Raw genomic sequence first — 59,293 nt, 5'->3', positions numbered from 1 at the left:
TATTCACTAGAAGTATATTTACTAGAACTTAGGAGTGGGTATTTGCTTACTTTTTAATCATTATTTGAGAAGAAACTATTATAATTATATTTCCAATAGCAGGTAAGGAAGTTTCATTCTCTTAATGTGTTAATGTGTTAAAATTCAGATTGTGTGTGTGTTTGTGTGTGTGCGTGTGTGTGTGCGTGTGTGTGTGTGTGTGTGTGTGTGTGTGTTGGATATGAGATCTTTCAGTGTAGCCCAGGCTGTCCTGAACTCACTATATTCCTGCTTTTTCCTTCCCAGTGCTGGAATTATACGAACATGCCACACATTTGACTACAGTTCCCTTGTAAGTTATTGTATAATTTGTATATATCAATAGCTTTTGTTGGTACTTTATTATTTCTGATAATAAGAATAGATTCCTAGTACTATTGTTGGAATTGTTAGTTAATGAGCACTCAAAGGTATCATTTATAGAGTACCACTACCAATTGGTGTGGTGATGATAGGCCACAGTGTCTCTTGTTTCATTCATTGTAAAAGTTCATGTCAGTCACTAACAAAGATTTACACTTGTACTTCTTGTTTTCCAGGTAGATATTCAGTGATGTCAGCATTTAATTTCCACAGCTTATAAGGTTTTCAAGAGTGACCAGGAGATGGAAATATTGGACTAAGTTAAGGAATTGTAAAAGGCCACAAATATCAGTGAGGTTTTTAAATTTTCCTTGATTATTAGATTATGTCAATATTTTCCAGAACATTGAAAATGTTGATTTTAACACTTTTGCTAATATTGTGACTGCTGAATGTGTGTGTGTGTGTGTGTGTATGCTGAAGATTGGCCCAGCCCATACTACTTCCTTGGCAAATGCTTCATTACCAACATACATCTCCAACTCAGTCACTGCTGTTTGCAGAAAGTTCCTGTGCATACATTTTATCCTATTTAGGGTGCAATAAAATTCTGTATGCAATAATAATCTTACCATGTGTAGATGTTTGAGTCAGAACTTAGCATCAGTCAGAATTTAAACTCATATAAAAATGTACATTACTGTTTCTTCTTATGTCTTCTTGAGAATTCTACAAGACTCTTAGAGCTGAGGCTGAACTGTGTTCATAAGCAGATATTGGATGAGTAACATTGTCACTGAGTAAGACCATGTCTGTTTTGCTCATAACAGACAATTTCTTTGTCCACGAACACAGAAGTATAGCTGAGCCATTCCACAAAGCCCACAAATAAACAATTTCAACCCTCAATTATAAGTACCATTTTTGATCCCCAAGAAACTCTGCAAGATATGAGGAAAAGTATGATTCACTTTAAATAACTCACTTAACATTCCACTCAAAGGCTATGTGTCCTTCTAGAATTTTCTAAGTACAGCTAGAGTTCTCAGAACAAAATGTATAAAGCAACTCAATGAAATAATGCCAAGTAGCCACCAGGTGGCGAAATTGTATATGGATTTAAACACCACAGGCCAAGAAGGCCCTCATTCCAGCCTAGAGGCCATGTTTGTGTCTGTATCAAATTTTCTGTTCTGACTATAAACGTTCTTTCTTTTTATTCCATTGGTTTTAGAACACTTCCATTCCTGTCCAAGGATGCTTTGGGAGCCACAGGGTGCTGCACCTGCTGTGACATTACCAGGTAGAAGAGAAAAATGCTTCTAGATCATCAGCTGTTGAGATTCTAGTTCCCACACCACTGATCATCCCTGGATTGGCCACCATAGGGCTGGATGTAAAGGATGAGGAGAAAAGCAACATTAACATATTTTATTTTTTATTTTTGTTGGGTGTGATGGTACATACTTTATTTCCTTTTTTTTCAATTTATTTAAATTAGAAACAAGCTTGCTTCACATGTCAATCCCACATTCCTCTTCCTCCCCTCCTCCCTTACCCACCAACACCCATCCAATCCCCAAGACTCTCCAGGGAGGGTGAGGCCCTCCATGGGGGATCTCCAAAGTCTGTCATGTCGTCTGGAGCAGGGCCTAGGCCCTCCCCCATGTGTCCGGGCTGAAAGAGCATCCCTCATTGTGGGATGGGCTCCCAAAGTACATTCTGATGCCAGGGATAACTACTGATCTAATACCCGAGGCACCTAAGCTTGCTGAGGCCTCCTCACTGACACCCATATTCAGGGGGTCTGGATCAGTCCCATGCTGGCCTCTTAGCCATCAGTCTGGGGTCCATGAGCTGCCCTTGTTCAGATCAGCTGTTTCACCAGCCTGGTCTTGACTCCTTTGCCCATCACAACTCCCTCTCTGCAAATGGATTCCAGGAGTTCAGTTCAGTGTTTAACTGTGGGTGTTTGCCTCTGCATCCATCAGTCACTGGATGAAGGTTCTAGGATGGCATACAAGGTAGTCATCAATGTCATTATCAGGGAGGGGCATTTAGAGTAGCCTCTCCACTATTTCTTAGATTGCCAGTTGGTGTCATCCTTTTTGAGGCATCAGATATTGTAATCAAAAATATAATATTATAATTTCACTTAGTTGTTATAAAAAAGAGACCCTGGAAGATTAATTTGTTTTGTTTTTTGGTTTTTTGAGATGGGCTTTCTCTGTGGCTTTGGAGCCTATCCTGGAACTAGCTCTTGTAGACCAGGCTGATCTCGAACTCACAGAAATCTGCCTGCCTCTGCCTCCTGGGATTATTTGCCCGGCTAATTTGTTATTTTGTCTATCACTGTAATATAGCAGTTATTTACTAGGCATTGCCAGTATTGCTTCAAGTATGACCCCCCTAACTCTACAGCCTTGTATAATTTTTCAGGCAACTAGAAGGTAACATTCATCTTAGAATACTTGCTTCCAGCCGGGCGGTGGTGGCGCATGCCTTTAATCCCAGCACTCGGGAGGCAAAGACAGTCAGATCTCTGTGAGTTCGAGGCCAGCCTGGTCTACAGAGTGAGTTTCAGGACAGCCTCCAAAACAATACAGAGAAACCCTGTCTCGAAAACCAAAAAAAAAAAAAAAAAAAAAAGAATACTTGCTTCCATACCTCTAGAAGATAAGGAAATTTAAAATGGCAATACTGATAGTAAACATAAAATCCAGTCAAATATTTTGCCAGTGCTCAGACTTACTTTGATGTATCATTTGAAAAACAAACGAACAAAAGTATGCATTTGCTTTATTTAAATCATGATCCAGACAAAATTTATACTTTGAGGCATTTTTTGTAGTGGAAGGTCTGGAGCAGAGAAGAGCATATATATGTTCACTATTCAGGTAAAATTCTCTGCTGCATCAGTTAGTACTCCTGGTGGGGTTACAGATTTTAAGAAGCCATAGTCGTCCTGAAGGAGTTCTGTCTCGTGCTCCTATACTGCTCTATGAGTATATCTGTCACAAGCCTTGTGTTATTAATATATTTTATGCATCTGTCCTCTGATTTAAAGACAAGAGGCATTTCATCTTCAACATCACATTTCTTATCCATAGCGTAGTTACTGATACATAGTAGGAAGCAGTTTCCTTTTGTCTAACTTAGCAGTGGGAACCAGTGAAATTTTTATAGCATGACTGTGCCACTATAGGGTTTTCACTGGAGGTAGAGAAAGGTTGCTAGTTGTTTTGGAAACATGGAAGAGTGGGAGCAGGGAGGAGTCTATTGCAGAGTTCACACTGGAGAAGATGAAGGTAAGAACTAGGGTGATAACAGAAAAGCCCGAATGGAGAGTTACTGAGGAGGCAAGCTGGCAGAATTTGGGAACCTATGTGGAGAATAAGGAGCTTCAGGTTTGGGTAATAGTTGTGCCCCTTAAAGATTCAGAGCAAAACAGGGAAGCAGGTTTGAGGCAGTTGTGGTCATGCTGAGGTTGAGGTGACTGCTAGGAATTTGCCATCAAGATTTGGGAGATCAAAATTCAGAGAGAAGTCAGGAGTGAAAATCAGAGTCCTAAGTACATAGGTGGGGCTAAAAAGTTAGATGCTATCATTCGCAGACAGAATATATAGTGAAACAGAAAGTGAAACTTTAAGAAACCCTTACATTTATGAAGTAATTGAAAAATGAGAAGCACAAGAGGAAGATAGAAAAGGAATAGCCATAGAGATTAAAGGAAACACAAGACAGTGTGGTGTCACTGCAGCCAAAGGAGGAGAGACTTTAGGAAGGACTGATTAGGAGCACATGGCACTTTATACTCAACTAGGGAGGTGATGGTAAGGAAAAATTCTGTGTGGCAGAGATGTGCAGTGTTGTGACAGGAGGTGAACCCAGCAAGGCTAGGTCAGTCCTTGTACTGGCTGGTTTTATATTGTCAACTTGGACACAAGCTAGAGTCACTGGAGAAGAATAAGCCTCAATTAAGTAAATGCTTCAATAAGAAGAGGCTATAGAGCCAGGCAGTGGTGGTGCATGCCTTTTAATCCCAGCACTCGGGAGGCAGAGGCAGAGGCAGGTGGATCTCTGTGAGTTCGAGTCCAGCTTGATCTACAGAGAGAGTTCTAGGACAGGCTCCAAAACAATACAGAGAAACCCTGTCTTGAAAAAAAAAACAAAAAAAAGGCTATAGGCAAGTTATGAGGTATCCATTGTGGGCAAAGCCAACTTTGGGCAAGTCCTGGGTTCTATGAGAAAGCAGGCTGAACAAGCTATGAGGAGCAATCCAGTAAGCAGCGCCCCTCCGTGGTCTCTGTATCAGCTCCTGCCTCCAGGTTCCTGCCCTGTGTGAGTTCCTATTCTGACTTCCTTTGATTAGGAACAGCAGTATGGAAAGTGTAAGCCAAATAAACTCTTTCCTTCTCAACTTGCTTTTTTTTCAAGACAGGGTTTTGCTGTGGCTTTGGAATCTGTCCTGGAACTCGCTCTGTAGACCAGGCTGGCCTCGAACTCACAGAGATCCGCCTGCCTCTGCCTCCCGAGTGCTGGGATTAAAGGTGTGCGCCACCAACGCCCAGCTCTCAACTTGCTTTTTGGTCATGGAGTTTTGTTGCAGCAATTGAAATCCTAAGAAAGTCCTGATCCAAAAGGAGCTTGGTTATCAGGCCAAGGACTCTGAGCTGCATTTTGTATATGATGGAGAGTCATCAGTAGTTTTCAGTTAGGAATGACTTGGTCAGAGCAAAGTTTACGAAGATCAGGCTGGGGCAGCACAGGGAATCCTTTGGAGGAATGGGACTGGAGACAGAGCCCATCAAAATGAACTGAAGGAGCACTTAGGTTGGCGGGAAAGGGACCACATCTGAAGATTCTTAGCCGATAAAATTGGTAAGCCCTAAAAGCAATAGGAACACTCAGTGAGCCATATAGTAAGCATTATTAATAACCACATTGAGTTACCTTGTTAAGTTCTCACAACAAACCTGTGAGATAGATAAGCATCATTAATGCCATTTTGTGCATGATAAAATGAACATAGAGATAAAGACATTTGATGAACAGAGTTCATAATTGGAAGAACCTATATTCCAAACTTTGGTCGTTTAGTTATCTGTCACCTCCCTCCAATACACAAGCACTCTACTACTAATCATATATAAAAGATTTCACTAACTACTGAAGGCTGTCCTCAAACATAAGCAGATCTTCAACTTGCTATCCTCCTGCCTCAGCCCTCCTAGTAGCTGGAATTACAGGCCCATGCTCCTTGGCCTGGCTCTAACATCCATTCTTAAGGAATTACATTGCCACCTGTAACTATTTTGGTGTCCAAGGGCCATGCTGCCATCAGGGCCATGTTGATCTGAGTGGCCTGTGCCACCACTGGGAGACATGATGACATCTGGACCTGGGTTGCTGCTGGGGGCTATGTCTGAGTCTATGGTCCTGCAATAGGCAGAGTCTGTGTTGTCTATGGTTTTAGTAACCACTGAAGACAGGATGGACGAGTGGGGTCTGCTCAAACACCTGAGTCCATGTTGGTCTCCTAGGGTCACACTTCCGCTGGGATCATGACAATCTGAATGACCTGTGCTGCCATCCAGGGCCATGGTGACATCTGAGCCTGGACTGCGGTGAGAGGCCATGTGTGGGTCTGTGACCTTACCACACCCAGGCTCTGTGTTGATATCTATGACTCCTGATACCACCAAAAGCCATGCAAATATTTGGGGACTGGGCTGTCATCTGCCAGGTGGATCTGAGGGTGCAGTGGGGCCATACAGATCTGAGTGGCCTGCACTGCCACAAGGTGCCATGGTGACATCCAGACCCAGCCTGCAGCTGAGGGCCATGTCTCAGTCCATGGCTCTACAACACCTGGGGTCTGTGTGGATGCCTGTGGCTCATGATACTATGGAAGACCATGCTGATGCCAGGGTTCTGGTCTGCCACTTGGAGCCATGTTGGTGTCCAATTGCTGCACTGTTGCTGGAGTCTTACTGATCAGAGTAGCCTGCACTGCCACCTGGGACCGAGGTGGCATCCAAGCCCAGACCATGTTGGCACCTAAGGCCCATTTGACCACCAGGGCCACACAAATCTGAGTGACCTGTGCTACCACCTGGGACCATGGTGTCATCCAGGCCAGGGCTGCTGCTGAGGGCGCTGTCTGTGCCCATGGCCTTACTGCAGCTAGGGTCTGAGTTGATGTCTGAGACACCAGATACCATTGAAGGCCATGCTGATGCTAGAAGTCTGGGCTTCCACCTGGGGCCATATTGGTGTCCAGAGGCTGCTCTGCTGCAGAGGCCATGACAATCTGGATGACCTGCACTGCCACCTGGGGCCATGGTAACATCCAAGCCTGGGCTGCTGCCAGGGACCATATTTCAGTCTGTGGTCCTATCACAGTCAGAGTCTGTGGTGTCTGTAGTCCATGGTGCCACCAAAGATCACATGGATGCCCAGGGGCTAACCACATCCTGTGGCTATGTTGGTGTCTAGGACTCTGGTACTACTGGGGCGATGGTGTCATCTGGGCCAGGGCTGCTGCTGAGGCCATGTCTGGGTCCATGGCCCAACAGCAACCATGGTCTAAATTGACATCCATGGATCCAGTTACAATGGAAGGCAATGCCAGTGCCTAGGGTCTGTGCCACGATCTGTGGCCATGTTGGTGTCCATGAGCCTCACTGCTCCTGGGCCATGTGTGTTGTAATTTTAAAAAGGGGCATGAGAGAGAAAGACATCATATGACAGACTTCAAGCAGAGAGATTTTTTATTAGGGGAAAATGATCATAAAAAGGGGAAAGGGGAGGGGGGAGACTAGCCTCCGGGGATAGGGCATCTGGAAAAAGGAAAGACAAACAGACAGACAGAGGGGGAGAAAGAGAAGGATAGGAGGTGGGCAGGACTATAGTGAATAGGTATAGGTGGTGCTCCTAGGGGCAACAGCTGAGGGCATATCCTGTCAGGACTCCAAGGGCAGTCCAGTACAAATGCCTAAATACTAACAAAGCCAATCCAAGTGGCCTGCACAGCCACATGGGACTACGCCCAGGCTACTGCCTAGGGCCATGTCTGGGTCCGGGCTGATGTCCATGGCTCATGTTAGTTGCCACAGGAGATCATAGGAACCATGCATGTTGAAATCTGAGGGTTGTGCTGAGCCAGCCCTGTCCTTCACTGGTCCCAGGATAGCTGGCCCTACACTGGTCCCAGGATAGCTGGCCCTACACTGGTCCCAGGATAGCTGGCCCCACCCTACATTAGGTTATGCACCCCCAGTGGGAGAGCTAACCCAAGCATTTATGAGAGGTGGTCCCATGCCTCACCACAGGCATGGGAGAGCTGGCCCTGATGACATGAGCCTGGGAGAGCTGGCCCTGCCCCTCACCTGAGGGGGCGGTTCCAATGGTCCAGATTAACCATCTTGCCTACCACTCAGAACCACATCCTGTGCCTTGGGTTGACTCACCCTAACAGCTGCCCCACCTAAGACCTGCTGCAGTGCTTGAAGGGTCTGGTCCTGTGGAACGATAACCACAGGCTCTCCATGACCTGGCATAACAGCAGGATATCTAAGAGGAGTTTCGATGAGGGCCCAGTGATGATGGAGTGTCTTTAACCCAGAGGCCTTGAACCAGACTGATGACTCATTGCCATGGGGCTAATTGGGCATACTGCATGACACACCGAAGCTCCTGGACCCCTAGGATGAATGAAGAGGTGTTGGAAAGATGGAGGAGTGATGTGATTTTTGTTTTTAATTAATTTTATTTTTAATCACTGCAGGGGTGAGGAGTTGATAGGGAAGAACTTGGAGGTGAGCAGGATTGGGGTCCATGATGTGAGATTTTCAAAGAATCCATAAAGAATTATGTTTAAAAAGAGAAATCCTTGTCTGCAGTCAGGTGGTAGTGGTGCATGCCTTTTACCTCAGTGTTTGGGAGGCAGAGGCAGACAGATCTGTGTTCTAATCTGCAGAGGGAGTTCTAGGACAGCTAGGGCTGTTGCACAGAGATACCATGTCTTAAAAAAACAACAATGAACAAACGAAACAACAAAAAACAACCCTTGTCCACTAATCTGGCATATTGATAATTTTGGGATCAATCTTTACTTTTCAATACAGGTCACATTTTTCTGTTCCTTGTGTAAACCCAACCATTCTGGCTTGTCTTGTGAACATTATAAAAGAATTTCTACAATGGGTACCATTATGTCCCTATGAAGAGTGTTGATATTTTGTTTATGTTTTAGCAGGTAGTCAAGTGGATTGCACTCAGACCATATCCTCAGCCCCTGTGAAAAACAAATGGAATTGAGTTTGGCTAGCTTTATCTGGGCTGTTTAGAGATGGTGCTACATCTATATAATTCAAAGGTTCAGCAAGAAGTATGGGCTGTTTATATGTAGAATTTGGGCGCTCCCTAGCAGGCTCCCTCCCTTCCAGAATTTTACCCTCCACACTTTCCAGCTGATATGAAAACCCTGAAGTCTGTTGTCTGATCTTCAAGGTTCCATTTAAGCCACCACTCAGGAACATGACTTAGGGCTATGTTGTGACTAGAAATATGTGGATCTCATTTAGCTTGGACCTGTTCTTTGACATGCCAGTTCTCTTTCAGTTTCTTACTGCTTCAGGCTACTTGTTAATACTTGTATGTAGCTTTAAAAACATATTTTTCTCCAGAGTGTAGAGGTGTTATATTTGACCAAAGGGCAGTTTCATAGGCGCGCTACTCGGGCCCTAAATGGAAATCAAAACTTGTGCGAGCTGTGTTACACAACCTGTGACACATATCGCATGAATACTCTGGGGTGCAGCAAAAATGTCTACCTAGGATCCACAAGTTTGATTTAGATGATATAACTTGATGTGGCAGGGTTTATAACCATGTAGGATAAAGGTGATGACATTTTCAATTGGCATTCTTGGAGGACTGAGAAGTTTGATAGTTGCCCATTTGGGGGTTCTCATTCATTCAAATAGCCTGACCATAAACAGGTAGAGTTCCACTGCAAGCAACCTGAGTACTTCTCCCGTGAGGAGCTTCAAGGATCAAGTATCCCCTATCCTATTATCTATAAATTAAAAAAAACAGTGTTAAACTTGTAGTAAATGCTAATTTTATGCAGTCTGTAGGTCAGATGGACAGAGCAAGACTTCCACACGACCCTCAGCCAGACCTGATGTCTGTGATATAAAGGAGTGGGTTAATAGACAAGCTGTTTAAAGCTTAAATAGGGATGAGTGACACAATGCATATAGGGGAAGGTAGTGTTAAGAATGACACACAGCTGGGCGGTGGTGGGCAAGGCCTTAAATCCCAGCACTTAGGAGATAGAGGCAGGTGAATCTTTGAGTTCGAGGCCAATCTGGTCTTCAAAGCAAGTTCCAGGACAACTAGTGTTGTTACACAGAGAAACCCTGTATTGAAAAAAAGAATGACACCCAAATTTCTCCTCTGGGAACCTAGACATATGGTAAATATAGGATTAAGAAGATAAGGAAAGGTTGTGTGTAAAAGTCAAGGAGGAGATTTTCAACCCATTAGTGTTCAGAAGGTTCCAATTCTATAAAAGTAAACATTGTATAGCATATATCAGATCTAACAGCAAAAGGTTTATTATCTCACATTTGTAGTTTGAGTTCAGTGGCAGAGAGCACAACCATTCTGTTATGGTTTCAGGAGTTCATAGGAATGTTAAACTGCACCATGTAGACCCTACTAACGATTGTCCCCAGTAGCCATCCTACTGTGTGGTCCCTTGCTCTCAAATGTGGTGGGTCATTTAAGTAGTTTTAACTGAAAGTATTATGAAATTGATACTGCCCGACTTCATGAAATTTACATGTAAGTGTAGCCCACATCCCTCATCAAAGAGCTTTTAGCTAGGTGTCATGGCACATTTCTTTAATCACAGCACTTCAGAGGCAAAGGCAGGTGGATCTCTATTAGACTAGGCCAACCTGATCTACATATTGAATTCCAGGCCAACAGTCTTCACACACACACACACACACACACACACACACACACACACACACACACACACACACTCTCTCTCTCTCTCTCTCTCTCATACACACACACACACACACACACACACACACAAAGAAGCTTATTTTACAACAGATAGAGACAAATATAGAGATAGAGCCACAACTGGTCAGAATGCAAAGGATAATTGACCCAATGGGTACCCAATTCCAATCGACACATCTGGAATGGGTCCCTATACCTAAGGGTCAGGGAAATCACAGAAGAGGAGATGGGAAGATTGTTAGAACCATAGGTCCAGTCTATCTATTGCTATATAGTATACCATACACATATACAAATAGCCAAGGAAAATGTATCCATGAGCTCTCAGAAATATGTTTGCCTGAACAAAACCACTGAATAGGGGATATTCCACATGGTCCCACCCTTAGATCACAAGCTACAAGTGGTCAATGGCAGCTGCTGAGATTGGGTGAATCAGTTTCCTCTAGGGATGAGCTTTCACAGAGGTTGTCCAAACCCAAGTGGTCAATCCTAGACACATATACATATAAACAAAGCTAAATGTACTTAGATTATATAAACATGAATATGCATGTACATAATGTATATTGATCATATTTACTGCTGCCCTCCTTTGTCCCACTCTCCTAATAATCGTGTTCCTACTCCAACTACCCTTCCATTTTTAACTCCCATGCATCCTGTATTCTATTATCCTCCTCATCTTCCTTCCCTCAAACTTCTTTCATATTTCATACATGACTCAATGAATTTTATTAGGGTTGTTTATAGGAATGTTGGTGAGAGTTTGTTTATTGGAACATGGGTACCTTGTCAGTGGCTACATAACTGAAAAAAACTCTCCCTCCTCTATCAATATTAACTGCATATAAATCATTGGGGAGGGTTAGAATCATGGTCCTGCTCTTAGTTTCATAACCTGTACCCACAGTCCCACTAAAATGTTATTTTCTTCTTTTGGTAACTGTCCAAGTCATTTGCCCTATATTTCTCAAGTTTAATTTTTGGGGTTCTTTGTAGATTCTAGAAAATTAGTCTTCTTTTGTATGTATAGCTGGCAACATTTTTCTCCCATCCTGTAGGCTGTCTCTGTTCAATTTTTTTCTTTGTTGTATAAAAGCTTTATAATTTCATGATGTCTCACTTGGGAATTCCTGGGATTATTTACTGTGATAATTGAATCTCTTCCAAAAAGTTCTTGCCTATACCTATATCTTTAACAAAAAGCAAAACACACCACAGAACACTAAACACATTTATTACCTGAGCTCTAGCGATGGTTTATTTGCTTTATATTCTCTTCCTTAGCTGCTCTTTGCGCTGTCCTGCATAAGCATTCATTCTAAGACACTGAGCCAGTCTTGATGTACTGTAGGCAAGAAGCTTACCATGCTGGAATTTATGGGTATCTTTTGAAATATGTCTCCTGTGTTTTTTTTCCCCCAGCGGCTTCATAGTTTATGTGAAGCTGAATTAATTTTTGTTCCGTGTAAGAATCAGGAATCTAGTTTCTTTATTTCATTTATAATTTCCCCAGAACTATTTGCATGTGTCTTGCTCTTTTGTTGAAAATCAAGTGGTTGTAGCTGCATAGGTTTATTTATGGACCCCCTCTTCTAGTGCATGTCTGTTGTGCTGTTTTTGTTACTGTATTCTTGAAACACAATTTTAAATGAGATATTAGGATATTTCTAGCAGTGTTCTTTCTGCTCAAGATTGCTTTGGCTAATTCAAGGTCTTTGGTGCTTCCTTATGAATTTTAGGATTTTTTTCTAGTTCTGTGGAGAACATTGTTGGAATTTTTACAAGAATTGCATTGACTCTGTGTGCAAGCATAATGCTTTAAATACCAATATGTTGTTATATTTTTGATTTTCAAATATATTCTCCCAGTCTATAGCTTAGGAGTTTGTTCTCAGTCTTTTATAGAACAAAAAGTTACTTTTGTTTAATCCTAATTTTAAAGTTCATGTGTATTATATGGCCGCATTCTGCCCATGTCCAGAGAACTTGAGTGAAGCTGAATTCAAAAGTAACAAGCAAAAAATTTATGTACTAATTTGTTCAGCAGAGGGAGTTTCAAGGCAGGATAGCATTGAGGTTGGGGTGCCATTATAGTGAGAAGGAGCAACAAGTGAAGCAGAAAGGAAAAAGTTGTAGTTTGATAAGGAACGGAGCCTAAATCAAGAATACCTCAGAGTGGCTCATTGCTCCACAATGGACGCAGAGGAAAATGTTTTCCCAGGGTCAACATCAAAGGCACACAAGGCCCACTGAAACCATGATCTCATAGAACCAGGTGTATCTCAAACTGTAAGTAGAACTCAGCATAATCATTCATGGGGCTTTTGCAGGCATCCAAGAAGCAAGTGTGAGTGAGTCGTGAAGACTTGCTCCAGGGTTCCAGAAATCACCTGAATCCTGGCACTGTATGGCTTGATTGGGTTCCCTGGAAAGAGACCCACAAAAGGTGTTGCACAGAGTTGGGAAGGTGAGAGACCAGGACCTTGGAAATTCTAGAGTTGTGCTCGTCCACCGAGAGAAGCTTGCAAGCACAAAGTAGATCAAGCCCAAGATAAAAGTCACCTGTTCTGTAGGTGACAGAACTGGAGTGCTGGTGCTGCCCAAATTTAGGGCTCAGACCATTTCATCATGTACATGGAGCTATAGGATTAGGTGTTTGTTCTGCTGGGGTTTTGTTTTGTTTTAATCCAATCTTTCCTTGCTGCTGTCCCATTTTCCCCCTTTGGGATAGGGATGTTTATATCTTTGCTATTGTATATCAGACGTGTTCAACTTGTATTTTGATTTTATAGGTGCTCAAAACTAAGAGATGTGCTTGGGTCTTGGAAGAGAATTTGATTTTTTGAGCAAAAATGGAACTGTTAAAGCCTATGGGAGCTTTTAGAGATAAACCAAATGCATTCTGAGATGAGCATGAGACGTTAGCCACCAGAGTAGACTGTTAAGGTGCTGTGTTTGGTTGCCAGGCTGGCAGGAGGTGGAATTATAATGATTAAGTTTTGTTTCCAATTTAATAGGATATTAGAGTCACCTAGGAGACAGCTCTGTGCTTTTGTGTAAGTGCAATTTTAGAGAGATTTACCTTAGAAGGGAAAATTTGCCTTAAATAAAGGTTACAGCATCCTATGAGCTGGTATCCCAGATCGAATAAAAAGGAGAAGCTGAGACGAGCACCAGCATTATCTCTTTGTTTCCATCTTCCATTTACTGAATATCAGTGGGTGTATTTCTGTTTGTCTGTTTAATGGTCCTCTGCTCATTTCTAGTTTCTTTTTAATGCAACTCCAGGAGCACAATCTCAATAGATGCTGCCTACATAATAAATTTTAATATCTAATAGAGTGATTATCACTAGTTTATTCATTCAAATGTGTTTTGGATATTCTCATTTCTTTACTTTTTCTTATATGTTGTAGAATGAGCTTGACTACATCTGTGAGAAACCTCATGAGATTTTGGTAGTAATTATATTAAACTACATATACTTATATAATTATATAGAGATCACTTTGAGAAAAATTACACCTTTACTATGTTAACTACTCTCTTTTGAGACACATTCTCACTGTGTACTTCAGACAGTCTTCTGATGTGCTGTAACCTTGAGCTTATATCTTAGTCTCCTGAGTTCTGGAATTAAAAGTGTGTGTCACCATGCTATGCAAAAGCAGGGTACAAGTGTGGCATCTTTGCTGTGTTTTGTATCTGTTTCCTTTACTTTGAGTTACTGAGTATTCTAATCAATGTACAATATATGTCTCTCCATTAAAATAATCATTGCTTATTTACTTTCATCGAGGTTTTATAGGAACGGTTATAGTTCGAAAAATCTAAGTAACTTCATCTCAGGATAGAGCAGAAATGCTGCTTGGTTTGTGGATGCTGCAGCCCCCCCCCTTGCTCATTTGTGATGATAACTCACTCATAAGGTCATTGTGAATATTTAAAGAGACAATGCCTCTGACTTGTTTACCCTTAACTTTTCACCCATACTTCCTTGTTGGGCTCTTGAGTCCTCATCTGTGAACCCACATGCAATATAATAGAGGGATACCTTAAAAGAACTTGCGAAGACTGAATGTGAGAATTTAAATAAAAAAAAAAACAAGCAGAATAGAGATTCCATAAGCTGTGGCTCCTATTCGCATTATAATGCATAAAAAGATGATGTATATATTTCAGTCAGGAGAATTGTTGATAAATTCAAGTAGCTAGTTGAAAAAGCCATAGCCCAGGACAGATAATACAATCTTGCTGTAGGTTTGGGATAATGAAGGTGTTTTCAGTGTTGTCAGGGTTACAGTGTGGGCCCTGGCAACACTAATGAGCTAGGCTCAGCTATCCACCATCAGCAGACCAATTAAAGAGACAAGTGATAATGACAATCAGAGTAAAGAGACATGACATGGTCATATTGAGAAGAGGAACGAATAAAGAGACTTGCTGGGTGTGGTGGTGCACACTTTTAATTCCAGCAGAGACAGGTGAATCTCTGAATCTGAGGCAAGATTGGTCTGCATATGAGTTCCAGGCCAGCCAGGAAAGATTGAGGAGGTACAGTGAACGTCAAGTCCATTTCCCAGGCACTAACCTCGGTTAAGCTTTGAATAAAGGACACCTGAGTGCATAGCTTTAAGCTTTCTGCAAGGTGCTTTGCTAGGTTGTCAGAACCTTGTTCAGTGTCACAGGAGAAAAGTTCCTGCTCTGGCTGCCTCTGGTTTTCAACATGTTCCTTCCCCCAACATGACATTCCTAGGCAAATTCCAGTTCATTTTGGCTCCTCGCCTCAGTAGTTGGATAATCAAAATGAGGGAGATGGGCCTCTCAGAATCTCTTTGCTCTCTCTTTGGCCTCGGCGGCAGAAGCAAGATGACGAGAGGAACATCATCCTCTGGAAAGTGTTGCAATAAGACACACACATTGTGCCACCCCTGTGGCTCTAAGTCCTACCACCTTCAGAAGTCCACCTGTGGCAAATGTGACTACCCTGCCAAGCACAGGAGAAAGTGTAATTGGAGTGCCAAGGCTAACAGGTGAAACACTACTGGGACTGGGTGGATGAGGCACCTAAAAATTGTGTATGGAAGATTCAGACACGGATTCCTTGAAGGGACAGCACCTAAACCCAAGAGGGCAGCTGCTGCAGCATCCAGTGCATCTTGAGGAGTTCAGTCAGTCATAGAAATATGGGGGAGAGAATAGGGATAGAACAGGACCAGAGACCAGGCCCGAGCAGAAGCCAAGTAGGGTGACTCCAGCAGAAGCACTCTAAGGCAAGTTGTGAGTGCAGCATCCCAGAGAAGCCTGTGTAGGTTGCACGTGGCACCTGGCTTCTACTCCTCACTCAGGTCCTCAGCCTGAACTCCCATTGTCCCTATCGAGTGGGCCGTATAGCCTACTGACATAACCAGAGTCTCAACCACAGACCACAGTGTCCTGGGTTCTGTGTGAAACTTGCTGTCTGCAATTGTTGCTAGACTTCCTGTTTCTGCCTGCCTGCTGTCCTGCTCAGCATGTGCTCTCGTCATCCTTGTTTCTACCTGGCCAGCTGTATGCCTCTTGTCCCTGACATGCCAGCTGCCACTGCCGCACACTTTGTCTAGGACCTGTGCAAACCCTATTAGGGTTAAATGATTCAGATCGAGGCTGCAGAGATATCTCAGCAGCTAAGAGCACTTTATGCCCTTAAAGTCCTAGATTTAGTTCCCAGTACCTATCCAGTTCCAGGGGATTGGACACCCTCTTCTGGCCTCTCTAGGTTCATAATACATGTAGGCAAAATGTAAATAAATCTTTTACAGATGCTTCAGATTTTTAGATCAGCATCCATTCCTCTTTCCTGTCAGCCCTGTATGAAATCACTCTCCATTAGTCTCCTTAGTACAAAGACTAATGTACCCATAAGGGAGGTGCTCAAGGACAAATATCAGATGCCACCTCCAGCTTCTGATCTCAGGCCAAGAGGTGAGGCAGAAACAGATGAACAGGGACGACCCCTCTTTGGCCCATGGTCAAGCTTCATGATACATTTGAGGTCACTGACACATTAACTAGTTGCTGCAGATGGCTCCGTGAACTAGGAGACAGGATAGTTATAAAAGGCTTTGAAGAGCAGCCTGGTCTACAAAGTGAGTTCCAGGACAGCCTCCAAAGCCACAGAGAAACCCTGTCTCGAAAAACCAAAAAAAAAAAAAAAAAAAAAAAAAAAAAAGGCTTTGAAGAGATGTTTAGCTCATCTCAACTTCCCTTCTTCCCTTTATATAGCTGTTACAATTAGTTTCAGTTTTTATGTTCCCCAAAGAGATAGCGCATATGACATTAAATTAGATGCTTATATATTCATTTATTTAGAAGTCCACGATATATACTGCTTGATGAAAAAATACATATAGAACAGCACTTATATTTGATCACTTTTATCTATACATACATATCTAGGCACAAAGGTACAGGAAAATACACAGAAGAACATTCACTAAAGGGTTGACAATGATTGTATCAGGGTGAGAATTTCAGGTAATACGTACTTTAGGGGTTTTTTTTTTAATTTCATTTGGCAGGTTCCAAAAGATACCACTTTATGAACAGATTTAAATCACCGAAGAAAGACACACAAAGAAACAACCATTAAGCAGTCAGAGGGAATAAGCAAGAAATGATGTAGGGGCCATCTGTCTCCTTTATGTGTACAAGTCTGCCTTTTCTTCCCCCAAAGAAGACTGTTTTTTAATGAATTCCTTCTGAAGCCCACCCTGTCCTTGGTTTCTCCAGAAACAGCATCTGGAGAGACTTAAACATTGATCTGGGGCTGAGCCTCACACCTTAGTATGGTGCAGAGGGTCTTGATCTCTCCATATGAGTCAGCTCCTGCAGTGTGACTATCAGATTCTCAAAAACCTGGCCATGGTTGCTGGTGTTGTCACAGGTTTCTTTTGCATGGCCCTCCTCACCACAATGGGGACAGCGGATGGGGTACTTTCGCTTTCTGCTTCTACGTAGATCCCCAGGCCCATTATTCCTTTGCCCAGAACCACTGCTAGTGGAAGGAGACTCATCATCAAAATCGCTGGGGGATTCAATAGCCAGCATTTCATCCTGTGTAGGGGTTCTGCCTCTGAGGGATGGGGTACTTGGGGATGACAGTGGAGGGTCCTCAGTCTCCACCAGGATCACATCTTCATCTGAGTCATCCGGGGAATCATCTATCTCTATTACATTGCGGTCGTTGCTGCCTATCACTATAGGCAGGGAGCCCTGAAACACTACAGGACTGGCGGCCCTCTCCATTATTGTCTCAGCTCTTCTGGGCCGCTTATGGTTAAAATAAGTGTCATCCCACTCTTCTTCCTCCCTCACCATCCTGATTAACTCCAGGAAGTCAGGAAGGCTTTCCTGCTCATTATAGGCATGCATTTGGAGAAGGCCCTTAAGCTTGATGCGCAGGTCCCTACTGAGCTCAGCCCCTACAAGGAGCTGGTGCATGCGAATCCTGTTTGCCTCTCTCTCAGCAAGGACCCCTGCCTGGATAGCATTCTGCAGTTGTACCTCTAAACGGATCATATACAGGGAAGGTTTCTCTCCATGTGCCTGCAGGGTGTTTAAAAATTTACCATGTGCTGTCACACTGCTCTCAGACACCCCAAAGACCAGTTTCATTGCCCGCAGAAATTCTGCCACATTTAGATTGGGATTGGCAGACTGGAACAAACGCATTACCTCCCGGGCAGGGCCCCTAAGGGTTCTCATCAGGCGTTTGACCTTTTCCTCCTCAGGCATATGCCAGTCTGGCAAGACCTCCTGGACTTGGCTTAGCCAGTTCTCAAAGGTTTCTTCCCCCAGGGCCAGCTCTGCCTTCCCAGAGAACGGCTTCAAGTTTCTATCTGCAATGTTGGCTATCAAAGGACCAAGACTCCTCCCCAGGGCCCTCAGCATGGAATGGGCCAAAGGCAGAAAAGCTGCATTCTGCCTTCGGCTGCTACCCATCCCAGCAAGGATGCTAGCCATGTCTGACAACAATTGGATATCTGATGCTTGGGCGAACAAAACCAGCCCACTCGACAGAATCCTCCAAAGCAACGCTCCTGGGCACTGTCTTCCTTGTGTTTGGGTAGGAACTGTAAAAGAAAAAAAAAACAGTTAAAAAAAACACAGTGGACTTGGAAAGAAGCTTCTAATCACATTTTTACAGTCTTGTATATTTGCCCACTGCCCTAAAACCATTCAGCAGGAAACTGGCATTTAACAACCCTAAGATGTTAGAAGCTTCCTCTGTAGTAGTGAGGTTTTTCTTCATCACAGTCACATTCACTCCCTTCTCACTGTAGCCCACCGGGCTCACTGCCTGTTCTCTAGGGGAGGCAGCAACTGTTGCTTGATATTCTAGCTGCAATAGCCTTTGGAGCCCATACCAGGCTCTCAAAACAGAAGACAATAGAGTAAGGCCTTAAAGATATTAGGTCACATTTGATTCTTTGATTCTTACCAGAGCTTGGGAACTGGCCTTCACCTTCACTAAACCCAGTCTCTGCAACAAGTGCTTTCCGTGAGTTCTGGTCCTGGGTTGGGTTGATCTCTGTCCACTGGCTTCTCAGATCCGGGTGCTCCGAATCTCTAGTTTAGACTGCGCCATAGCAAAGGGAAGGGAAGAGAAGACGTCAGAAGCAGTCTCTTCTCCTCATCGCTTCACTGGCTCCATTGTTGCCAGGAGGAAAAACCCTACCTTCAGAATAAAAGCCAAAGCGCCCACCCCTCCCCCAATAAGCTTCACCCGGGAAACCAGCGGCCTACCAGCTCCGCAATCAGCCACACAGAATTCCAGTTTGGAATCGCCTTTGATGGTCTGCCATGGAGAAAAAGAAGAGAAATTGGATACCCTCCCACCTCCGTATCTATCCACGAAGAAATGAGAGAAAAGGGACTTCAGGACAGACAGATTGAAAATTTTTTTCCCTCTGCCCTTTGCTACCTTCCTGGCGGGGCTGGGGTGGGGGTGGGGGTGGGGGTGGCGTTCCCTCTCCAATCCAGGCAAATCTACCCTTAGGTAGCATCCAAGTGAAGCTCACTCCCTCCCACCATGTAGCCCGACCACTGCCTTGCCTTGAAGTTACCAATTCTGAAGCCCCCAAATTGTAACGTTTCATTCTCCCGTCTCCGCGTTATGTGATCTCACCTCTTTTTCTTTACCTGGGCTTCGTAGATGGACAGCGGGTGGATGGTCAGGCGTCACGAATAGCTGTCTCGTCTCTTAGGCCCTGCAGGGAAAGGATGGCTCCTCAGCCACGGAACTGTCTAGGCAACCCAATAGAGCTGGGCTGCCCAGACAGGGATAGCGCAGTCGCCGCCGCAGTGGTTTCCAAGGCAGTAGCAGCTGCCCCCGCCCTCCAGTTCAGCTTGCAGAGCCGCAGCGGCTGCTTTTAGCCCCTGCCCATTGAGACAAAAGAGCATGACGAGATGGGTGGCGTGGCCAATCAGCGGTGTACGGGGGCGGCCTTCCCGCAAAGCCTGGGCCAGGATACTAATGCCTGCCAGAGGGGGGAACCTACTGGAGGGGGCTGCGGCAGTCTGGCGCGGGAGCGGGCGCGGCGTCAAGTGCAGCTCGGACTCACGGACCTGGCCCATTTACATTTCACTCGTGAGTTTGCAGCTTCCCCTCTCTTCCCTTCTTCCTATCGCCTTCCGCCTAGCCTCTCCTCCGCTGCTTTGCGACCGGATGCCTTAAACACGAGGTGGGACCGAAAGCAAGTGAACAATGAGAGTTCTTCACCTTTGTATAGGGGGGAAGGGGGAAGCATTTGCTGAGAGCTTTCTGTGTGCCGGCCAGCGCGCTTGCACGAACATCCCATTTATTCTTCTCACCAGTCTTGTGATAAAGCGTAGCAATGTGCCCATTTAAGAGAGAGGGGGATGTAAGCACCTAGGTAGTATGGGTAGGAAGCACAGAATTAACAGCTCACACTCCAGCCCTGGCGTCTAACCTCAAAGGGTACTCCTTTTAAACAACCCTCTCTAGTGTCAGATTAAGGGTTAGTAGAGAGAAGCCAAAATGAGGATGAGAGGACCAGTTTAGGGCTGTATAAAAATTAATAAACGGCTGTCTGCAACTTACCGATGAGAAAACTGAGCCACCATGAGCTTGGGCATCTTGTCCTGTATCATGCAGCAAATAAGCAAATAAGCCACTAGCACCCTGGTCTGTTGTAATGTCGATGCCAGCGTTTTCCTCTGTGTTGATGCCAACACTTTGCCCTGCTGGTCTGCCTGGCATTTTCACTCTTACATACGTATCCACAAATTATCTCAGCAGCTTTGCTAAGGTGACGGTTGTGCCGAGGAAGGGGAGTGGGAGACACCAAAAAGAAGAGGAAAGCGACCTTCATGATACCCATTATACCGAGGAGGAAACTGAGGCACTTTTCTGCTCATGTTTTTACACGAAAATAAACCACCTGTTTATAAAAAGTATCAACATGTCTTTAGAATCCCAAAGGAAATCAGACTCAGAGATGACTTACCCAAAATGACAGGATTAAGCCAGAACTTTCAATCCAGAAGTCATGCTACAAACTAACATAATGGCTCCTCAGCTGCCTATCGCAGAATGATTTTTTGAGGGCTTGTTAGAAATGCACACTCCCAGGCTCCAGCTCTGGTGATTTGGCTTTACTGGAACAGGGGATGAAAAATGCCATTTGCATTTTACCTGTTTGTATAATTGATTCTGGATTGTAGTGAGTCTGTGAACCACTGTTCTAAACACCACACCATGCTGAAGGCTATCAGAAAATGGGTCTGCCACTTAAATGTTTGTCCACAGCCAGTTTGTCATGAAACTTAATCCCAGAGCAGAAGTGTCCTACCTTGAGTCCTTGAAAGGATTCGAACACTTTCTGATACCATTGCTCTGTAAATGGTCCTGTGGCCCCCTAACAGTTAAGAACCACTGCCCTACAATCTTCAAAACATCTTCCTCTTTCAACACCTGCTTGAGGAAGAAGTGTGAGAAACAAAACACCATTTGACCTAACCCACACCAGAGCTCTCGGTCGCTGATATAACTCTTTCATTTCCTGGCTCAAGGATAGGTTGCTAGGCTGCCCTTCTGTGAGCTCTTCAGGAGACTTCTCCTTTGCTGGCTTTGGCATCACTGGCCCCAGAGAAGGAGCAACTCCATGGAAACGGCATGCAAGGCTGTCCAGAGCGAATGGGCCGTGAAGGCAGAGGCTAGAAACCTGCTCCATTTCCCTGGCCTTTTGCTTCTTACACAGCAGGTATCACTTCTCTGTGTAGGTGGTAGGTGGCTAGGAGACCCCCTAGGCAGGATTTGCCCTCCACTCCTGGTGCTTGGAAGCCTAGGAACAGTTTGAAACCCTGCAATTGCTGTTGGCTTCATCTTCAACCTGCTAAGGTATTTCACATATTCCTGTCTGCCTTCTTATTTACAACTGCAATGACTAGACTTGCATATGCAACCCAAATTTGGAAGGAAGCACACACTCTGTATAGTACAGCCCTTCGTTGTCGTTCTTCTCTTGGGGACGTGTGTTAGAGGTGGTGGAAGGCAGAGAGTGGTGGAGGCACATAGGAGGCAGGTGGCTCACCTTGCAGAGTTAGGGGGTGGGGCTGGGAGTATCTGGTGGGTTTTCTTCACGCTCTTGCTTCTGTTCCCTTGTACGACGATGTTAGACCACAACCCCACAGCAGACACTTGTTCTGTGTTTCCATTGGCTTCATCACCAAGGTACATATTATGTTGGGCCTGGTGGGCAGAATCAAGGAATTAAAAATAGACCTGCAAGTTCTGATTTAAAAAAATGAAAAGAATGGATTTCGTATAGGTTCTGAGGTTGAAGCAAGGATGTTTTAGAGCAAAGTTACGACCAAGGTCTATTGGGATACAGACCATCTCTTATTGCTTGTCACATGTGTGAGAGTGTGCACCAAAGGATGTTCTAATGAGGTCACATTTTCCAGTTTTGACAAATGAACCTTAAAAGCTCGAGGGTTAGAAGGTAAAGCTTTCGGATGAAATAATAGGCTACTTTTGGCAGCAGGCCTCCTGTGTGCCAGGAACTTCCTATCTGTTATCTCATTTAAACTTCTTGGCAGCTCTACTGACACAGGCATGGAGTACCATTTTTTTTCAGAGAAGAAAATTGAGAGTTTCAAGCAGGCAAAGTAGCTTCTAGACGGCTATACTCCTTGGGAGTGGAAGCAGTGGGATGGGATGCTAGCCCAGGACAGTCAAACTCTAGAACCCATGAATACATTCCTTTTCCAGTTTGAGGGGAAAGCATAAATGCATCTTGAAGGGATGGATATGCAGTTCAGTGGAAGACTATTAGTATGAAAACAATCTGATTTGATCCCTAATATTGAAAAAAAAAGATAAATGAAATCATCCTAATACAAGATCCTAATACAGCCATTGGAACATGTTAGCAATTTTGTCATAATTTTACCTTAGCTGCTGTCACACACCCCCAAATAATAAAGGGATTTAAAACGATAATGATAGTAAGGCTCAGATAGTTGAACAGAATTAGTTAGTCACGGTCATAAAACTAAAGGATGGCAGTGTTTTGTTCCCTACATCATACATCAGTGGAGAAAATAAACATGGCCATCATTAGCCTCTGCTATATCTGGTTTCTGTTTGTTTGTTTGTTTGTTTTGTTTTTCACTACCACCACCACGATGGGCTGTTATGCCTTCACAGAGTATACATTCCTGAAGATCAGTCAAAACCAGATGAAGTGGCATGCAGGAATACATCCAGTATTCTTACAGGAGCCAGGGAAGGTCTTTCTTCTATGAATGTGTATCCTAAACAGTGTTCTAGGAGAACCTCCTCCTGTCAACAGTAGTTTCTCTCCTTAGCCTAAAACACCTGTTTCCACTCCTCCACCTAGGAAAATGTGACTTATTTAAGGACTGTGTCACATTTTTCCTGAGAATTTTTTTCCAGGATGATCTTTTTAATGGACAGAATTGCACATGAATGACATTTTAGTTCTCACTAGAGAAGTAATTACAGAATAGCTTATATACAGAGCAACCATGAGATCTCATAAAAGAACCATGGTCTTACCGCTTCACTGGACAGAATTGTTGGTGTCTGTTCTTTTTATGGGATCATGGTGCATACATTTTCAATCATTCCTGAGAAAATTTTTATTAACACATATTAATTGCACATTTCAGCGCACTGGCAAGTCTTGAAAAATCCTATGAAGAGAGTGACTCCTGACTTTTGCAGATTTCTAGTGTTTGCATGGGGTTTGGTGTAGTGTTACCTTCTATGAATACAGAATACAGCATTTATCAATCATATTTAACCATCCTTCTTATACCCCCTTACCTTCCAAATCCCTAATAATTGCTCTTCTACTTACAGGTCTACAGTTGTTAAGTTTCCACATATAAAAAGAGCATGCCGTGTTTGACTTCCTCTTCATGACTAATTTCACTTAACATAGTAGCATCCTGTTCTTTCCATTCTTCTGCAGATGATAGGTTTCACTTTTTGTGGCTGAGTAATATTCCATTGTACTTGTCTACATAACTCATTTTAATTAGCCATGCATTTGTTAATGGACACTTAGACTAATTATGTAATAATCACTGTGGATAGTGTGGCAACAAACTTGAACAAATTAAGATGTCTCTTTTGTAGGCCTATTTTATTTTTTCCAGGTATATATCAGGAGTGGATAGCTGAACAACTGGCTTTATCTATTTTGACTTTTTTTGAGGAGCCTTCATACGGATACCCATAGTTTCTATGCCAACTTTTAGTCCCATACACAGTGTATAATGGTTGTCTTTTCTCCACATCCTTGCCAGCATTGTGTTTTCAGTGTCCAGGGCAAAATAAATTGTTCTTGTCTTTCTCCTTTGATTGTGATTATTTTTATTTTGTTTTACAGTGTGGTTTAGTCCATTGCTGAATTGTCTACCCCACTAAACTCCCATGTCCTTGAAGACAGGCACCAAATCATATCCTTCATTAGCTCCATAGTGATTTAACAATGACATGAAAGATGATCAATATGTGTTTTTAACTGAGCAAAGGACTGCTTGGGAATTCTCCCAAATGAGCAGATTGATTTAGGACTGAGTCTTAGGATGCCCACCCATGATACCCATCTTCACTAGACTAGCCTGAGTAGTCTTGGTTCCCACATGCTCATTTGATTAGGTTTGTAGTCACAGGAGGTAGATTATAGGGCTTAGATGATAACTGTTCAAGACACACTCCAAGTCCATTCTCCATCCCATACTTTGCAATTAATGTTAGGGTGCCAGGTTCTCCTGGAGGATTATGTTGAGTCTTCGCATGCATAGAAGAAAGATCTCCCTTGGCTTCCTTAGGAACAGTGGATATGTTCCAGCATGCCACTTCATCTGGCTCTAGATCATCTTCAGGAACATGTGCTCCGTGAAGACAGGCAATGAGGTGGGAATAATCTTTTTTGATACTTTTAAAAATTAAAGTCACCATGTCATAGACTTTCAGCAACTTTATGTCATGTTATGTTACTAATCTTTAGAACAACCTTCTGTGTTATTGGTACCACTTTAAGAATGTGAGACAGTGAAATTCCCGCCTTCTCCAGATTACACAGCTAAGAAAGTGATGGAGGCAGAATTCAGTTCTAGATATATTTGTCCTCCAAAGTCTCTTCAAAGACAAATCCATGAGAAAAAATACGAACTTTCTTCCTTGTGTAAAAGGCAGACAATTGGATTTATAAGATTATGTATGAGACATTTAAGGTAAGGTGTTTCTAAATTACTGTTCACTTTTAATCACTCAAAATTGTTTGCATAAATGGTGAAAGGGTAAGGCAGCACAAAAGTGAACCCTCATTACTGCCAGAGGCATTAAAAAAAACCCTGCCACATTCAAGCCCTTGTGACAGAGTACAGATTTGGAGATGACTACAGAATAGTTTTCTCTGCTGATAATTTTATAACTAAAGTAAAAGAGGCTCCAAGAGGCCATTACATTTGTGAAGTCATAAAAAATGTTACTAACAGAAGCAGGGCTTACAATATGGCTGTGGCGAACCATTTCTCTTCAACTAATTCAGACTGCTTTATGGAGTAGATGAACAGATCTGTGTTTTTAAGTGGGCAGGGGCTCAAATGTTATTGAGCTTAGGCTTAGAAGATCTGGAAACCCTTTATTTCATCACTTGTACTTATTAAGACCAAGGTAAGATTTGGAAGGGAGAGCAGTGGAATGTTCCAGGCTCATGTAACTTTGGAGGTGTGGGTGACCAAAGCAGGAAGAGGCAGCGGTGGGCCCCCTTTAGCTCCTGACATATGAAAGTGAGTGTGAGAAGCCCAGAATTATTCCAGAAGAATGTAATAATTGGGCCCCTTGAACCTTTGCCCCTGGCAAGTTCTCAGCCAAAGGATCCCAGGAACACAAGCCTTTCTACTCTCCTGGTCTTGAAGGTTAAGGAGGCAGAAGCTTTAGACTAACATGAAGTGCTGGGAGCAGGGATGTGGTAATAGGCATAAAAGGTAACCCCCCACCAAGAAACGAGCGTGGCTTCAGCAAAGGGGGTGTAAATGATATGGGGAGACAGTAATGATGAAACAGGACCAGAGACCAGGCCCAAGCAGAAGCCAAGTAGGGTGACTCCAACAGAAGCACTCTAAGGCAAGTTGTGAGTGCAGCATCCCAGAGAAGCCTGCGTAGGTTGCACGTGGCACCTGGCTTCTACTCCTCACTCAGGGCCTCAGCCTGAACTCCCATTGTCCCTATCGAGTGGGCCGTATAGCCTACTGACATAACCAGAGTCTCAACCACAGACCACAGTGTCCTGGGTTCTGTGTGAAACTTGCTGTCTGCAATTGTTGCTAGACTTCCTGTTTCTGCCTGCCTGCTGTCCTGCTCAGTATGTGCTCTCGTCATCCTTGTTTCTACCTGGCCAGCTGTATGCTTCCTCCGCAATGTGCCAACTGCCAGCCGCACACTCTCCTCAGACCTCTACAATCCTATCCACCCTATCAACCTCCTCCTTCCCTTCCTTCCTTCCTTCCTTCCCACTCTTCTTTTCCTCCTTCTGTCCTTCCGGACAGGGTTTCAGTTGTGGCTCAGGTGGCTTTTGAAATTCAGATTCAAGTGATCCTACCTCGTCCTCCCATGTAGCTCAGACTACAGGTACAAGCTACTGCATCTACCTCTTGTTTCTTTGATTGTAAAGTTCCTTCCATGTCTTGACCCCCAAATTGCTTATAATACTACTTCTCCATGTCTTAATACTTCTGAAGTGAGGTCTTATGTTTCCCTGGTTGACCTTGAACTTCATAAGTAGTTGAGGATGGTTTTGAACTCATCCTCCTGTCTTTACTTCCTAAGTGATGGGTTACACATATGCATCATTATGTACAGTTTATATAGTGATGGGGAGACAAACACACACCTTCATGAACGGTAGGAAATCACTCTGTCAATTGAGCTACATCCCTTGATTATCATCTATGGGGATCATGACTGGTGCTTCTGGTATGCAGTGAGAAATGACCAGGCAACTGATAAACATCCTCCAGTGGCTAATGTAAATATTAGGATGGATTGAATGGACAGGAATTCTGGCAATTGGGAGCCCAGGAATACCACACAGTCACCATAAACACAGCAGCTTCCAGCCATGCTCCAGGGAAAGGTTTCCCCAGTGTAACAGCTCTGCTTTGGCGGGAGGGCGGGAGGACGGAGAGAGGTGGGGCTTCCCCAGCATTTCTTTCACAGGCTCTCATTCCAGGGACAAAGTGTGTTTCTTTGGCACTGGTTTGGGGGCCAGGGTGTGTTTCTTTGGTTCTGGTTTCAGGGACAAAGTGTGTTTCTTTGACTGGCCCTTTTTTCCTACAGCTAAGACAGACACTAACGTAAAAATTTCTCTAAGCATTGCAGGACAGATGGAAAGGGATTCTGGCAGTTGGAGCCCAGGAATATTACACAGTCACCATTCCAATATAACAGCTCTCTACTCCAGCAGGGGAGGGTTTCCCCAGCAAAGTGGTTACAGTTCTGCTCAGGTCCCTGGGAGTTTAACAACTCAGCTCTGCTAGGGGAAGGTTTCCCCAGCGAAAGCATGAAAAGAAAAAACGTTACACTTCTGCTCTGCTCCAGGGAAAATTGTTCCTTCTCTGTTCTACTCCATTCAGGGATGGATGGTCTCACCTCACCCAAACCACATTCAGGAGATTTTGTAAGCATTTCGACAGATCGGATGGAACAAGTATTCTGGAACTCGGGAGTCACAGAATACTGAGTTTTACACAGCTCAGAGAGAATGTATCCTGGAGCTCAGGAGCCAAGAAATACCACAAGCCACAGTAAGCGAAGCGGCTTACAGCGCTGCTTCAGGGAAAGGCTTCCCCAGTGTATCAGCTCTGCTCCGGCATGAGAGGGCTTCCCAGCTGGGGATGTTTGCCCAGTGTAGCAGTTTTGCCCAGGCAAAGTTGCTACAGTTCAGCTCTGCTCTCAGCAGAGTGGAGGGGAAGGTTTTCCCAGCAAAAGTGTTACAGTCCTGCTCTGCCCAGGGTCGTCTCTGCTCCACCCCAAAAGGTCTTCACCCAAAGCCCAGGGAAGGGGTTTATAGGGAGGGAAGAATCCAGGGAGTCGCTGCCCTCTGTCACAATCACAGAGGCCAGCCTGGCAGCACAAACAGCTACAAGCTGAATAGACACAGGAGTGGTGGGGTAGGAGGTGTTTCCAGGGTGGGGATTGGTCAGATTTCAATCTCCTGCTCAGGGATTGGCTAGTTTTCGGCACAGGGTTTCAGGGCCAAAGTGTGTTTCTTTCTCTGGTTCTTTTTAGCCTTTTGGCTCTAGTTTTTGGGCCAGGATGTATTTCTTTCACTGGCTCTGGTTCCAGGGACAAAGTGTGTTTCTTTGGATCTGCTCAGGGTGTGTTTCTTTGGCTGGCCCCTTTCCCCTACAGATTTATTGGCAGGGAAGAATCCAGAAGGTGGCTGCCTTCTCCAGGGTGGAAAAAAGAGCAGAGATTTTTCAGGGTGGGAATTGGTCAGATTTGAATCCCTGAGCTTGGACAAGCTCAGATATTGGCTGGTTTTGTGCTCAGGGATTGGCTGGTTTTTGTGCTGAGTTTGGTCAGGAATAGAGTGTGTTTCTTTGGCTCTGGTTTCCGTGCCAAAGTGGGTTTCTTTCACTGGTCCTTTTTAGCCTTTGGCTCTAATTTTAGGACCAGGGTGTATTTCTTTCACTGGCTCTGATTTTAGGGACCAAGTGTGTTTCTTTTGCACTGGTTTCAGGTCAGGGTGTATTTCTCTGGTTGCAGGGACAAAGTATGTTTCTTTGGCTCTGCTCAGGGTGTGTTTCTTTGGCTGGCCCTTCCCCCCCCTACAGCTAAGACAGACACACTAATATAAAACATTCTCTAAGCATTGCAGGACAGATGGAAAGGGATTCTGGCAGTTGGAGCTTAGGAATACCACACAGTCACCCTAAGCACAGCAGCTTCCAGCCCTGCTCCAGGGAAAGGTTTCCCAATGTAACAGCTCTGCTCCAGCAGGGGAGGGTTTCCACAGCAAAGTGGTTACAGTTCTGCTCAGGTCCCTGGGAGTTTAACAACTCAGCTCTGCTAGGGCAAGGTTTCCCCAGCAAAAGCACGGAAATGATACACTTCTTTTTTTAAAAAAATTAAAAAAAATTTTAAATAGCTTGTTTTACATGTCAGTCCCAGTTCCCTCTCCCTCCCCTCTTCCCACACTCCCCCATCCCCCCAGCCTCCCACCCTATTGCCAATTCCTTCCACATAGGGGATATCTAGAGTCTGTCCTTTCACTCAGGGTAGGGTCCAGGCACTCCCCTAAGAGTCCAGGCTGAGAGAGCATCCCTCTTTGTGCTATAGGCACATGAAGACAGTTTGTATAGCAGGGATAGACACTGATCCACAGCTCAGGACCCCATAGGTTGCCCAGGCCTTCTCACTGGCACTCACAATCGGGGGGGGGGTCCAGATCAGTCCCATACTGGCCTCCCTGCTGTCGGTCTGGGGTCCAAGAGCTCTCCCCTGTTCAGATCAGCTGTCTCTGCTGGTTTTGCCAGCCCATTCTTTGCCAATTTGCTCATCACTCCTCTCTCTCTGTCACTGGGTTCCTTAGGTTCTGTTCAGTATTTAACTGTGGGTGTTGCCTCTGCTTCCATCAGCCACTGGATGAAGGCTCCAGGAGTGTTATAGACATCAAGTTCACTATCAGGAATGGGTATTCAAGGTGGTCTCTCCACTATTGCTTAGCTTGTCAATTGGTGTCATCCCTTTAGATGACTAGAGGTCACTCTGGTGCCTGATCTGTCTTCTAACCTATGATTCCCTCTTCCCCATATTCTACCCCCCACTCAACCTTCCTGTTCCCCCATGACCTACTCTCTCTTCCTCTTCTCTCCCTCTCTTCTTCCCAGCTCCCACTCCCCCCCTCGCCATGTTCCCCATCCATTCAGAGGATCTTGTCTCAATCCTCTTCTCTTGGATACTATGCATATCTTTTAGGTTCTTTCCTGGGAAACCATACACTTCTGCTCTGCTCCAGGGAAAGCTGTTCCTTCTCTGTTCTGCTCCATTCAGGTGATAGATGGCCTCACCTCACCCAAACTTCATTCAAGAGATTTATTGGTAGGGAAGAATCCAGGAGGTGGCTGCCTTCTCCAGGGTCGAAAAGAGCACAGATTTTCAGGGTGGGCATTGGTCAGATTTGAATACCCGAAGTGGTACAAGCTCAGAGATTGGCTGGTTTTGTGCTCAGGGAATGGTTGGTTTCATGCTCACTGATTGGTCAGTTTTGTGCTCAGGGATTTTTTTTGTACTGAGTTGGTCACACGTAGAGTGTGTTTCTTTGAGTCTGGTTTCAGGAGCAAAATGAATTTCTTTCATTTGCCTATTTTAACCTTTTGGCTCTGGTTTCAGGGCCAGGGTGTGTTGTTTTGGCTATGGATTTCAGGACCAAAGTGTGTTTCTTTGGCTAGCCCCTTTCCTCCACAAATTCTCAAATATCAGTAGAGCTCAAACTGAGAAACCACACTATATTATGTAGCTATACATGTAAAAGGTAAACCCTGAAATTTTCCAGGTATTGGGCCACACGGCATGAAACTCCCAGAAGCAGCTGCTGTTTCCTTCCTTCAGTTAGGGAGGAGTAAGGTGTTGTCATGAGACAGATATAGTTTGGGCAGTAATCTTCAGAGGTAGGAAGGAAGATGTTTTCACCCCCAGAAAGCTTTGCCTGCAACTTTTAACATCTTAAACATGTTTTGATGGGGAGAGGGCTGAATCAATAAAGGGATTGTTCTGAAAAAGTGAGTATCCAAGCTTGGATCCCTATCACCCACATAAAAATGCCAGGCATGGTGGCACATGCATGTAATCCTCGTGTCTGGAAGGCAATGACAGAAAGATCTATGGTAAGCTATTCTTGCCAAATTGGTGCACTCCAGGTTCAGTGAGATACCCTTGTTCAAAAAAATAAGTTGGAGACCTGTAGCAGACAACTAGCTTCAATTTCTGGCCTCTACATGTATACACATGCATGCACACATACATACACATGAACAATAACATAAACATACCACACACACATCAAAAAATTGTGGAATGGAGCCTGCAATTCTGGTTGTACACTTGCTTGGCACACAGAAGGCCCGGGTTCAACCTGTAGCATAGCAAAAAGTAGTTTTGGAAAGAGAGAAAGAACTTACTCATCTAGTAGGTAATAAAATGCAAAGTTGTGATGAACCAACAGTTCAGCACAGGACCAAGGTTCAGTTCCTAGGCCCTTCTCAGGTGACTCAGACTGCCTGTAACTGCAGGAGATCCAGTGTTCTCCTCTGGCCTCTGTATGCATGCACAGACTCATGAATGCACAGCTTTTATGATAAAAATTGAATACAATAGGCTTTTAAGACCTCTTTCCAGATTATCTATGATTTTTAATCATACGTTTTTGTTTGGATTTTCCTGTGTCACAAATGTACCACAGAGGTGACTTATCAAGAGAAATAAATCAAAATTTTGATGGTTGTTGAATTATTAATTTCCTAAGGGCATGTCTGTTCTTAGGTACTGTCAAAAGTGTTTCCTGACATGTGAGTTTCTTGTGGTTCTGTGTCAGAACAAACCAGGAAAACACTTGCTGAAACATTGAAATGGTCAGCCTAACTTCTTGTCTCCTTTTGCTAGTTTCTTCCACCATCAGCATCCAATTGTCCTCAGCATGGGCGAACAGAACAACTCTTCTGGGAAGGAGCTTCAACACAGGACACGAGCAGAAGTTCCAGGAAAGAAAAGCTGGCACTCGCAGGCCTACACCCTTGGGGCCATTTCCAACTTTGTGTCTACTTTTCTGACCTTTCCTATCTATAAGGTTGTGTTCCGGCAGCAGATCCATGCTATGGCAGTGTCAGAGGCTGTGCGACAGCTTTGGCATGAAGGCCCTCAGTACTTTTACCGGGGCATCTACCCCCCTCTTCTTTCCAAGACCCTGCAAGGGACTCTGTTATTTGGCACTTATGATAGTCTGCTGGGCTTTCTCTCCCCGGTTGGGCCACACTCCCTTGGACAGCGCTGGACTGCAGGGCTCATGTCTGGTGTGGTAGAAGCTGTGGCACTCAGTCCCTTTGAAAGAGTACAAAACGTGCTGCAGGATGCTCGCAAGCAAGCTTGCTTCCCTAGCACCTTCAGCATTCTCAAGGAATTCAATTCTTATGGGCTTTGGGGGCGGCTGTCCCTAGGCTATTATCGTGGTTTCTGGCCAGTCCTTGTCAGAAACAGCCTGGGAAGTGCTCTCTATTTCTCCTTCAAGGACCCAATCCAGGATAGCTTGGCAAGGCAAGGCCTGCCCCACTGGGTTCCTGCTTTGGTGTCTGGTAGTGTCAATGGAACAATCACCTGCCTGGTCCTGTATCCTCTGATTGTGCTGGTTGCCAATATGCAGTCTCATATTGGATGGCACAGAATGCCAAGCCTATGGGCCTCTGCACAAGATGTGTGGGACTCTCGAGGTCGAAAAATACTCCTGATTTATAGGGGAGGATCTCTGATCGTTCTCAGGTCCAGTGTGACATGGGGCCTCACTACTGCTATCCATGACTTCTTGCAGAGAAAGGCTCACAGCAAGAAAGAGATGAAAGACTGACTAAGGAAGTGTGACCATGGCATCTTTGTTGTCAGTCTTTACTTGTTGGTTGTGTATAGTGTATTTCTTTGGCTTGGTTACCTAATACAACCATTTAGTACCTGTAATTTGTCACTGCATGGGAGAAGCTCCTAACTTTCCACCTGTTAGTCATAGACAAAGCCTATCGGGACTCCTTAGTCAAAGAAACAATGTCTCCCTGGTCTATACACAGCTTCAGCAGCTTCAGAACCTGGAGCCTTTAGCAAGCTGTAGCCCATATTAAAAGTAATTCTTTTAAGGAACTGTTTTAGTAAGAGGAAACTTTAAAAGAAGACCCTACTTGGGTACTGTGAGTCTGGGGTCCTTCTACCTGGCCTCCTGACCAAACTGAGTGGAACTCCAGTTTCAACGAACTGTACTAGACTTCGAGGAAAACTTCCGAGATGCCTATATTTGCCTGACATTGCTCACTGCCTCTACCACAGCCACTCTCACGTCAAGCTATGGGTCCCACTTTCCGGGTACCTGCTCTGATGACAAATCCTCGATTAGGCCCACTTCAGCCCATCAGGTGCCCCAAGAACTGATGATGATGATGATGGAAATGGGAATGAGAAGAGATTTGCTGCCTGGATAGAAAGAATAAAGACTTTGAAGTAAGAGATTTAATTAATTTAACTTCATGGCAAATAGAGAAAAATATTATGGTTTGTATTATCTGTTAGGAATATATATATGTAAAATGATTACATTGCCTACAAACCATTTACGTTTCCATGAGAAACCTGGACCAACATGACCATATCTCTTCACAATTAATTGCTACTTTTGTTGATGTGGACAACTATATAGTAACTACAACATAGTGATCTCAGCCTATCATTCAAAGCCATTGCTAATATGGACCCCATATAATTTTCTGCATATTATTACACCATATGCATGGACTGCATATGTCAGCCAAATGCAGTGCTTTTCTCTCCCCAAACATCCCATGATCTTACCCAAGGCCATACTCGGCCCCACACTGTCTCTCCACTTGCACTGCCCCCTACACACTAAAAGGCCTCCAATTTCCAAAAGTCCAGCTCCAATGCTACTGTCTATATGGAGCCCCTTCTCTATATTCCCCTGCCTGAATGTGACATTAGTTTTGTGAACACCCCGTTCCAACAGTTCATCAACGTGCACTGATTCCACTATGTCACTGATCCCATGTGGCCCTATGTTCTTGCTTTTCTTCAGTACCTCCTACTAGACTGTAAACTTCTTGAAAGCAGGGATTCTTGTATGCATTTTTAAAATTCTCCATTGTGCCTAGGTGCTCAAGAAAGTTGGTGAATTATTGAATTATCAAGCTGTGATATGGTCTATATCCTCAGGGTGCTATCCCTATTACATGAAGATAATGTTACTGACTCATTGTCAATAAGACACATGCCTTTGGGATGTGTTTGTTTTCTTTTAATAGTGGATTTAGTTTTGTGCTAATGATGCCAATGATAACAATGACAACAATAATAAAATTACCTTCAACCAGAGTATTTGGTGAGTTTGTGTTATTTACAGCATGCTGGCTAGTATAACAACTTTAGCGCCAAAATTTCACAAACAGAATCACATTGTATAGCTGTCCTACTCCTTTTATCTCTAGAATTTTTAGTGTTTCCAAGATGGCACATGTTTCAGTCCTGGCTTTATACACGATATCATGATAAATTCCTCCACCTGCACCTCCTCACTGAACCAAAGTTGTCCTTCATAAGGACCTACCTGACTAGGGATGAAAATTCATCTAAATACTATAGGCATTAAAGTCAGGACTTTTAGGTCATAAGAATGCTAGTCTTTAAGTACAGAAAGTGGCCTTCCTGAAGTGCTGTAGATGAACTTCCATACAGTGAATGAGAGTTGGCTGGAACAGCCCTTTTAGACTTTCTTACCTGCAGATTCTACATCCTTGCATTCCACAATTATGGCCAAATTATTTTGGGAGAGGATTACATATGTATTGAACATGTGCAACTCTTTTGCTTGTTATTCATCCAAACATGGTGTAACAATAATTTACAGAACACTTAACCTTGTATTAGATATTATAAACTAACTAGAAATGATTTAAAACATATGGGCTAGAGCAGGGCATGGTGGTCCATAACTGTAATCCTTACTAGGGACGTGGGGTGGGAGGATAAAGTGTTCAGGGACACACTAGGCTACATAATTCCAGGACAGCCTGGGCTGCATAAGATTGTGACAAGTTCTCCTCCATCCTCATGAAATAATAAACGAATCGAAATAAAAATAAAACAATAAAATGTTTCATGCAAATAGAATTACACAATTTTTGAAAATATTGGACTTCAGCAGTGACAGGTTTTGGTATTCTCAGAGAGTCCTGGAAACAAATCCCCATGGATACTGATGAATGTCAATGCTTGTCCACTCAAAGAAGTGCAATACATACTCAGACAAAGAAAGGAAAATTAGAACAGCAGCTAGTTATGCTGATGCCTAACTTCCAGGAGAAAATATTGTTCACAATGATGTGTAACTAGCTGAAGAGCAATAATGAGCACTATCCCCCCATATTTTTATTCAAAAGATGCATTTACTTCCAAGTACACTGTGGATTCACCAGTGTCACTGATTCAATCTATATCCCTTTCTTCTCTCTAACAATTTATTATGAATAAATTTGAGCTTATAGATAATTTTCATGAATAAGGATAAAAGAACATCTATATATCCTTTCTCAGATCAACCTATAAACACTTTATCTCATTTGCCATATTATAAGGGCATGCATTCTGTCTATACACAGAGAAATATTTTTTCCTAGGCTGAGAATTGCATACATTCACTTTTTTTGAGGTAGAGCTTCTCTGTGTATCCCTGGTCATCCTAGAACTTGATCTATAGACCAGGCTGGCCTCAAACTCAGAGATTCAGTGGTAGAGCCCTTACCTAGCATCCTCAAGGACATCCTCAGCACCATAAAATATGTAAATGCATAAAAATGGAGCTATTGCCAATTGTAACCCAGGTCAGCCTTGAACTACTTATATTGACTAGGATGACCTTTAACTTCTGATCTTCCTTCCTCCATCTCCCAAGTTCTGGATTACAGGTGTTCACCACCATGCCCCATTTATACGATTCTGGAGATAAAACCCAGACCCTTGTATATGCCTGGAAAGCACTTTAACTGAGTTACAGCCCCAATCCTGACTGCAAAGTATTATAAAATGAAAACTCACATAACATGTTTTAAGACTAATTCGTGGTAATTGTTTAAATTTACTCTAATCGCTTTATGCATACTTAAGTTTTAAATGTGTATATTGAAATTTGAAGCTGTGGAATTATAAACAAAAATTTGCAACCAAAGCATGGCATAATTTATATGTTTTTAAAAATTGGTTCACATAAAAACCTCAGTAGTTTTGTCAAATTACACAGCCCTATCAATTTTCCCACATAAACCTTTTCAGTAAAATTTAAGACTCCAATTACTGTGTTGTCAACATTAACATTTCATTTTGTGATGATACTATAGTCATTTTTATGATATTTGAAAGGTTACTTTTACAACTTGAGATCAACAAAATAAGGAGTTAATAAACATGTGTTTAAAGACTTATTAAATCTAGAGGTTAACAGCAACATACAAGTGGGTTAACAATAAGCAACAATATATAAAATATGATTCAGCCATAAAGAATTACAGCATGTGTACACAAACACAAGTGTCTCTGGGTTATTTTTGTAGGAATGGAATTACTGGTTTGTGGAGTGTGTACACTTCAAATTTAACTGAATGCCGTCTAACATTTTCTAACAGAATGCACGAATTTCTACCCTTACAATCCATGTTCAACAGTTTCTGTTGCACCACCTTCAGGACAATTCTTGGTATTACCTGACATTATTTTTCCAACACAGTGGAGGTAAAATGAAGTCCCTGCTCTGACACTTCCGATTATTAATACTGTTGAGCATATTTTCAAATGCCTGTTGTACATTAGGATTTATTCTTTTGCGAATCATTTATTCAAGGAATTTTGTCACTTTTTCAAATTTACTAAGGGGAGTTACTTGTTGTAACTTCAGTCCTTTGTCTTTTACGCATGCTGCATACAACCTTCCTCACATGGTCACTTATTTTGTCATTGCCTTTATGTTTTCTACTGATAACTATCATTTGTCACATTGTTCATCTGTTCTCTTTGCAGTAAGTGATTCGTGTGTGTGTGTGTTTCCCCAAAGAAATCCTTCTTCGAATATAAATATTCTTAGGTTTACCTTTCACATTTATCTCTCCAGTATACTCAGAATTATTTTTGTGCAATACGTAAGGACATTGGTTAGAGACAGAGTGCTTTCCTTGCATGTTCAAGACCTAGCGTGGAAACACTATGAGGCTAGAGGTCCATTTTCATATTTTTTGATAAATATCCAGGTATCCTAGTATCATGTGTTGAAAAATCTTTCTCTTCATACTCAATTATGATGGAATCCCACTAAATATGAAGCATATAAATGTATAAAATTAGGACAGCTTGCAGCCTTGCTGTTCTGTTCTACTGTTTTACATGTCTAAGTTTGTGCCATCATGCCATTGCCTTATGATTGTAGTTTTAAAAAGATGTCTTAATGTCTTGCAGTCCAGTAGGGAGACTCTTCCCATATTATTCTGGTTCCTCCAGAGTTCAACTCTTCACACTATCTACAAAAACAAGCACAGAGATTTCATTTTCCCAAAAGATGCTGAGACTTTAATTTTAGGGTAAGTAGCAGAAGTGTAACATTTTTTTTCTTTTCATGCTTTTGCTGGGGAAACCTTCCCCTAGCTTAGCTGAGTTGCTGAACTCCCGGGGACCTGGGCAGAACTGTAACCACTTTGCTGGGGAAACCCTCCCTGCTGGAGCAGAGCTGTTACATTGGGAAACTTTTCCATGCAGGAGGGCTGGAAGCTGCTGTGCTTATGGTAGCTGTGTGGTATTCCTGGGATCCTGACTGCCAGGATCCCTTTCCATCTGAGCTGCAATGTTTAGAGAATTTTTTATATTAGTGTCTGTCTTAGCTGTAGGGAAAAAGGGCCAGTCAAAGAAACACACCCTGAGCAGAGCCAAAGAAACACACTTTGTCCCTGAAACCAGAACCAAAGAAATGCACCCTGGCCCTGAAAACCAGTGCCACAGCAACCCACCTTGTCCCTGGAATCAGAGCCAGTGAAAGAAACAGACCCTGGCCCTAAAGCAAGAGCCAAAAGGCTAAAAAGGACCAGTGAAAGAAACCCACTTTGGCACAGAAGCCAGAGCCAAATAAACAAACTCTTTCTCTGACCAAACTCAGCACAAAAACCAAACAATACGTGAACATGAAACCAGCCAATATCTGAGCTTGTCCAACTTCGGGTATTCAAATCTGACCAGTCCCCATCCTGAAAATCTCTGTTCTTTTCCACCCTGGAGGGGGCAGTCACCTCCTGGATTCTCCCCTGCCAATAGATCTCTTGAATGTGGTTTGGGTGAGGACAGACCATCTATTGCCTGAATGGAGTAGAACAGAGAAGGAACAACTTTCCCTTGAGCAGAGCAGAAGTGTAATGTTTTTTTTTTCTTTTGGTGCTTTTGCTGGAGAAACCTTGTCCTAGCAGAGCAGAGTTGTTGAACTCCCAGGGACCTGAGCAGAACTGTAACCACTTTGCTGGGAAAATCCTCCCCTGCGGAAGCAGAGCTGTTACATTGGGAAACCTTTATCTTCAGCAAGGCTGGAAGCTGCTGTGCTTATGGTGACTGTGTGGTATTCCTGGACTCCAGACTGCCAGGATCCCTTTCCATCTGCATTGCAATGCTTAGACATTTTTTATGTTAGTGTCTGTCTTAGTTGTAGGGAAAAAGAGCCTGTCAAAGAAACACACCCTGAGCAGAGACAAACACACTTTGTTCCTGCAACCAGAGCCAAAGAAATGCACCCTGACCCTGAAACCAGTGCAACCCAAACACACTTTGTCCTTGGAATTAGAGTCAGGGAATGAAATACACGCTGGTCCTAAAATTAGAGCCAAAAAGGCTGAAAAGGACCAGGGAAAGAAACACACTCTGCCCCTGACCAAACACAGCACAAAAAACAATGAATCCCTGAGCACGAAACTAACCAATCCGTGAGCATAAAGCCAATCATTCCCTTAGCATGAAACCAGCCAATGTCTGAGCTTATCCAAGCTCAGGGATTCAAATTTAACCAATCCCCACCCTGAAAATCTCTGCTCTTTTGCATCCTTGAGAAGGCAGCCACCTCCTGGATTCTTCCCTGCCAATAAAGCTCTTCAATGTGGTTTGGGTGAGGTAAGACCATCTATTGTCTGAGTGGAGCAGAACAGATAGGGAACAACTTTCCCTGGAGCAAAACAGAGCAGAAGTGTAACATTTTTTCTTTTCATGCTTTTGCTGGGGAAACCTCCCCCTAGCAGAGCAGATTTGTTGAACTCCCAGTGACCTGAGCAGAACTTTAATCAGTTCGGAAACCCTCCCCTGAAGGAGCAGAGCTGTTACATTGGGAAACCTTTCCTGGAGCAGGGTGCTTTGCTTAGGGTGACTGTGTGGTATTCCTGGGCTCCCGACTGCCAGGATCCCTTTCCATCTGAGCTGCGTTCCTCACCTCCACTGAAACTGTTCAAACAGTAGCTTTAAAAGTTCCTCTAGGAACTGATCGCCCACCCCTCCGGTTAGGCTTCCTCCTAGCGATAGAATCCAACAGTGGTCCATGTCTCAATTAACAGTTAAAAGGTTAAAAGTTTAGACATAGTTGGAAAACCTCATTATGCACATAGACCATAGAGTTCTGGGCAGGTAAAAAAGGGTAAGCGAGCCATTAAAATATACTCTAACAAAACTCTGAGTTAAGTCCAGTGAATGATAGATAGGCCTCCTTCTCTGGCTTTGCATCCGGCATGCTGCACCCCATATAGGGAGAGATTTACCCCTGAAGATATTATGTTTGGAAGACCTCCCCCACTGTTTCCCAGGCTCAGAGACCAGCATTTGGCAGTTCTCCCTAGTCATTCCTTTCTCAAGTCACTACAAGCCTTCCAGTTCTCCTTAAAGCATTTTCACTGGACTGTGTGAGAGAGACCCTGCCAAACTCTGAGTCCACTACCTGTTTCTTCTTGTTTCTGGAGATATAGTCTTGCGTTAAGCTAGTATCCAAAGAGACACTGAAGTCTATACACAGTGATTTCCTCCACTCCTGTGGCTATGAAAGTAGCTGGCATTACATCATGAAGCAACCAATCCCAATTCAAAAGAACAGAAACCATGGAACACAATGCTTATTTTACTGTCTTTACACTATGGACCCCTTAAAGCAAAGGTATCATTGGACTCCAGGCCCTTCCAATGCCTATCCCTTCACCTTCTTCTTCTTCTTCTTCTTCTTCTTCTTCTTCTTCTTCTTCTTCTTCTTCTTCTCTTTATTACTATTCATAATAATGTTATTATCTTTTCTTTTGGAGAGATTCATACCTGTGTGTGATACTTTGAACAAGGACACTATCTATTCTCTCCTTTCCAATTCCTTGTCTATCCCCAAATGCAACAATTCCCTCCCTACTTCATGTGTTTTCTTCTTTAAAAACATCTGCTGGAACATGGTAGTCTCTCAGAAGCCTCATCTTTGAAGAAAACTGTCTCTCCCTTTCCCAACAACCATCAACTGTCAGCAGTTCTCAACTGGGGGCAGGGATTTTTGACTTACTTCCCTCTCCATGTTGAGATTTTGTCTGATTTAGTTTTTTGTAGGTCTTGTACATGTAGTTACAGCAACTGTCAGTTCAAATGGTGCAGTTGCAGTTGTGTTCAGAAAACACTATTTCACTGTAGCAACCCACTGTCTCTAGATCTTAAAATCTTTCTGCCTCTCTCCAGTCACAATCCCTGAGCCTTGGGAGGAGGTAACTTCAGTCTACATAGTTTTCATCTTCTGCTTCTTGTAGGCTAAACAAAGCACTAGGTGAAAGGTTGTGTCAGAATCTCTTGTGATTATTCGAAACTAATTCTTCTCAAGTTCAATGGCACAAAAAGTCTAAAATCTAAATGCCACATACTTGAATAGGAAATGTTCAGGAGTAGGTGGCCCCAAACCACTGACCCCCACATCTGCCCAATTAGCAGTGCAGGGATTAGAACAGAGGTTACTGAGCATAGGTTCAAAACTGGTCATCACAGTATAGTCCCTTCCCAAGGCTATAAAAATCCAAGAATTCAGCATACAACTCGTTCAGTTTGGCCCTCAAAGACCATATATTAAAATCTAACTGGATAAGTGGTAGCTGTTTAATGCCAGGCTGAGGAATGGATGTATTTGTAAAGAAGGAATTATGGACCCTAGGTTAAAGCTGTGGAAGGGGAGAAGAACTAAACTTTGCCATCAGATTTTTCCATGACATCATCAAGCCTTGGTAAGGCAGGTACGAGGTACACTGAGGTACTAAACTGAGCAGAGAATAGTCACTAGACCTGGGGATGGGGCGTGGCAAGTCAGGACTTGTCGTCCAGTCAGAGAGGCCTGTGCAGGGCTTATGTCTGGACTAGCTGTCCGCTCATAAGGGGATGGGCGGGGTCCAGAGGCGGGACCTGTTGAAGAGTTTATAAGCGTGGGGCTGCGCCCAGGAACACCAGTCTGATCTTTGAGCTGCAGGCTTAACGTTGTCTTAACACGAGGTTGGAGACACCAGGTAAGAACCCGTGGCTCAGTGCCTCTGCTGGCGCGTGCACCAGTGCTTTCGCTCTTTCAGGCTGAGGGTGTTCTGTCTGCGCATCTGAATTCGCAGAGGCTTTGTTTCTCGCCACCGCAGGGAGCAGTCCCGGGGTTCTCACTGTGGGAGAGGAGGTAACTAAGGCTGGAAAGAGAGTAGAGGCGGGTGGGAAACGGCCTTCTAGGGTTGCCTCTCGCCCTTTTGTCCCTTAGGCTGGGCGCTGGGCAGCGGAAAGTAAATGTACAATCCAGACAAATGCCCCCACCCCGCCCCGCCCTGCAGTTAGAAATGTGTGAATCCCACTTTCCCCAGCTTTGAGCTTGGCGCTGTTCACCCAGTAAAGGAAGACCTTAGAATACCCTTGATTGGACAGGAATGTGTTTGGGATGTGTGGAAGCTTCGGGGATGGGGGTGGGGGTGGGCGTTTCTCCATTCTAATCTGGTCACTAGATTGTGTTCTACCCCTAAGAGTTCGGCCTTCTGATTTTTGGGATCTTTTCCATTGTCTATTTCTGTCACATTTGAAATTTAGAGGACCCCAGGGATTTCACCATGTCCTGTCTTTGTATCATGCTTATTCTTTTAACAGTGCAAACAGTTTGAAGTAAAACTTAACTCTGTTTGGTTTACCTGAGTCTGCGCCTAATTAGCCCCCCCGCCATTCGTTTACTAAGGCTGCAAGAAGATATCATGAGACTTGTAGTTGCCAGTGTCATTTACTGACACCAGAAATGGGCTAATGCTTTGCAATCAGAGTACTCTAAGAAAAACATGACTTTGTTTTCTTGTTGAAAATCACCATGCAAAATATTCATGGATAGTAAAAAATACTCAATATTTGCTGTTATTCTTAATCTGATCAGAGTTCTAATAGGTAACTTTTTGTTGTTGTTCTTTCTTTCAGTCAAGATGAGTGATAGACCAGACTTGTCAGAAGTGGAAAGATTTGACAGATCAAAACTGAAGAAAACTAATACTGAAGAAAAAAACACCCTTCCATCGAAGGAAAGTAAGTAGTGGGGGTTCCTAGTTGAGAGGAACAGTGATGGAAGCTGGCATAGTCTGTTAACCAACCTATGTTCTATTAAATTTTCCACAAACTAAATAATAATTAGTGCCCTCTTATACTTTGCAGTTTAAAATAACCAATAGCTGATTTTGTTATTGGGGCTATGTAAGTGTTCCTGCACAATAGGAATCAGGAGTAATAATAACAATAGTAGTAGTAGTAGTAGACACCAGTAGTACAAAGAAAGAAAAACTACTTTCTTGTTGAAAATTACAAAAATCACATTAAAAGCAATCTTGGAATATTTGATCACTAGGAAAAACCCTGTGTGCACTTTTAATTGTGTCATATTTCCCTGCATCTACAAATTTGGGCCTGCAATCTTGTCCTGCTAATGAACTCTGCAGATGCTGTGTTTCTGATCTATTCTACCTAATGACAAATAAAATGGGATAAGTTCAGATCTCGAATACACTGTTGTTCCCAGACTCTGGGAGTACTGTTAATCCCTAGAGTTACATCTTACTGGAGAACCTCAAAAACTAATTCACAAATGCTGTGCTTTTCCTTACACCATCATTATTTGAGAGTTCTAAAACTAGACAAAACTGCATTTAAAGCTTCCTTATTGTATTGTGATAGATGTATTAGAAGAAGATAATTCATTTACATTTTAGTCTCATATAATAGCAGCAGCATAAATCTACTTCAAATGGAATATAAAACCCAGAGTTTAAATAGATGTTAAATTTTAATACTTATTTAATATTAAATCTTAATAGATATTAAGATGGCTGATGTGTACGCTCATATAACTGTGAGAATTTGTGAATGGTACCTTGATGTTCTGAATTTAGAGAATGTATGATAGCCGTTTAAAGATTTAGCACAGATTCTTTTTAATGGTATTGGGTTTCAATCCCCATGTCTTAGTTCATGCTAGGCAAGCACTGTACTCCTGAGCTCCACCACACGATCTGGTAGCAAAACTCTAGGAAGAAACTAAATATACTAGAAAAAGTCTCTCCTAACCTTATTTTTATGTTTCTTTTTATCTTTAGCCATCCAGCAAGAGAAAGAGTATATTAAAAGATCATAAGATGAAGACCTTCTTAGAAGAGTAGCTTCACCATTGCCTGACAGTTTTGAGGTTTTAGGCAGTTATTGATTGATGGATTCTCATCTTTACTACCTTGGCTGAAATGTCACCATTTGTCAATGATAATTAAATATGGTTTGAAACTGCCCACTGGTGTGTAAATTCCATTGCCAATTGTCTTACTATCATTGTTGGCCTCGTTGCATGTGGTTTTTCATTTGCTGCAGGGAAAGACGATTTTACTCTACAGTGGGTACCGCAAGTGCTTCATCATCTTTGTGAAGTTGTATGCACTGCAGCTCCTCTAGTTTATTTTCTCTTTTAAAAGATATTTTATTAAAAAAAAAAGAGCTTAAGGGAGAGTACAAGCATCTACATGAGAAAGGGGAAGAGAATAGATTTCACATGTTTACTAGCAATAGGTAGGTTTGGGAAGAAGAGGGAACAGGTAGAGGTGAAAAAAAAAGATATTTTATTTATTTATTGTGTATACAGTCTTCTGCCTGCATGCCAGCAGAGGGCACCAGATCTCATTCAAGGCGGTTGTGAGCCACCATGTGGTTGCCAGGAATTGAACTCAGGACCTCTGGAATAACAGTCAGTGCTCTTGACCGCTGAATCATCTCTCCAGGCCTCTAGTTTATTTTCATTCCTAATGTAACACTAAATGAAACATAATCACAAACTTCCTATGGCACATTCTTGGTATTCTAAAGCATGAGATTACACGAGAGTACTTTTTTCTATTAAAAATGATTGGAGGAAAACCTTTTGAGCATATTACACTTACGTGAAATGTAAGGTGGTAACGAGAACTAATGCCCTTACTTAGGAATGAAGGAGTGGAAACACGGGACATAAAATGATCTGTATAGGATGTTTCACTGCGGCAACTGATGCTGGTCAGCTGGAGCTGAGAAATTAGCGATGATTAAGAAGAGACCAGCACCACTGAGGTGAAATGTTCTGGAAGTGTTTCCTGACAATCAGCACACAGAAGCTGTGTTCCAGAGGTGGCCAAGGTTGTGCTTAGCATTGGCAGCCAGACTTGGTAATGTGTAAGAGTCACACCCAGGTGGTACTGGTTTTGAAGGCATGAAGGGGTCATGGAAATCTTACGTGGCTTGGCACTTTGAGAGGCCAGGAGAGGCCATTGGTGAAGGTTCAGCCTCAGTGGCAGTTGAAGGCCCAGAACTGAAGGGGTCTTGCAGAGATGTTAAGGCTTGGCACCACGATGAGTGCCTATAAGTGTCTATTAGTGAAAGTGCAGCTCAGTTGCAGCAAGGGACCCCAGCATTTTGGAGTTGCCAGTACCGTGGGATGACCACTAAGAACAGCAGTAACAGTAGAATGGAACCAGCTGGAGACTAGAAACCAAGCTGTGTGCGCTGCAGCGGGAAGAACCAGAGAAGTGACCCAAATCCCTTGGAGGAGCCCAGAGATTGTGAGTGAATTGAGTTAGTTATACTTCTGGAGTTTGGTTTGGTGTGTGATTTGGTTGTGACTGTGCCCTGATTCTTCTCACTTGAAGTAAGAAACTATTTACTTAATTAAAAAATAGTGAATAAGCCATTTATTTACAAATAGATAGTGTATTGTAGCACACCTAAACATTTAGAGACTAGTACTCCCCAAGGCTACAGTCCCGATATTACAAATTCAAAGAGTGGAGCTGCACTGGGTTACAGGGTGCCAGAGCTGAAGTCTCACTCCTCACTGTTCTCCTTGGATGTGAGATGCTTCCTGGTGGGGACGAGTGCTTTTTGGTTTCAATGCTTAGGTCAGCAAGTTTAGTACAAAACTAGCCTTTGGTTACTCCAAATTACAGTCCAGATGATTTTACTTTCTATACTTGAGCATGTGAAAAAATACAGGGCCCTTTGATCAAAGGGAAAGATTCCTATTATGAATCAAGAGGTTAATCTACATGGATGCAGGAGGCATTTTAAAATACTATGCATGTTTTAAACTCTCTGAATGGTTTCTAAACCTAGCCTAAGTACATCAGGAGCCATGGAGCTGAGCCCAAGAAGGAGCTTTCTAAGGGCCTAAGAATTTTCAACCTTGGAGAAGCCAGATTCTAGACTCTCTTCTTTGTCTGCTGTGTCTTCCTTCTCCCACTCGTTGATGTATTCTTGGCTGCTATAAACAATGCTGCTGGAAGTTGACGGCTGGGAGTAGTCCTCACTCTCTTGCGACTGGGAGTATATATCTCTTTATCGTTGTTCTCCTCAGTGCAGGACTCCTTAGAGTCATTCGCTGTAGCTTTTTTCCCATCAGACACATTTAAGCCTTTTGTCTCCAGTTTGGCTTCTTCAGAGGTGTCCTCTTATCTTCTGGAAGCCAGTTCTCACGCAGGGTCCAACATCTGTTGCAGTGGGATGAAAGGGGAGGATTCATTTCATTGCAGGAGGTACATTTCCAACAGTGAGCTAAGGAGATTTCAGGATCTCCTTCAAAGGAGTCTACATCACTTTCTCCTGACTGATACACTGTGACTCGATAGGCCTCGTCATCCTCATCTGAGAGCTGCTGCCCTCCTTCACTCAGGCTGTAATCTTCTGAGTCAAGAGACTCAACCCCAAATTCTAAACTTAATTCTGATCCAACCAATCGCCCGAGTGTTCACTTACACCGTCATCAAGATCCTGATATAGGTATCTTTTTGCACTCCAACAGACTTTAACAACTTCAGAAACAATGGTTTTGGTCTAACGAGAATCTCGTGTTCCGAAGCTGGAATCTGTGAGGTGCTTTCAGCACCATCAGTAGACACAGACATGGTGCTATTGCACATTGGCCTTGATCAACGCAGGAGAGGCTCCATCGTCGCCAGGAGGTCCCAGGTGCCCCTCTGTGCTCGCCAGCACACAGTTGCAGTGGGAGCAAGGGCTGTCTCTGACTCTTTTATTGGCTTTTGGGACCCTGCACCTAACACTGGGTCACCTTGTCCAGTCTTAATACAAGGGGAGGTACCTAGCATTACTGCAACTGGATATGCCGTATCTTCTTGATACTCTGGGGAAACAGCAGTTTTCTGGATAGAATCAGAGGAGGAGTGTATGGGTGGCAGAAAGAAGGTGGGGAAGGACTGGGAGGAGAGAAAGGAGGGAAACTGCAGTCAGGGTGATAAATAAATAAATAGATGAATAAATAAATAAAACTCTGAAAACAAGAAATACAAATGACTAACAAACACTTTAAAATTATTAAATTGGCAGTTGATGGTTGCTGGAAGACAGAGTCAGTTTTCTTCGGGGATGTAACACCTGAGAAACAAAAAAACTATAAATGATGGTATAGATCCTAGGATGCTATATGCTACTATAGAGACTATAAACTAGTGAAGCCACTTCGGAAATGTGTCTGGAGGTTGCTTTAAAAAGCTGACTGAGCAAGTCTTGGAGACCAAGCTAGGAAGCAGCATTTCTCCACTGTCTCTGCTTTGGTTTCTGCCTCTAGGTTCTTGCCTTGACATTCTGACTCGACTTCCCTATGTAAGCATTGCAGCTCAGATGGAAAGGGATTCTGGCAGTCAGGAGCCAAGAAGTACCACAAAATCACCATAAGCACAGCAGCTTGAAGCCCTCCTGCGAGGAAAAGTTTCGCAATGTAACAGCTCTGCTCCAGCAGGGGAGGGTTTCCCCAGTGTAACAGCTCTACTCCTGCAGTAGAGTAAGGGTTTCCCCAGCAAAAGCATGAAAAGAAAACACGCCGTTACACTTCTGCTTTGTTCCTTCTCTGTTCTACTCCATTCAGGCAATAGATGGTCTGTCCTCACCCAAACCACATTCAAGAGATCTATTGGCAGGGGAGAATCCAGGAGGTGACTGCCCCCTCCAGGGTGGAAAAGAACAGAGATTTTCAGGATGGGGACTGGTCAGATTTGAATCCCTGAGCTTGGACAAGCTCAGATATTGGCTGGTTTCATGTTCACGTATTGTTTGGTTTTTGTGCTGAGTTTGGTCAGAGAAAGAGTTTGTTTATTTGGCTCTGGCTTCTGTGCCAAAGTGGGTTTCTTTCACTGGTCCTTTTTAGCCTTTTGGCTCTTGCTTTAGGGCCAGGGTCTGTTTCTTTCACTGGCTCTGATTCCAGGGACAAGGTGGGTTGCTGTGGCACTGGTTTTCAGGGCCAGGGTGCATTTCTTTGGTTCTGGTTTCAGGGACAAAGTGTGTTTCTTTGGCTCTGCTCAGGGTGTGTTTCTTTGACTGGCCCTTTTTCCCTACAGCTAAGACAGACACTAATATAAAAAATTCTCTAAGCATAGCAGGAAAGATGGAAAGGGATCCTGGCAGTCTGGAGCCCAGGAATACCACACAGTCACCCTAAGCACAGCAGCTTCCAGCCCTGCTCCAGGGAAAGGTTTCCCAATGTAACAGCTCTGCTCCAGCAGGGGAGGGTTTCCCCAGTAAAGTGGTTACAGTTCTGCCCAGGTCCCTGGGAGTTTAACAACTCAGCTCTGCTTGGGAGGTTTCCCCAGACACATGAAAAATAAAAAAATGTTACACTTCTGCTCTGCTCCAGCAAAAGTTGTTCCTTCTCTGTTCTGCTCCATTTTTGGTTTCATCTCACCCAAACTGCATTCAAGAGATTTATTGGGAGGGAAGAATCAAGGAAGGTGCTGTTTTTGCCAGGGAGGAAAAAGGCAGCTTCCAACTTAACAAGCAAAGGGCCGATAGAGGACTTCTTAGGATCACAGTTTCTCAAAGGGTAGATATTTTCACGGTGGCAATTCATCGGATTCGAATCCCTGAGCTTGGACAAGCTCAGAGATTGTCTGGGTTTCATGCTCAGGGAATGGTTGGTTTTTGTCATGAGTTGGTCAGGGGTAGAGTATTTCTTTGGTTCTGGTTTCTGGGCCAGGATGTGTTTCTTTGGCTTGCCCTTTTCCCCTACACCTTAATGATAGACATTTAACATCTGTGGTTACATGAAGACTTTCATCTTCAATGCTTTCGTTCATGGTGTTTCTTACAGCAATATAAAGCAAACTAACACCAACAGAAAGTTATGAGCAAATTCAACAGTGTTACAAAATAAAGTTCTATCAGTTTCCCACCAGAATTGTCATTTTTACTTAGTTCACCTGATGATTTGATGCATTAAAAGTTTTAAAAAGATGCCTTTCAAGCTTCAGCCATTTAAAACACCTTACCAAAGCCTTGGTCATTTGGATTGCTATCATGCCAATACTGCACCTGTGGGCACATTTTCTTGCCAGACAGGCCAATATTGCAATTTGTAAGGTCTGGCACTGAATAAGACCATTAGAGATTTTTGTCCCCCAGTTACCCTATATAGCACCTTCTGGTATAATGTAAGTTAGCTAGCAGGGAGAGACTTTTCCAGTCAGTTGAAGTCAATTTATCTATGTCCTGCATTAAAAGTGAGTGGTGTTGCGGGTGGCTGATAGCTTTTTGCTTGCTTTTGGAAGAACGGTGATTCTCAAAAAAAAACCTTAAACGTTTGAATTTTAAACTAATATTGGCAGCCCAATAAAACTTCAAATGCATTTTAAAAAAGTGAGTGGTGTTTCCTTGTATCTAGTTATGTGGGCAACCAAGATCAATTGCAATAGCCTATATTTTTTAGGGGCATCCCTGTCCTGATTCATAGGAAGATATCTCATGCATTTCATGAAGATCATCATAATATGTGTAGATTTGCCTTGGTCATACTATCTGTGTCCCTGAATCATATGCTATAATAATGGCTCCCAAAGGAAGTAAATTAGCCACTTACTATTGTGGGACAGTTGGAAATGACCACTGTAGCTAGTATCCCTATGGTGACAGTGGCCAAGAGTTTATGAGTCTCAGCCCACAAGCCTTTATATCTCACTGGAGAGTGGCACCAGCTAGAGATCTTTTCTTACCCATGAGATATTTAACTAACCACCATAAAAACACTACAGTGAAGTGAGGCCAAAAGAGGCAAGGAGAGAGTTCCCTGCCTGGGCCGCTAAAATATTATGTCAGGAAGGATAATCCAAGATGTGCAAGTAAAAGAGTTTACTAGACTACAACTGAAGAAAAAGTTTGAAAACAGAATAGGCACTGTTGATACAAATACACTGGGAAAATTCTGAGAGGGAGAAAAACGAATGCATGAAAGAATGACACTGATAAGAGGAAACAGTACTTTTATAGCATTTATGGAATGTTAGAAACCATGCACAAGAGTATATCAGCCAAAGTTCCAGCATGAATTGGAGGAGTTGCCTCAGAGGCCCCACCCCCAGCTGAGGATCTATGGCAGTTGATGACTACTGGCAGTGGAACAGTCAGTTTTCTTCAGGAATGTGGCCCCTAATAGATTGTTCATGCACCCGTGGATGGCACTACAACTATGTGTGTATGGGCAGTGCTAATTTGACTCAGTGAGTTATAAAAAAGCAGAACATACAATTGGGAGGAGGATGCAGTAAGGTTGGTATCTATTAAGAGTTGCAGTAGGGAGTGGGAGGCACTTCAAATTATATTTTATTCGTGCATGAAATCCTCAAAGAATAAATTTAAAGTATTTTTAAGGAAGACACTTGACCTTGTCTTCTGGTCCATTTGCATAGTTTAATTTGAGTAGATAAAGCATGTGCAGCTCACTATCCTCTTAGGTAGTGAGTTTTATTACACCATTTGATTGATCTTTCCCTGAGACTGGCTATTGAAGAGGATCACTGGGAGTTAGGCTGTGATTATTTGTGTAGGACATTACAAATCACTGGATCAGCCTTCAGGCAGCTAGGGTCTGAATGTGAGAAAGTGAGGGTTTTTGTTCTGTACTTTTTGGCATTTTGTCCTGGGCCTTTTTTTCTCTGTATAAAGATAACTACATTTTCTTCCGAGGGAAGTCAGTATTTTCAATAGATCTTTTTACCTCCAGAGCTCTCCTTGGGATCAGAAGAGGCTTTTGTTTGACTTGTGTTATGACACAGCTCTTTCTCACTCCTGCCTCCTTTGCCCCCTTACCAGGGAAGACACTATATGCATAAAATATCAATTAGAGTGCCAGATATATATATATATATAGTATAAAGTGTCCAGTGATACAATTGCTCTACCGCTTATTGCAGTTTTGAATCTTAGAACATGAAGAACGGGGAGTTGTGGCCCGCATCCTTTGCTACACTGCCGTTGAATGGAGAACTAGCTCAGGACTACTACTGAGTGATTTTATAGTAGACAGCACTTCATCAAGGCCACGAAGCACTCATCTTGGAGGCCTGAAGAGTAGGAATAGGGAGATTCTGCACATCACACACTACCTTTATTCTTTCATGAAATGCTAAAGACAACCTTTATGTAGGGGAGAAATTCATAGTATACCCAGTTTTCTGGACTGGTCAGAATATTTTTTTAACAAAACACAGGATTTGAACCAAAGCTTGAAAGAGAAGCAGTTTTATGTAGGAAGACAGGAGACAGGAGAGATTTCATAGGAGTGAAAAGGTCTGGCTTACTTACCACAAAGTCCCAAGTCAGCAATGCTCACAGCTAGCGAGACAACAAAGCACTTTCCAAACACTCCATAGCAACTACCCATCATTATTCAGAGCAGGCTTATCTATGCAGCTTCTGTAACATAAAGTAAGGCTCAGGAGAGAAAAGGTCATCCTCCCTTATCTCAGCTGTCAGTCCTAAGCAAACAAATGGGGCCCAGGCAGCCAAGAGCACATCCATGCACACAGCTGTTTGGAACAGAGCCTACACCCAGTTTCTCTTCACCAGAAGCATGACTCTCAGAACTAATGGTCTGGATAGCCATTATTCACTACTGGTTGCAGAATATGCTTCCTGCCCACACTTCACAACAACTGGAAGGTCCTGTTCTCCTAGGAGAATGTTGAGGCTTGGGCATAATCTAGTCATTTACCTAGTGTACTAAATTCAGTAAGAGGCACAACTGGCAAGCCCAGACAGCATCCAATCCTAAACCTGTGCCCTTAATTACTCTTTTTTTTTGGTTTTACGAGACAGGGCTTCTCTGTATTGTTTTGGAGGCTGTCGGTCCAGCCTGGCCTCGAACTCACAGAGATCCGCCTGCCTCTGCCTCCCGAATGCTGGTATTAAAGGCATGCGCCACCACCGCCCGGCTCTTAATTACTCTTAATATAGTAGAGTCCAGTCTCACTGGCTCATATCAGTCATAGAATTCAAACGGACACTCTTCTCTCCATTAATACAACTTAATTTCAACATTTGTCTCAAGGAAAGAAAGGCACCCACAGTGATAGAGACTATGTCTTGAGCAAGATATCAAGAGTAAATACTCTCTCTTCTCTACCAACCATTGTGATCTGCAAATCCTCAATCCACGGAAGTGTGACTAGACTTTATGATTTTACCAATTTGGTCCTACCGGATTATGCATAGCCCTCTTTTCACTCCTGAACGTGTTCACAATTTTTGGATAAGATGGTTAGCCCCTTATGAAGAGGCAAAGAAGAATTACACATTAGGTTATCTGAGTGTGCTGCATAATGATCTGCAGCTCCCTCAGGTGAGGAGGGAGTTGCTTCAACCAAGTGCGGTTGGATTCTGACTTCTCTGAGTAGACAGTCTCTTTTAAAGAAAGGAATAAAGAGTTGTAAAAGGAAATGGCTCTGTAAGAAAGCACATTTGAAACCAAGACTGATAACAACTAGATCCCCAGGACTCACGTGATGGAAAGAGAGAATCAATTCTAACCTTGTCCTTGACACTTATGCGGTAGCATGTGTCCCCACACATACACGTGTACATAAGATAAAGACAATGTAAAAAGGAAAGAATGATGATAGTTGGAAGGTGATTTTTAAGGGATTCCAAGGGAAATTCAACTTGTTTGAACTAAAGTGGTCCAGGACCACAGGTGGAAGAATGCTTGGAAATCAGAGACTACTGCAATTGAGAGCATGCAGGGTTGAACTCTGTGGAGTCCACAATAATTAGCCACCTATCCTGCTTTTTCTGTTGCATAACTCTTGTCCCATATTCTCTGCAGTTATGAGAAGGACAGATGGATAAAAGCTCAGACAAGGCCCCAGCTGTGTCAACAGCTGTGTTAACATAGCTACAGTGTTGTATAAACAAGCTTTACACCCCCATTATCATTCCTGACCCCCTTAATCGGGCTTTTGCCTTTAAAAGTGGCTACCCTCTCTGTTCAGAGTCACAGTGTCAGTACCTGACCTACCTGTGGTCCTGACTAGTTAGAAGTTCTAGTATCCCATGATGATAGAATAAAGTTGCCTCTGCTCAACTAATTTTGGGGGCCTTGTTCTCAATATTTGTGTGACTCTCAAACCCAACAAATACAACTTGTCCTCTTGGATCATATGTGCCTCATGTGTTAGAAGAAAAACGGAAAAAGAGGTCCCTATTTGGTCTATGCCACAGTCCAGTATCTTACAGGAAAAGGGCCTAGCTAAGTCTTGGGTTTTGGATGATTCTGGGAAATGGACGTTTTCCAGGTTCTTGGCCTCTTACTCAAACAATTGAAATAAAGGCTAACCGGATACCAAAAAAGGAAACTTTTCTCAAAGAAAAGTAACAGAACAGGCCAAGTACATTGACAAGAGTGACAGCAGACCACATGAGTGAAAGCAGTCAAGGGACCTAATTAATGATTTAGGGTCCCTTTTATGGGTTCATGAGAAAGAACATGGTTGCTAAAGGGTATAGTTTTGGTGGTTCTGTTTTGAGTGAATGATTCAAGTTTTGTAAGTATTTATTGTCCATATCTGTTCTATAATGAATCTGATTTTGATAATGTGCGCACCCAATTATGCATAATAATAATACTAGTGAATTTTCTCTAAAAGTTCACTTGGGGGACACAGGTTGTTTTATTGCATATGCACCCAAAACCAGTCTTGGTGAGATCATCTGCATTTGTACCTAGACAAACTGGAGTAGGATTTAATAGAATCTATTTAAGTTTGATTCTTATTAAGGGCAGAAAAAACATACTCTACTGTTAAGAGGGAGTGTGAGTGAAGCTTAAGGTAGGTTGGGTTCTTAAGTTGCTAATATATCCCTACATGCATTGCACAGAAAGGGGTGAGTGTGCATAGTACATGCAGCTAAAAGCCTCAGTGTGCTGAGTGCATTATTGGGAGAAGGGTGTGTGCATAGTGTAAGCCAAGAAAAGCCCTAGCTTCCTAAGGTATTCCCTATGTTTACTGCCTCAGAAACATATTGGTGTAGTTGGGGATGTGGGAATTGTTGAAGGATGACTTGTTTGGAAATCATAAGAAACCTTGGCAGAAAGGACCAGTTATTGACTTTGCTGAGTCAGGGATTTTTCCTGTGAATATATATAAGAAAGGACCACAGAAATGACCAGAAAAGGCACCCAGGAGGAAGTGATTTCAAGAATGATAGTATAATTTATATATTCCAAAATCCCATATTTGTATGAATAAATCAAAAGATAAAAAATAGTATCAGTCTCCTAGAGAAGCCAAGCTGGTACTTAGATAGAGCCTTCACTCCTACTGGAAGGTACTCAGCATGCTCCAGATAAGAAAACTAAACACTAACCCAGCCACAAAACCTTTTATTTACAATGATGACCTGTCTGTATGAAATGCTGGTGTAATAGTAGCACAAAAGTTGTGGGCATAAGCAACCAGTATCTTATTGACTTTAAGGCGCACTCCATGAAATGGAACCTATTCCCAATACTGCTTGGGAGAACAAGAATCTGAGAGTATTAGCCCATGCACCTAACCCTGCTGTTCTTCTTAAAAAGTAACAATAAAAATAACTCCTAATGTCATTCTTCTGTACTCCTAGATCACTGCCTGGCTCAGTCATCATCATAGAAGCCTACTCCTGCAGCAGACGGGAACAAATACAGAGACACACAGTCAGACATGTGTGGTGAGTAAGAGATCTTGGAACATTCTGTTATAAATGGGATGTCTGCATCAAATCATTCCCCTCATGGATCAGGGAACCTGGTCGAAGAAGGGGCAGGAGAAATTGTAAGATCCAGAGAGGATGGAGGACACCAAGAAAACAATGTGAACAATGCATTTATGACCCCACAAAGACTGAGGCAGCACGCACAGGGCCTGCACCAGGTGGGGCCCTAGAGCTGAAAGGAGAAGTGAACCCATGCCCCCATCCCTAACCCAGAAACTATCTCCAATTGACAGCTACTTGCAAATGAAGAAATAGTTCCCTCAAAGGGAGTCTCACTGGGGACAAAATACTCATAAGTGTACACTTCATATCTAGAAGTAGATGGTAAACAGAAAATTAACTCAGTGGAATCGTTGGAGGTACCTTGTCTTCCAATGATGTGTTGTGTCTTTTCCTTTTTTAAATTTTTTTGGGTCTTTTCCTTTTTAAAAAATTATCTTATTATATATATTCTTACTTCTTACCCTACCTTGTATATATATATATATATATATATATATATATATATATATATATTATGGCTTCAAGCTTAATGTTTTTATGGGATTCCTTCTGAGTGAGAATGAGTCGGGTGTTCTGTTTCTTCTTCTAAACTGTGATGTTAGTTTTTATTTTATCATATTATACTCTACATAATATATAACAGAATATTTTTATATTATATATTATAATACATCATATATTATTATATTATGTTGGGGTAACTAAGCCTTAATGGGTATGACAGCTGGCCTAGACAGATAGTAAGAGCAGGAGCAGTAGATACCTCCAGACAGCCAACCTGGGTTGCTGCTGGAGGGCCTTGACAACAGCAGCCAAGTCTGATGAGATGTGGACCTATGGACAGCTACCACATCACCTCAGCAGATAACAGCTAGGTGAATTGCTTCCCCGGTCCAGGATTGGGAGGTATATAAGGCTTACCCCTTCCTAGAATAAACTAAGCTTGTTGTTTCAACTTGTTCCCAATGCCTGTGTGATTGGTATTACATCTACTTTCCCCCCCCCATGCAAGGGACACCCATAGAGCCCTGCAATGTATTATATTAATTTTATGTTATTATTGTAATTCCTTAAAAGCCTGTTTTGTAATGAGAAATATAAAGGGGGTAAATCCATATGGGAGGTAATATGGGGAAGAACTTGGAGGAGTAGAGGGAGAGGAACCATAATCAGGATATATTATGTAAGAAAAATATTTTTTAACTTATAAATGCTCAGGCTTATTACTAACTAGCTCTTACAACTTAAATTAACCCATTTCTATTAATCCACATTCTACCACATAGCTAGGTCATCCTCCAGCATGTCCTGCTCCCTCTGCCACTTCTGGAGACTGCTTTGACTCCACCTTCCTTCCTCCAAGAGTCCACTGTGTCTGGCTGTCCTGCTTTACATTTTCAATAAAATGAAAAAAGGGACAAAATGGAGCCCAATTAAGAAAAAATATGCCTGTGCCTGGGGGATGCCACTGTGGCTCCCATCCTGACAGGAGTCAATGCACCTCAGCATCCTAGTCTCCCTCTCAACGCATGGGACTAGGTAAACTGGAGACTGTTTATGGGCTGCCTTCCTGTGCCTAGGGACTGCCACTATGGTACCCATCCCAGCAGGAGCCAATGCACCCTAGCATCCTAGTCCATTCTTCCACCCACAGGACCAGGAAGAGGAGAGCTACAAGAGTATTGGACTTGCTTGCACCCACCAGAAAGGAACCTTGGTCCTGTACTCATCAGGACAGGAAGAGGCTTTTTCTGCACCCACTGGAAGAAGAGATGGGAAGGAGACAATATAAAAACATACTCAGCAACAGAAAAACAAATATGATACCACCAGAGTATAGAGATTCTACATCTGCAAGAATCGAACATTCCAATGCAAATGAAGCAGAAGAGAATGACCTTAAAAAAACTTCATGAAAATTATAGTGACTCTCAAAGAGGATATAAGGAAATCCCTTAAAGAGATGGAAGAAAAAAAAACCAAAAAATTCAAAAAATGCAAGAAATGGAGGAAAAGACAAAGCAAAAATTTCAAGAAACAATTCAAACAGTGCAAGGGTTGAAAGCTGAAATAGAGACAATATAAAACAGTCTGAAGGAAAGCTGAAAATAGAAAAGCTGGGCAAAGAGTCAGGTACTACAGATGCAAGTACAATCAACAGAATACAAGACATGGAAGAGAGAATCTCAGGTGTTGAAGATACACTAGGGGAAACAGATTCATCAATCAAAGAAAATCTTAAGTCCAACAAATTCCTAACACAAAATATCCAGGAAATATGGGACACTGTGAAAAGACCAAACCTAAGAATAATAGGTATAAAAGAAAGTAAAGAAACCCACCTTAAAGGGGCAGAAAACATATTCAACAAAATCATAGAAGAAAACTTTCCCAGCCTAAAGAAAGACATGCCAATAAAGGTACAAGAAGCTTACAGAACACCAAATAGAGTGGACCACAAAAAGTCCCCTTGCCACATAATAATCAAGACCACAAACATACAGAATAAAGAAAGAATATTAAGAGCAGCTAAGGAAAAAGGTCAAGTAACATATAAAGGCAAACCTATGAGAATTACACCTGACTTCTCCATGGAAACTCTGAAAGGTCTTGGATAGATATCCTACCAACAATAAGAGACCACGGATGCCAGCCCAGACTACTATACCCAGCAAAGCTTTCAATCGCTATAGATGGAGAAAACAAGATATTCAATTGTGAGGAGCCGCCCTCGCTATCGCTATTGCCGTTAGAAGATGGCGCTGACATCCACTGTCAGTTGGAGTTAACTGTCGCTGTCAGTTGGAGTTAACTGTCGCTGTCAGTTGGAGTTAACTGTCGCTGTCAGTTGGAGTTAACTGTCGCTGTCAGTTAGAGTTAACTGTCGCTGTCAGTTGGAGTTAACCGTTTAAACTGTGCCTCTCCCGTGACGTCATCTGGGGTGATGTGCAAACCACCAATCCCGGCTCTACACATCTCACTCGGAGCTCCTAGGCTTATATAAGGGGCTGGGTTTCTTAGCTTGGGGTCTCCCTCTAAGAAGCTGATCATCTATCTCTCAAGATGCATTAAAGCTTTACTGCAGAAGGATCCGAGTGTTCTGCGTCGTTCTTGCTGGCGAGACGGTAGCGCGGGACATCTGGTGCCGAAACCCGGGAACTCTTCAACATCGCCGGCGCCGCGGGAGACCCCTCGGAAAACGGGGCGGATTCAGAACTGCAGGGACGTAAGTTCAGAGAGGTATGCTTTATCCTGAACAACCCTTTTCTCGACTTTGGCCTTAGTTTGTCATCACCGTGGGACGGGTCAGTGGAGGCTTTGGTGCTAGTCCTGTTTGTCCTTCTCCTTCATCGTGGCTGGTGCTGACAGAACGGCGCTGTCCGTCTGGCGCTGTCCATCTGGTGCTGTCAGTCTGGTGCTGTCAGTCTGGTGCTGTCAGTCTGGTAACGGAGTTGAGCGCGTTTTTTAGATAAGCTGTCAGCGCGATGGGGTCGTCACAGTCAGTGGTTACAGCCTTACAGACTGTGCTAAAACAAAGAGATCTTAAAATTGCACCACGAACACTTCAAAATTTTGTGAAGGAGGTAGATAGAGTGGCACCATGGTATGCTTGTTCCGGGTCCCTCACTGTGGCCTCATGGAACAAGCTAGGTAAAGAACTAGACAGGAAGCATGCAGAAGGAGATCTCTGCTTAGGTACCAAAGCCATTTGGAAGCTAGTTAAAAACTGCTTGGAGGATGAGGCCTGTCACCCTGCTATAATAGAAAGTCAGGGAACCTTAGAGGAAGTTCAGGATAGCATGTCAGAAACTGAACGGAGTGAGAGAATGGGAGCTCGCAAAAGAAAAGACATGTCTAAGAAAAAAGGCCCTCCCCAGGAAGTTAAGAAAGGGGGAGAGAAAGAAGGGAGTTATCATTCACCCCTTAACAAATCTAAGAAAAAGAAAAAGCCAGAATCTAGTCTATACCCTGCAGTAGAGCTAGAAGCCTTGGAGCTAGATAATTCTGATTCTGACACTCTGGATTCTAGCGAAGAAGGTGGTCTAGAGGAGGAGGTGGCACGGTATGAGGAAAAAAGATATCACCCTGATAGACACCGGCCACTGAAAACAAAAATGAATGTGAGGCCACCGCCTATAAATCCGGCGGGCTCACGCCCCTCAGCGCCTCCGCCATATGAGCTTCGGCTGAATACTGGTACTGACTCCTTTTTACCTTTAGAGGAACGGAGAAAAATACAAATGGCTTTTCCAGTATTCGAGAATGTGGAAGGCGGAAGAGTACATACCCCGTAGATTACAATCAAATTAAAGAATTGGCCGAATCCGTTCGTAATTATGGGGTCAATGCTAACTTTACCACATTACAGGTGGAAAGGCTTGCTAATTTTGCCATGACTCCCACTGACTGGCAAACGACAGTGAAAGCAGTGCTTCCCAACATGGGACAATACATGGAATGGAAGGCGCTCTGGTATGATGCAGCCCAGGCACAAGCTAGAGTTAATGCCACGGCTGAAGATGAGAATCAGAGGCAGTGGACATTTGAAATGCTGACAGGTCAGGGTCAACATGCCCTTAATCAAACCAACTACATCTGGGGCGTCTATGGTCAGGTGTCGGCCGCCGCTATTAAAGCATGGAAGGCCCTCACAAAAAGGGGAGAGTCCAGTGGACACCTTACAAAGATTGTCCAAGGACCCCAAGAGCCATTTTCAGACTTTGTGGCCAGAATGACAGAGGCCGCCAGTCGCATCTTTGGTGATTCAGAACAAGCTATGCCCCTGATTGAGCAACTTGTCTATGAACAAGCAACCCAGGAATGTCGAGCGGCTATCGCCCTCGCAAAAGCAAAGGTTTACAAGATTGGCTCAGAGTGTGCAGGGAGCTGGGGGACCCCTAACCAATGCAGGACTAGCTGCCGCCATTTTACAAACGCACAGGTATAGAGATTTATCTAATCGAAAAGCTT

General features: G+C 43.2%; 3 protein-coding genes and 2 pseudogenes across 8 annotated transcripts; 3 read left to right on the top strand and 2 right to left on the bottom strand.

The window, feature by feature from the left end:
- The first annotated feature begins 15,161 nt into the window (after nucleotides 1-15,161).
- Nucleotides 15,162-16,039, top strand: LOC101834112 (annotated as a pseudogene).
- A 679-nt stretch (nucleotides 16,040-16,718) lies between these two features.
- On the bottom strand, nucleotides 16,719-19,803 carry Zcchc18 (zinc finger CCHC-type containing 18). 2 transcript variants are annotated; one of them, XM_040744444.1, is made up of 4 exons: nucleotides 19,565-19,803; nucleotides 19,183-19,234; nucleotides 18,878-19,015; nucleotides 16,719-18,509 (listed from the first exon to the last, which is right to left on the bottom strand). In XM_040744444.1, the coding sequence occupies exon 4, from the start codon at nucleotides 18,397-18,399 to the stop codon at nucleotides 17,218-17,220; it is 1,182 nt and encodes a 393-aa protein (XP_040600378.1). In that variant the 5' UTR covers nucleotides 18,400-18,509; nucleotides 18,878-19,015; nucleotides 19,183-19,234; nucleotides 19,565-19,803; the 3' UTR covers nucleotides 16,719-17,217. The 2 variants fall into 2 exon arrangements, with proteins under 2 accessions (XP_040600378.1, XP_040600377.1); XM_040744443.1 differs by having other exon boundaries at nucleotides 19,579-19,803.
- A 91-nt stretch (nucleotides 19,804-19,894) lies between these two features.
- Nucleotides 19,895-34,081, top strand: Slc25a53 (solute carrier family 25 member 53). 3 transcript variants are annotated; one of them, XM_040744445.1, is made up of 3 exons: nucleotides 19,930-20,026; nucleotides 24,766-24,850; nucleotides 31,604-34,081. In XM_040744445.1, exons 2-3 carry the CDS (start codon nucleotides 24,846-24,848, stop codon nucleotides 32,556-32,558), a joined length of 960 nt encoding a protein of 319 aa, XP_040600379.1. In that variant the 5' UTR covers nucleotides 19,930-20,026; nucleotides 24,766-24,845; the 3' UTR covers nucleotides 32,559-34,081. The 3 variants fall into 3 exon arrangements, with proteins under 3 accessions (XP_040600380.1, XP_040600379.1, XP_040600381.1); XM_040744446.1 differs by lacking the exon at nucleotides 24,766-24,850 and having other exon boundaries at nucleotides 19,895-20,026; XM_040744447.1 differs by lacking the exons at nucleotides 19,930-20,026; nucleotides 24,766-24,850 and adding an exon at nucleotides 24,873-27,744.
- Tmsb15b (thymosin beta 15B) lies at nucleotides 19,933-43,556 on the top strand. 3 transcript variants are annotated; one of them, XM_040744448.1, is made up of 3 exons: nucleotides 19,933-20,026; nucleotides 42,206-42,310; nucleotides 43,372-43,556. In XM_040744448.1, the coding sequence occupies exons 2-3, from the start codon at nucleotides 42,211-42,213 to the stop codon at nucleotides 43,407-43,409; spliced, it is 138 nt and encodes a 45-aa protein (XP_040600382.1). In that variant the 5' UTR covers nucleotides 19,933-20,026; nucleotides 42,206-42,210; the 3' UTR covers nucleotides 43,410-43,556. The 3 variants fall into 3 exon arrangements, with proteins under 3 accessions (XP_040600382.1, XP_005076768.1, XP_040600383.1); XM_005076711.4 differs by lacking the exon at nucleotides 19,933-20,026 and adding an exon at nucleotides 41,145-41,280; XM_040744449.1 differs by lacking the exon at nucleotides 19,933-20,026 and adding an exon at nucleotides 41,325-41,435.
- A 1,901-nt stretch (nucleotides 43,557-45,457) lies between these two features.
- Nucleotides 45,458-46,206, bottom strand: LOC101829987 (annotated as a pseudogene).
- Nucleotides 46,207-59,293: the final 13,087 nt, after the last annotated feature.

This window comes from Mesocricetus auratus, unplaced genomic scaffold (genome assembly GCF_017639785.1).
Source record: "Mesocricetus auratus isolate SY011 unplaced genomic scaffold, BCM_Maur_2.0 Super-Scaffold_100003, whole genome shotgun sequence".
NCBI classification, from domain to species: Eukaryota; Metazoa; Chordata; class Mammalia; order Rodentia; family Cricetidae; genus Mesocricetus; species Mesocricetus auratus.
This window is presented reverse-complemented; position numbering and strand designations above follow the sequence as displayed.

Coding starts and splice junctions, on each gene's coding strand:
- Zcchc18 (XM_040744444.1), bottom strand. CDS start 18,399: ATGGCTAGCATCCTTGCTGGGATGGGTAGCAGCCGAAGGCAGAATGCA.
- Tmsb15b (XM_040744448.1), top strand. CDS start 42,211: ATGAGTGATAGACCAGACTTGTCAGAAGTGGAAAGATTTGACAGATCA. Junction 42,311..43,371: donor CACCCTTCCATCGAAGGAAA/GTAAGTAGTGGG, acceptor TTTTATCTTTAG/CCATCCAGCAAGAGAAAGAG.